The following is a 61,225-nucleotide window of genomic DNA, read 5'->3' on the forward strand; positions in this document are numbered from 1 at the left end:
GGCTTCAATTCACAAGGGGGGGGGCCTCTGGGTCTTCCGGTTTCCGCCCTCACAGCAAAAGACCACTGAACAATTCAATATCTTTTTCATTACAAAAAAAAATAGCTTGGAATTGCTCCTACATCTAAAAATATTCGAAAGGGCCTCATAATTTTCCTAAATTACACACAATTAAGTAAAATTGAAACAAACATCATGAAAGGCAAGCTGGCATTGTTTTATAATAATAACTTGGATATACATTTGGGTGATACACTTGGAGACTTTTGTGAAAGATTTGATCAAGGAATGATACATTGACTATGACTGCTACTCGATTTCGGCGCTTAACGGTAATGGTAGGTTTACATCTGGCCACGATTACCACGATGTCCCCGATTCCAGAGCATCGTTGCGAACGTAACAGAGCGTGGAGTCGAATCGGGGTGATCGTGGGGGAGCGTAACTGAACGTGGTTAAATCGGGGACATCGTGGGCATCGGGACAGATTTTAAATCAAACTTAAATTTCACCACGATTGCCCCGATTCATTTTCTAATCGTGACAGAGCGTGGCCTTCGTAACAAAACGTAACGGAACGTAGCGAAGCGTATCAGAACGTGGAGTACAATCGCAACAGATTGGGACCAGCGTGGACACATTTTTTCATCCCGCTTCGCTGCGACGTCTCGCGATAGCTCCATGCTCTGCTACGATCTACCAAGATCTGTTACGATATACACTTTTCTATCATTTATTGCTCCACGTTCGGTCACGCTCTCCTACGGTATCCCCGATTGTCGTTCACGTTCTGATACGTTCTGACACGCTCCAACACGTTTCCTCACGATAGCCACGATTTCCACGCAAGCTGCATATACATAACAGCTTTATCTACTGGTACTCTATCAGTTTAATCATGCCAGCGAAACGAAAAGGTTCCAAATCTTCAAGAACTGCTGTGGTTGATGTTCATCCGCCACCACCCCTCCTCCACCTCCACAACCGGAAGAAATTGAAGATGCTCCGGTGGAAACCCCATCGCCCCAGGATGATGCTCCAAAGAAAACGAAATTTCCCAGAACAACTACAACATACACTGACCAGCAAAAAGAGGAAATTTTAGATTTCCTCAAAGCTAACCCTTCCATATATGAAAAAAGAAGGGCTGACTATAAAAATATGCAGCTCAAGGAAAGCTTGTGGCAGCAACAGGCTGATAAAATGGGGACAAGTGTGCTTGAACTGAAAACTTGGTATAACAGCCAGAGGACAAAAATGGAAAGGTAACGATTTACAGTAGTTAAATGCACATGTTAAAAATGCTTATGTATATGATAAAACGTTTTATGATTAAAATGTTTTTGGCTAATGTTTATTTTCAGTAAACCTAATTGTGTTTTATTTTTGCTATAGGCTGAAACAGGCATCAAAGAAGTCTGGTCTGAGCGACGAGGTGTTTAGTGCGACGGACCAGTGGGTGTGGGATAATTTCCAGTTCTTGGTTCCACATATTGTTGACGTTCAACGCAGAAATGTCGTCAGTTTCAAGTCAAAGATTCCCACATCAAACGCCTCCTTTACGTCTCAGCAATCCACTGACGCAGGCATCGTGATAGCTACATGCTTGCCATTCAATGCCCCTAATGCATGGGGGACATTCCATTGCTCCTCAAATAGGTCCGATATAGTTTTCCATTCTTCAATTGAAACTGGGCATGCCATTACTTCGTCTTTATACGCAGCTACAATGGCCTTGCACACTGTTGGAACAATCCTGCAAATAGACGAACGGCTACAACGAAATGCATATGACAGTGATGGATACGTATCCCCAGTTGCCAGGTGTCTGAGGACAAGCGCCAACTGCAATCCAGGACAAATTGGTTCACGAAATCTGGTCCTTTGCTTTTCAATAATTGGCAATATTCTTTGCAGAATCTCGTCAAACAAGGCTGGAGCAATTCTTAGATAGTTTTTGTATGCACCGACATCCCGACACCGGAGTTCGGCATTTAATAGTTGTGTGTAATGTCCATATTGAAGCCTACTTTCAACACTTAACCATTGCTTAACCAAGCATGACCTAGGCTTTCTATTTCTTCTTCTGACTTCTAATCCGATATTTATATCACGTGTATGCTGTGACCTTTTTTACGTTCAACAATATATGCGTAAATTAAAACAGCCAATTCAGGATCGTCTATATCCAGCTGGTTCATTGTTGCGAATAATAAGCCTAAAATGAATTATTCCTTGTTTAAATATCAAATCGTGACGTAAAACGTGGTCATTTGTCTCAAATCGTAGGTCAAATCGCAGGAGATTGCAACAAAGCGGCTTTGTCGTGGGAGATCTTAACATGACGTAACGGAACGTGGTGGAGCGTGGAAGCCAATTCGTGTTGATCGCAACAAAGCGTAACAGAACGTGATGCAAATCGTGGGCTCGATCGTAGCGAAGCGGAGTAGAGCGCAACAAAACGTGCTGATTTCGTAAGGAAGCGTTACAGAACGTGGAGTGTACCATTTAATCGTAGAGCTCCCCGATTTGTTAGCCTCTGGCTAATCAGGGAGATCGTGGCCGGATGTAAACTTAGCATTATAAGTAATCTCTCTTTGTTGTACATGGTTAATTTCAGATTGTGTAAGCATGAGTCGCAATCTTAAAAAACTGGGCATAATGCATGTGCGTAAAGGGTCGTCCCAGATTAGCCTGTGCAGTCCGCACAGGCTTATCAGGGACGATACTTTCCGCTTTTATGACACTTTTCGTTTAAATGAAGTTTCTTCTTCGCAAAAATCCAATTTAGGCGGAAAGTGTCGTCCCTGATTAGCCTGTGCGGACAACACAGGCATATCTGGGACGACAATTTACGCACATGCATTATGCCCAGTTTTCTAAGAACACGACTCATATAATGTTTTGTGAATCTGCGTTTTATATTAATCTCTGTTAATTCTTCATCCCAGAAAATGAAAAAAATCACATCTCTGAATAAAAAAACCAAATTGTACATGCAATTCTTTTATTGATTTTTACATTTTACACCGCGCCTTGCATATATTGAATAATTTGGACATTGTTTAAGATATGTTAACAGCTTATCAAATTAAAACATTCTATCGAGTTGCCGTTGTTAAAGAAAAAACAAAATACCGTTTGACATCGAATGCGCTTTCTGAAAATTCGACAACACATCAAATATGGAATGTTTTAGCATAATCTTAATATTTAAAATATCTGATTATTCTCTTGACAGATTCGTATTCAGGCTGTGAATCAACCTACGACCCCGACGTTAACCCATTTATGCCTAGCGTCTATAAAAAGGCCTTGGCAAACAGCGTGGACCCAGATGAGACGCCGCGTGATGCCGCGTCTCATCAGGGTCTGCGCTGTTTGCTTAAAGGAATTTCTGTAAGAAATATTCTAAATATAGAAATAAGTGTACTAGAATCCCTAACTTTGGAAATAAATTGATCCAATTTAGAAGGATGGGAGAGTCCACTAGGCATAAATGGGTAAATAGTCGCAGAAAAGAATCTAGGCGCCCGTCCATAGAATCAGCATCCAAAAGGGATCCTTTCTCTTCACTTCCGCCACTTGTCAACTATCGCTGACAGATGGTTCTTTACTTTGTCTGCTTTTGGTCATGCCAGAATTGTGTTATGTCAAGTTTCTCTTTGGACCAAAGCAGTTCCCGCGAACGGTGGTCAGTCATTTTTCATACTGATATACAAGAGATTTATATTCGAAAACAATGCTTAAATATCGTAGAAGTATATCCAATATTTTGGGTTGCAAAAATCCCTAAATGCCTAACTCAAGAAAACGTTTGGCATATAAGATGAGATAGTATAGTATAGAATAGTATATAATTGTCTTACCATCTTATTGCAGTTATATATAATTGGAGAAAAATTGCAATCGGAACAAACTTACATTGAACAATTATATTCTTTGGTGACAAAATCATTCATTTTCAGTGTAATGCATCTAGTAATTCTGAACGCTCCACATAATCCCGATGTACAAAAGTCTAGGGTTGGAAATAACCTCTCAATACCCGTGAAAACGTGAAAATACGACCCATAAGTGTTCTAGAAAAAAAATCAATTCAGCCATTGCGGGTAAGCAACTATTGGCAAACATATTTGCTTATTGAGCGGCGCGGATCAGATTTAAATCCATAAACTAAATATGCCTGCTGAAAATTATAGTGGCACGCGTCTAGAATGCTGTTCTGCGGATTCAACATGAAGGCATCCCGGTCATACTGGCAGCAAGGCATCCCGGTCATACCGGCAGCAAGGCAGCCAGGTCATACTGGCAGCAAGGCATGCCGGTCATACTGGCAGCAAGGCATCCCGGTCATACTGGAAGCAAGGCATACCGGTCATACTGGCAGCACCGAAGCTTCGAAGAGATTTTGAATTAGGTAGATGTTATGGATTCTCCGATAATTTAAACTTCAAAAGTAACACAACTGCACAATTACATAAAACAAATTACAATAAAACACAATTACAGCTACAAAAAATGTTATAACACAAAACTTACGAAAGTTTGTTTACACTGCAACCGCCAGCGGCTTTTATAAAAATAGCATGGCTCACATTAAAGAATCAAAGCGCTGTAGGCGCTGAAAGCCTGGGGCTAGGTTTAGTGTGACGTAAAATGCATATACGATGTTTTGTCCGAATTTCTCCCTTTGTCCGAATTTATACGGATTGACCCAAGCGATTGAGTTCAGAAGCTCAGAGAATGTAAGACAAGACAATAGTTGTGTATATTCTACAGTGTACATAGGCGGTGGAGGATAACACGATACTGGTTGTGGGAACGATAACCTTTTGTTCAACTCTACAGATCTGGTAGAGGTTCGTCTACACAGGCGGTTAAGATATACAACAACAACAACATGGCCGCAAAAAAACTGTTATTGTTGGCATCAAATAAATCACTGTCAATAGCCTAAAATAGCTTTCCATTACATAATTAACAGATCAGGAAAACACTCATACTTCCTTTATAATGTGTATACAAAAGAAAATCCACTTAAGCCCAAGTCTCACTTTTGCCGGTTAGAGCCCCGGTCCATCCCGATTCGCTCACGCCGGTCGACCGGCAAGGACCGGGATGATTCGTAGATATTTTTTAACGCAGTCACACTATTTCCCGGTGCCGCCCCGGTTAAAGCCGGTCAACAGCCCGTCAGAGTCCCGGTAAATCCGGATTGGCCACGGTTTATCCCGGTGAAGCCCCGGCAGAGCCCCGGTTGTCGCCGTTAGTGCCCCGGTGAAAGCCGGCAGCGTCCCGGCATAGCCCCGGTTGTCGCCGGTAGTGCCCCGGTTGAGCCCCGGTGAAAGCCGGAAGAGCCCCGTTATACCGTAAAACCGCCGGCACTCACCGTGTCTTTACCGGCACCAGACCCCGGCAGAGCTACGGCAACGCCCCGGTTTTACCCCGGTCGTCGCCGCCGGTAATGCCCCGGCGGAGCTCCGGTGAATGCCGGGGGCGTTCCGGCAGAGCGCCTGTTTTTTTATACACCGTACCTATACCGGAACTCTAACAACATTCACCGGGGCGTTGCCGTAGCACTGCCGGAGTCTGTATGGGCCCCGGTGGAGCTACGGTTCCGTCCCGGTTGTTCCCGGTGCCGTCCCGGTGCCGCGCCGGTTGTTGCCGGTCCTTCCCGGTGACTCCCAATTCATCCCGGAGGTATTAAACATTTTAATACTTTCCCGGTAGAGCCCCGGTTTTCCCAAGTTCATTCCGGTCGTCCCCGATGGAGCCCCGGTTCATCCCGGTAGAGCCCCGGTTCACCCGGTAGATCCTGGATCACGCAAAGGGGCTCCTCCGGCATCATAGTGAGACTGGGCCTTTACCCTGATAAAGAACGGTGTACAGATTGTGTACGTTGTCTCACGTAGAACTTTTCGCGCTCGATTTGCGCGCTCGATCTGCGCAGAGAAATATCATATCCGGTAACTTCGTATATTTCCGAGAATGATCATGAATATTTGTTGTTGTTTTTTCATTTTCTTTTTTCTTGAAGTTCTCGTTAACGCAAAATAAGATAACAATATCTTAAAATATGTTTATAAATACCAAATGTAATGTCTTTAAAAATGTATAAGAAAACAATTCTTCTTACTGTCGCCTTAGTCACTCGCATCTTTTCGGCCTAGACGGTCAAGTGAGGAACTTATTCTCGCATGAATATGCAAACAATAATAAAAACTATGTCGTAGCCAATGCTTAGCAATTTTGCTTCAAATAACTTTTTTTTACACGTTTTACGACACTGTCATGTTATATAGTGGTGTTATGTATTTACAAGGCGGGTTATTGAGATCTGCGAAGAACTTCTTTGATTGCGCATGAATTACCGCCAAGTGGTAAATCGGACGTTTGGAAATTCATTCATTCGTGGGTTTTGGCAGCCAGCCAATTCTGACAGTCTAAGAAATTTGTATCATTGTTATGGCCTTAGGGCTACGTCCCAGGCCAAAAAAACAATTGATTACTATAACATATAATTATTATGTTATAATATGTCCACATAGCTCGCCAGCAACAATCGATCGCACAATTCACCTTCACATTATTTCTCAATTAAAACTAAACAAAAGTTAATTCAAAACATTCGCACAGTTGTCGAATATTTGTATTCAATTATATGTTTAGAAATTGAAACGGTTCACAATATCCGCACGTTAATTACTTTTATGTTGTAGCCATTTGAAAGCTTAACGTGAAATAACGTTTCAATATTGTAATTCAAATTCTTTCATTTCTCGGTAAGAGAACACCATCTGCCATAAATTTTACCCACAATATTACCTCGACGGGTTTACGTTGAGAGAAAAGTTTTCCGTCTAACGTCATAGATCTACGTTACCCAAAGATTACGTCGAAAACGCGACGTTCAGATAAATGTTTTAAGTCTATTGAAATATCCGACTGCGTCACCCCTCGATCTTTCCGCTAATTCCGTATTGTGAACCAGTATTTCCGCGTGTCACTGAAATCCCACACAGAGATGGTCAATTTCAATAAGAAGCATAGCTTAATAGTTGTAGTTTAGTTGTAGTTTATGTAGAAAAGGTTATTGAACACGATATAGTATATGCGCGAGCCAAGCATAATGTTTATATAAATATTTTAAATGATGTCACAATTGTTGTAAACCAAATACACCACGAATTGGTTGAATCCATTTTGGTATGATGACATGTTGTATCATCGTCCATGACGTGTGGTGTTTATATATTATCATATAAGTTTGTGTGCGTGTATTAAATTAAAAACGTAATGTGTACATTATTAATTTTTCTCAGAGTTCATAGAGTTCATAGAGTTCATAGAATCTTGCCACTATTTTTCAGATGATAAATGCTAAGTAACACATACTCCTGTCACAGTTCTGTCATTCCATAGTTTGAAAATCGCCACAATGATGACTTCAAATTTCAAACTTCAGACCCATTTTTGCATGACACGGGGAATGTATTTTCTATATTGGCCGTCGCAAGTTATTGAGTACAGCAAATGTCATGTTGAAGTAATTTCTGTCATATAAATGCGACGATGAAAATAAACCCGTGTCAATAGGTCGTATGCATAATGCGGATAGCGTAGCTCCACACCAGCCTGCACATAAGCACAGACTGGTAAGGATGCAAAGTCACGAAAAGTTTCGCGGTTTCGCGGTTTCATTGGCGGACAGGGTAGCTCCCGGCTGGTTTGCGGTTTCATTGGCGGATAGGGTAGCTCCCATTTATGCCCAGTGGACTCGCCAATCCTTCTAATTGGATAAATTTATTTCCAAAATTAGGGATGTCTTGTATATTTATTTCTATATTTATAATATTTCTAACAGAAATTCCTTTAAGCAAACAGCGCAGACCCATCATGCGCATCATGCGGCGTCTCATCTGGGTCTACGCTGTTTGCCAAGGCCTTTTTTCTAGACGCTAGTCATAAATGGGTTAAGGGATGGCACAAGGTGAAATTACTTGTTGAGGTTTAGTCTATTGCCCGGTTCTAAGGAAGATGATCACCTGTTCCAGGGTGGGCGTATGGTAGTGGGTGTCCAGTGGCTGTTGATTACCTGACTTGAACGCCGTATGAAAGCAATAAGGGCGCTGCAAACGCAGTAGAGTGTCACTAAGAACTAACGTTGGACACCGCCAATCGCCGCTTGAACACCTAGAAATCCCAGCATAAACGAAGTGATAACGCCAAGAAAACGCGACGAAAAAAATGTTAGCAAAACTCCGGCCAAAAAGCTTATGGTATTTTAATTTTATAGACGTAAAAACGCATAATCGTTCTGACAACGTCTTTTGGCGTTCTCCAAAAATGACTTTTTGGTCGTTGTAAGGGCACCAGTCCATTTTGACGGGAATATTACGCTCAGAAACATGCGAAAATATGCCTATGCCATGAAATATGTTTGTTAAAATCATAAACCTCTTGCTTTTGGTTAGTGATACTGTATAATGCCCTGTCCAAGTTTGACTTGGCTTAACTTGAGACGCAATATCGGCATCCAGTCGCCAAACATAACAATATTTCCTTTTATGCAAGCTCAGATCAGCAGGTGAAACTCTCGATCGGTAAAGCTAAATAGATTTCGCATTACTTGATAACTGATAACAAAGTTTATTTAGGAATTTAATGGTCAATTTTAACACAAACCGTCCATAGATGACGTTTTAACGATTCACTTCAACAATTGATTTACGGCACTTGAAAGTTACGACAATCACAAAACGTCGCGTACACCTGTAAATAATAATCCAGGCATTTCGCAACCTTAACAACAGCGCCCGGGCGCGTGCCTTCCTAGTAACCGGCTAAAATCAAAATGCCTATAGTGACAAGCCGCGTTAGGTTTGAACCGTAATATTATAAAAATTATCACACTGTTTGACACTTAAATATTTACTTTCTTTGTTTCTGATATAAATATGAGACACAGGGAGTAATAAAAGCAGCCAATAATCGCCCGTTCACCGATAATTAAATAAAACCGACGAGTTAAACACGTGCTGCAGTTTTCTGATAGCAAATAGCAGGAATTATATCAATGTCATTTTATGCCTTCATAACAGCGTCTGTTTAGCTAATAATACTGCCCACATTAAGTCAATACACAAATCAAGTCTAACTCTGACATGATAACGTGCAGTTTATTAAATTGTATAAATAATTTTAAATTTCGATCAGTAAATTAATAATTATATTAGAGTTAGGATATGCAGGAATTAGACTACGACGGCGTTTGCAGATAAACGAAGAAAACGCGGACATTTTCTATTCTAATATTTGATATGATTTTTAATATAATAAAACATTGAATTGTTCCGCATTTACTCTAATTATTTCACGAATTTTATTATCAGCAAAACGAAACCAATTTTGCATTTTCATTGGCTACTTTACAGTTTTTTCGTTGAATTTTGTTCGGAGATAATCCGCACATATCGTGTGATTAAGTAATTATATTCTGTGTGTCTTTTAACGAGCAACGCTCCCGAAATAGTTAAATATAACAACTTTGCAGAAATAGTTTTTAATAAATATCTTACAGGAAAATAATATAATCCATTGAAATCGGTAAAAAAGAATTTTCCTTTATAAATATTTGCTGTTTATTCGATAGCTGGTAAAGCATATGAAATAAATCGGTTTCGTCGATACCGCTTCATACGAAAATAGGTCTTATTCCATGTGCTGCTCATTTAAATATATAAACGAAATCGTTAACAAAACATAAACAAAGTATTCAACGTTTTAGGATTCCAGTCGGACTTAAAATTCCCGTTTACAGAAAATGTTAACTTAAAGGGGCCTTTTCACGTTTGGGTAAATTGACAAAATTGAAAAAAGTTGTTTCAGATTCGCAAATTTTCGTTTTAGTTATGATATTTGTGAGGTAACAGTAATACTGAACATTTACCATGCTCTAAAATAGCCATTATATGCATCTTTTGACGATCTAAAAACCTGAAAATAATAAAGCGTTGCAACGCGAAACGAATTGATAATTTGGAGAGTTCTGTTGTTGATGCTATATTTTGTGAAACTACGAGGATAACTTATATAGCGTATAAAATACGTTTGACATTGTATCTGGAAGAATCAGGTCCAGCTAAAATGACCTCGCTCGTGAAGAGGCCTGTGACCTATAAATAAACTCTGAACAACAACAAAAGCATCTGGAAGAATGGTCGAGTGTTCTAAGTGGTAGACATTTTACTCCAGGACTCCAGGGGTCACTGGTTCGAGCCCTGCTGAGGCTCACTTTTTTTCTTTTTTTTAGTTTTATCCTTGACTTTTGACTGGAGCGTTTTAGATCCAATGTTTACCTTTATCAATATAAAGCATTTAATGACAAACTCTGTGAAAAGGCCCCTTTAAAATAAAAATTTACAATACTCCAGAACTTTTCTGAAATAGAGAAAATTGCGGTATATTTTAATAATGTATAAAGCCACCATTAAGTTATTAAATAAAAATCCTTTTCTTACTCTATGTACGCCAATGATATGTCCCTTAAACTAAATTAAAATTGATATGTAGTATTATTATTACACAATATAGTTAAAATTACGCATTGTTACACTGTTTAAGCATTGGATTTTTGAATTACATACATATGGAATAATGTCTATTTGGAAATTGTCTACCCATCATTTATATAATCTAAAAAAATGAATCAATCATATTTAAGACATTTGACCGTTCGCGATTAATTTTTCTTGTTATTAAATAATTTTTTTTATAGAGACATCATTATTAACTTAATTACCGCCCTCCATTTTCTAACGGGACTGTTCTTTTTCCGTTTGAAAATCAAAGCTCCCATAATCGATTTTGACCATATGCGCACAAAACTTCAGATCGAGGCAAATCGAACAGATGCGCGCCCTGACACTGGGTTCACGCCAGCGCATTAAGGATCCTGCTATTATTTGCATAATAATTAGCTCTACTAACGGTAAACTCTGGAATTTCTGATACAAGGGGGAGGGGCCTGTTCAATAGATTGCTTTAAAAGGAACTAATGGAATCGAAGTACGGAATTTCGGAATAGTGTAATCAAAAGTCTAAGACGCAATTTTTAAATAACCCAGCTGTGTGATATTTGTTAATTAGTAAGAAATACATCATATGTGAATTCGGAAATAAACATTGTGTATAAACAGTTACTTTTATCCAAGAAGAAACCAAATCAAAAACCATCAATATGTTCAAATGCTAAAATAAAACGTGATAACAAATTTATATAAACAGAACCAGCGGAGGTAAGCGAATAGGTAAGATATTTGTAGTTAACTATGGACATGATTTTTCTCGCGATAAGTAGTTTTATTATTTTTAGGATTATTATACTTATTATTAATTTTATATTCACTATTGTAGGGAAGAAGCTTTATTGTAAGCTTTATTGCTGAAATTATGTTGTTGTTGTTGTCGTTGTTATTTTTATTATCCTCTTTCTTTTAATTTATTATTATTTTGTTTTTGAGAAGGTCGGCATATTTTGCTGTTGGTGCATCGGTCGGGAAAATTACGCTTAAAGTAAATCATTATCATCATCATCATCATCATCATCATCATCATCATCATCATCATCATCATCATCATCATCATCATCATCATCATCATCATCCTCTTCACCACCACCACCACCACCACCACCACCACCACCACCACCACCATCATCATCATCATCATCATCATCATCATCATCATCATCATCATCATCATCATCATCATCATCATCATCATCATCATCATCATCATCACCACCACCACCATCATTATCATTATTTAATTACGAACCCTTATGAATAGAACTCAAGACTATAAAATCGTTTATTTTGGGATACTGTCTGATTTTTAAATCTATGGTCTCTTTCTTCAAACCAAATCCATTTATAAAAAAAACACGTCAACATTTGAATCACTGATGTATTACAAATGTCACATCGGCACAGGCCCGTTTATCTTACAACACATTATTCACTCCGTTTTTGAATTACTGCGCATATTTCAACACAAAACTGCGGTAACACGACCAAACGAGCTATACTATGCGGCCCTGTAAGCGCCGCGGTAGTCGCACCCGTTTCTCGCCTAGGCGAGCCGGGTTCAATTCCTTGGCGCATTTGACTTTGGTATGGGTGTTCATTTCTCAACCCCCTCCCGACTCGCTTCCCTAATCCATGGCACAATACTCTAAGACCACCAAAGATGTCATAACTTTAAATTAAAATTACATAGCTGGATATTATGGACATTTCACCATACGGCGCGGATGGGCCTTATAACACAATATATATTAATGTTAGTTTGCCAAGCTATGTAATATGGATCTTTTACACCCAGTATAACTGCTTCTTCCTGTATTTGCACGATGATGATCTGAAATATTAACTATATGATGCTATATTCTTAAATCTTTTTGTAAAAAGAAGGGACGTAGTTGACACTTGTTCGTAATTTCATTTCATCGTTCCTCAAAAAGTTGTAACTCTGTTGCTCTGGTCTCCTTCCTACCAATGTGTAATTAAATGGTAATTAAATTGAATGTGTTTTTATTCTTTTTTATCATTGTTTAATTTGAGTTGCAATGCTATTATGTTAAATTGTATTTACACTTAGATGTATCATGAATATTGCTGGGCCAAGTGCGAGGTTGAGCGCTCTAAAACCGGTTTAAACCCCCCAATTCTTTGCATTGACCGTTCCAAGGCGGTGATCCCAGCTTTATTCTACTATGTCTGTATGTTGTTTCGTATTGTGCCGTTCTGTTTCGACAATTGGTCACTTGCCATAAATAAAGGACCACGGAATTGTGTATAATGCAGTATATATTTAAACGATTTTTTTGGTACTATTTTCTTTCGGAATTATTTTTGTGGACCAAAACTGTCGTTTTCCGTTGGTTTATTTGTGTGAGTGTGAGTTTGTGTATTATTTTCGCCGCATTCATTTGTAATTTATATCTCGTCAGTCAATTCACAGACTCACATATTTTGTGGGTACACATGGGTACAACTGCCCTCCTTCATGTTAAGTGCGAATGATCGGCTATACGAAATCACGACCACTTCCTAAATTAGTTATGTGGCCGTGCCGGGATCGCCATGCAACCCTCTTATTTGAAGTCCACTTCCCTTCCAAATGAGCTGGGCGGCCCGACTAAACTTAATAATGCCCGGATGGTATGTTTTGCTGTTTGCCACATCCTCCTCCGCCACGGTGCCTATACCACGTGACTTTTTGTTTGGACAATAAAGCGCGACCGAGTTAACATTTTTAAGGATCTCTTTTTAAATATTTTACCATTTTTAAAGGGATGAAGTGGAGAGCCCGCTCATTCGTAAGAGTTTTCTATGATCTTTTTAAACAAATCGTATTTTTTTCAGTAAAGTGCAACCGCGCGTTTGAACGGTTAGGAAAATGTCGGATCAGTGTTGTGACTTCATATTACAAACGCGCGGTTGCACTTTGCTGAAAAAATACTTATTTGTTTAAAAAGATCATGATACCTATAGAACACTCTCACGAATGAGCGGGCTCTCCACTTTATCCCATTAAAAAAGGTGAAATATATATTTAAAAAAAAAAGACATCATAAAAAAACTGGGTCGCGGTTTGTTCTCCAAACACAGATCTTAAAAAGTCATGTGGCAGAGGCACCGTGTCCGCACAATATGGACGAACAGTGTAATAAACGCGTTATTATTTCAAAGAATTCATGTAAAGTTGTTCATTGAAGACACAATACATTTATGCTAGTAATGTTATTTCAATCAATGTGTTTTTTTATTTTTAAGCATGTGACAAAACTTCCGGAATTCGCTAACTTTTTCTAATCCTTTCAGTAAGTCATCATTTGAACTCTTATATAATGGTAAATGCTTGTTTAGGGAGTGGCGCGATAAATTATTTCTTCTCTACACTTAAATTGCAAATGCGGATAGTATCTATTTCATTAAAATTCATCTTTTGAACGCTTGCATAATTGTTAATGCCTTGCCAGTGAAAATGGCGCGATGAATTATTTTTTCTCAACACCTAAATGGCACACTTAAGTCGAACTCCAACATCGCGCCTCGTGCATTTCGTGGATATAAATCGACGTCAAATTGCTGTAGCAATCTGAAAATTCGCTGACATATTTATGCACCCACTTAATACAACTGCAGCGTCAATATTAACCAACTCTAGAGTACATTAATACGTGTCAAGTGACAGCTTAAGATCGATATATTTAGCAAAATAAAGATATAAATTATCTTGAACACGCGATATCTTATCACGTGACCATTGGTCAGTTGCAACTGGCTATTGAACATCGAGTGGACCTTATGACCATGGATGACGGCTACTGCACTTCAGTTTTCTTTTAAAACACATCTGCACATTTATCGACTTTCCTAATCAATGTGACAAATTACATTCAATTTTTTCATTAAATATACCGCGTTTAAAACTTTCTGAGTGGATTGCTATTAAAAATTCCAACGAATTATGATTCTGAAATACATACATTACAATTTAAAGAAATGAAAGTTGCAGCACAATTTCCTTGTTAAGGTCTTGAGATATCTAATTGGCATATGTAACCTCAGTATCCAAATTTTGAAATGTAACAAAAACTTTTCGTAACTTTGAATAAGGATTGTATGTGGAAATAAAAGACAACGCTATAAATAGTGAACAAAAAAGCTGGACCCAATTAAAAGCAAGTGTTATTTCAAAGGAAGAATACTTTTCTCTTAATTCCAAGACTCAATTGCACAGACTGAAAAGACTCAAGTTAAGAAATATGTTATTTTATTTAAAAATACTATTTCGATTACCCGGTAGATCTATTTGGCTAAACGAAAAACCGGCAATCACTGTTTATTTGCCAAAAAACATACTTTTAATTGGCAAAACGGAAACATCGCTGTTAATTGGCCGACAATGATAAATACATTTTGGTTCTAACATGTCCACTATTATTCTGCCATTGAAATAAAAACTAGATTTTTCTGCACGCAGGAAATAGTTGTTTTCTTTCTTTGTATATGGGAAACATCGAATAACTTAGTGAAAAGAAAATACTTAGCCACAAGTCAACAACTCGATAATCACAGATGTCCTCCGTAAATGCGAACCGGATGTCAAGCACGTGCTGGGCATGTTGGCCAAATTAAACACCCATGAAAAGCATACTATTCGGAATGCGGATGAAAAAATAGTTACCCGGCATTCCGGCTTCAATGAGACCAGACAAAAAACGAACGATACTTTATAGAAAATCGATCAAAATTCAAAATTGCTAGATTAATAGTTTATATTATCATACATAAACTAGAAAGTATACGTTATTGCCAATTTTAGTACCGTAGGCGATTTCCTGATTGATTGTACAAACGCCTAAAAAATGCTTTTTTCTCGTCGAATAAAGGCCAATCAACAAACAAATTAAGATACAATCTCAAATATATCTCTAATAATAACTTGTTAATAATTGTATAAAAAAAAATGAACAGCGTTTTTATTGTCAATCGCTCAAATAGCGACATCACAGGTGAATCGAATGCGGTTAAAATTCATTGTGCGGTAACTAGCTCGATCATGAACTCAATTAACAGATGCGATAATGATGATATAGCGTAGAAAACACGAACTAATTACCGACATCTAATATGTTATTAGCTAATAGCTGATTGAAACGATTTATGATATAATTGTCTTCTTTCGTTATGTGGATAACAACATGTGAATATGTATATACACAATACATTTTGTCGTCGTTCCAGCTGTATCAGGGACTGATGCAGTCGTTTTGTAGACATTGAAATCAACATATATTACAATGTGTCGTGTGACCATGCCATTTTTAGCATAGGTGCTTGCACCTATGCTTAAGGTATATACCACATTTTGAAAATCCACATCGGTCGGTTAACCTTTCTGAAGCCTTACCTGATCAAAAATCAGACGAAATATCTATTTAATTTAGCATATGGTAATTCTTACAATTTTTTGGGGGGAAACGTTTTTCTAACGTTTTCTTCCAAGAATATTACTGACACCGTTTTTAGTGAATTTTTCTAAGACCGTTTTATGTCAAAAAATCTTCTTATAACCTAGAACAAATTTCGTTCGTAAAACAATTCTGTTCTTGTTGATAGTGACCTCACACCTAATTTAGATCAATATGGGATCCCAATTTCTATTTCCTTCGTTTACTGTTCTGTGAGAGGTCAAATGTTTACATAAATGAATTAATAAGGCCCTGGTTAAAGTATATGGAACATTTCATCGGTTAATTATAAATAGAAATTAAAACATATTCTCAGCAGGAAGTGGGGCATAAAGCACTTTTATTCTTTGAAAATGTGTAAAAAATGGCGGAGTACGATGAATGTTTCCTGATTTATGACATGGATTCTGACGTGCCTTTCTATGGATTTGATGAAGTAGAGTTTAAAAGTAAGAGATGTGTTAATTGAAGTTAAAATGTTTTACTTTGAGCCAGAAATTTACGTTACGAGTAGAGTTAACGGTTTAAATGTGGCATCGGATTTAATGGATTCGCGTGAATTCTGGACGAGTGCTGTGTCTGTAAAATATTAAATGGAAAGCTGTAAATGTATCAAGTCGGAAAAGAAAACGGATGGTTGCATAATGGTATGCGTGAAATAATGTAATTCTACGTATTTATTTCATAGTTATGTCATTTTGTAACCATTCACATTCGTCACTATTTGGAATTCCCGTTTCTAAAAATAGAGCATTTTGTTAACAAGGGGGGCGACTCGTGATGTCAGCAATCGTTAAGGCTACAATATACTAAATAATCGAGTCATGAAGGGCTGTACTTTCTAAACAAATCATCATATTTTCCTCGAAGGCATGTTGTACACTTTGTTCTGGTTTTATCGTTTGGAGATATTGATAGGGGAAGCATAGGTGTTCACTACTTAATCCCTGAAATAGGATAAAGTTGGAGATTAAAGTAAAAAATGGCACTGCAAAAGGTTACAATCCACTAGAAAACGGCCGAAAAAGGCGCAAAAACAGTCGATTTTGATTTGAGTCGAATTTGTTTTTGGTTTGAACATGACAAATCTTTTTTATTGCTTAAATCGATTCAGCTAAGAATGCCCGTCAAGAAAAGGTATGGTTATGGGGGTCTCTTTGTGCAAAATTTTGTATTTATTTTCGCTCAAAGTTGTCGCTTTTACATCGAAACATATAAGGAAACTATTTAGTATATTTTGACCTAAACATTTACTTCAGCAGCATCTTCCCTGTATCTTGCAACTATGCTTTCAGCGCCATCGGCGCTCTCGTTGACTGCGTAGCTAAAGACATGCCTGCGCATTCGCCCAGTCTGGTCGGGAGAAATTGTGTCCGCTATAAAGTCAAGCAAGATTTCGTGGTCGCATTAGCGGACAGGGTAGTCCAGACCAGTATGCGCGAATGCGCACATTTATTTCTATGTGTTTATATGCTCCAATTACACAGTGCATAAACTTTCGAACAGGTTTTTCCTGATAACCTTGTCGAAGAAATGTTACTTGTTGAGGTGAAAGAACAAAACGGATTTGTCTACCTTCTATTTTCATGTAAAGTTTCATAAGCTAGATTTTTGGGGACTAAAATTAGTCAAGCTATTTTACAGTTTATGTTTTTGCATAGTCGGGTTGTTTGGAATGCCAACTTGATCTCGCCGTTTTGACCCGGGGTCTGTTCTTACACGGGAGTTAAGAGATGTTAGTTGTGTAGGACATACCGGACAAGTTTGGGTTCGTCCACCCTCCCTACCTCAGACCTCACCAATAATGAAAGTGTTCCAGTTTCACTAAAAAGGAACAGCTGGGAATTGCAGCTATGTTTCGAACTTTTTTCGTACGGGTAGATTAGACAGGGACGCTGGGAAATTTACTCGAATCCAAATATGACAATATGAGCAGGGCTCTGGGAATACCGGTCGTAATGCATATGCCTAAAACTCTCTGGGAATACCGGTCGTAATGCATATGCCTAAAACTCTCTGGGAATACCGGTCGTAATGCATATGCCTAAAACTCTCTGGGAATACCGGTCGTAATGCATATGCCTAAAACTCTCTGGGAATACCGGTCGTAATGCATATGCCTAAAACTCTCTGGGAATACCGGTCGTAATGCATATGCCTAAAACTCTCTGGGAATACCGGTCGTAATGCATATGCCTAAAACTCTCTGGGAATACCGGTCGTAATGCACATGCCTAAAACTCTCTGGGAATACCGGTCGTAATGCATATGCCTAAAACTCTCTGGGAATACCGGTCGTAATGCATATGCTTAAAACTCTCTGGGAATACCGGTCGTAATGCATAAGACCTAAAACTCCTGAGCAGAGGGACCTTATACAATCTATAGCTCGACAGCAAAGTTCCGCCTATGTGATAAAAATTCTGTTATACGCCAAGACGCTTGTGATTGGCTGTTGGTTACCTAACCAAACATACCAAAAAGCGACGGAATAGGAGGACACGGTCCTGTGTCCCACCCCCTTCCCACACACACACGCACAAACAATACAAAATACCACAAGGTCAGGTTTCATGACAAATGATGGCGGAATGCTTTCAAGTAGATAGATGTAATTGGCATTTTAATTTAAATTGAATATCCGGAAATATTTTTTAACACATACATTTTAGATTAACCAGCAGCCATGTTTTTAAAGAAGCCGGTTTTAATATTTTTTATACAGAAAATATTCAATTTATTACAAGCGTAAAACTCAGAATGCATTAAGTATATTTTGATACCATATGGCCATGACGGAACCTATGCTATTCATTTAAGCATTTCTCGTGATATCAAATAGTGGTTGCTCGCCGATTATTGGTTTCAAAACCTTAATTGGATTTTTACCAAAATTATTAAGAGGTAAGCGATTTTCTTTTGAGCAATTCGCAAAAATAGCTTTTATCCGCAGTTAATAATCCGGAATGCGATATTTATTAGTATTGCTTAATAACGGGTTGCCTCCGGAACATGTCGTTTATAGGCTAATAATGAGTTATTTTGTGCAACTTCCGATAGCCGAAACCCCACAATTGTTCGAGCGCCGCTCGAATTTCACGCGAGAGCGTCTGCGGAACTATGATCTTTTTGATCCGAAACCAGTCGATTTGATGATTATTAAAACCAGTATTGAATTTCACAGCGCGAGACTAGACATTTCATAAACCCAATCTTGAGCGCTAATCCACTTTCTTGGAATAGTTTTCTAAAGATATCGGTAAAATTTTCAGACTGACAGATGGGTAGATGCGAAGCTATTGTTCCGAAATATTTAAATTTGTCGTCTGGACTCGGTCCGTAATTAATGACGTAATTTGTCTCGCGGGAGATCTCGGCATAGTCGAGATGTCCCGATATTTGGCAGTATTTAGTAACGACAGCAGAGACCAGCAAACCAGTGGGCATATGGCGTCCTTTCAAACTGAAATGTTACCAAATGGCAAGATTTCTATAATGTCATTAATCGAATTTATTAATGTTAAGTGAATTAGGAGTTTTCCGGAACATAATCATTACGAAACCGCATTTCTAAGGGCTTGCCGACGTGGGGCGAATAAACATTACAAATTACGACATCTCTTCTCCATGGAGACTTTCAAAGATAAATCAAATGTCGAGCCCAGTGGAAATGTTCATAACTGGAGTTTTCAAATCTTAAATAATAAAAGAGCGACCAAAACTAAAGAACACGAAGTGACCGTCGAAAGCAGTTGAGGATTATAACAGTTATGTTACGAATCGAAAAAAGTGCGTCCCCATAGATCTAAGCGTAAAGAACTTTCGTCTTTCTTGTTTGGAGTGCAAGAAGTCCATAATATCATAAAGTGACCAATGTTCACGCATATAACAGAAACAAATATTTTGAAATATTCTACGAGAATGTATCCATAATTCATCTTACTAGTTCTTCTTGTTTAAATGATAACCTAACGTGAACATTTCTTAGCAAACAAATTACTTAGCTGCAACTTTATAAGTATTGAAGACAAATACATTTTCTGAAAGTGTCCTTAAATGACGCCTTGGATTTTAAACGAGAAAAGTTTCATGTGAACACTGACGAACACCGAAAACTATATTTGCATCGTTTAACCCATTTATACCTAGTGGACTCTCCCATCCTTCTAAATTGGATCAATTTATTTAAAAAATTAGGGATATCTAGTATATTTATTTCTATATTTAGAATATTTCTTACAGAAATTCCTGTAAGCAAACAGCGCAGACCCTGATGACACGCCGCATCATGCGGCGTCTCATCTGGGTCTACGCTGTTTGCCTATGCCTTTTTTCTAGACGCTTGGCATAAATGGGTTAAACAGATAACTTGCTTGAATATAGAGTGATTTCAACCGGTATAAACATCATTATTTCATATAAACCATGTGTATATACTATATACCGTAAAAGTAAGAAACTAGTATTATTTCAGTAAATACCCACGTGTGACTCAAAACTCAGTCAAAACAAAAAAAACCCAGATCAGTACCTTACAATTTTAACTGATTTTAATAGCATTTTCCATAACTGAGAATATCAACAACAAAATAAATAAAAGGATTGCGAATTTTTATAACGAGCATATTCATCTTCTAATGGCTGCACGCTATGTGGTATTAACCTTGAAATAATTTGCCCAACTAGGACAGCCTCCATTCAGGGTACTCGGTGTATTCCTTTTGGAGGAAATAGAATTATATAAATGTTAAATTCCGATTCTGATTGACATTTATTATAACTGAGAAAATCAACAACAAAAATGAATTGCGAATTTTACGAACAAAAATTATTAATTTTAAAATGTTCTAAAACATTATCAATTTGATCAAACAAGTCAATCAAATTGCGTGATCAATAAAGTATTTCTAGTTTTAAAGACCATGTTTCAGGACGATATTTCTGGAATTTCGATTAAACTAACCGGTATATAAAGAAACAAGTGTACAATTAGTTTTACTTTTTTCAATATAAGTTACGATTTCGATAAATAAAGTCATATGATGAAAATCACCGTCCGATGTATTTACTGAACTTAAACATAACGTATCGTTTAATATTGCTTGTACACTGCTTACCAGCGCAGCATTAAAAATGCATGAACTGTCTGCATACATAACTTAGCCAATAAGCACTCGCCATTAACAAGGCAACTTTTGATTGGCTTAATTCTGATCCGAAATCATCAGCTATTGAGCATTTTCGCCATGGAAACAAAGTACTGTTAACAACGTCATTGGCGACGGCCGCCGTGAAGTATGTTTTATTTTGTGTACCGAACACTTAAGGGCGCATATAAATATGACTTTACTGGGGTCCGCGTTAGCGAAATCGATGGCCGTATCTTAACTCTAAGAGTTGAAACTGATAAGGCGAAAAGCTTTCAAAAATAACTCTGTCGCACTTAGCGATAGAAGTCTCCGTTATATGGTGCAGCAGTTTAGAAATATCTTAATGACAATAAAATTTTGCAGGAAACGTTTACCAACGGCATTGTACTGAACAACATTTTCAATTACTTATTCGTGAATATTGTATTTTTCCTGTTAATCAAGCAGAACTGACAACTTCGCGGAACAGTGCTCACGATGGTGTGAAAAATAATAATTGAACACTCACTTTTTTCTGCCCTTATAATAATTCCCACATAACACGCATGATGGCATTCGTCATTCAAACATGCGGGGTAGACTTCTACTAACAATGGTGCAGTTTTCCGCTTGAACAACAAGCAGACGTATTGTTGTGTCAAACGTTCCTTAACACAGGCGCGTAAAATTTTACAATGCTTAAAAGTTTAAACGTTATATTGTGGGCTAAACGGATACGTCTAAAAAGTAAAAAAAAACTTGCTTGGGCACTGTAGTCGTAAATACTTAAGAGAATGTATTCTAGAATTTATTGTCGTAACTTGTTAACCAGTCTGTCTCTTATTTGCTATCAGCCTTGCCGAAATTCGTTATGAGTGCATGATCAGTAAACAGAGGTTATTTTAGAATTTCGTGTTCGTACCTTGAATGCAAGATTGTTTTCGCATATGCTTTGATCAGCATTGGTTTGACAATACATGTGAATGTGCGTCATGCGTACTCACTAATTCCCTTATATATTGCTGCACTATGATGTTATATGCTTAGTGTTTATACCATATGCGTATTGTTTTTTTTTCTGTTTCGATGACCTCTGGGAGGTTTATTTTCCTTAACAATATCAATTTTATTTAATTCCATGCCTATAAATAATAGTTCAAACATGTGTATCTAAGTTTTCTCTGTTTATAATGTCAATGTTTACTGTGTTGATCGCTGACGTATTATGTGATTTTGTACTATGTATACATATTACTCTTATGCTTTTTGTTAACTATTACAAACGTGTGTCTTATTATTTGTTCAGCTTTTCATATATTTGGAGGAAATAAAGTTATATACATACCTATACATATACGGATACAAGAACTCAAATTAGTGTCCTGGTGCTGTAAATTGAATGTTTATTTATCAATGTCAATTGAGAGTGAATTTATGAACAGTTTTAAATGTCTTCATATATTTTTAATTGCGTGTACCTGTATATCATATTCATGACCACAAATATTGTTTGACGAAACAAATTTGTTTTCAGTCTCATCGGAAAACTAACAACAGCGCGCCAGCGCGGGTGTAACCAAGTCACGTGCGCGTTCGCGTCACATACCATTCAACCATTTAATGCACTTTTATGACCGTGCAGTAGGGTAACAGAATTTATAGTGTAACCTTATCTGACTAATTGAAATTAATGAATCCAGCCAGTGACATTTCGAACGCTATGGTTTGTATAAAAAAGCAGTTTAATGGTCTCATTGTTTTGAAAGTAGTCATTAACCTTTGATATCCATCTTTGATTTCCATTTCATAACTGACATCGTCATTCCATAATCGTCGTCGGCATTAACAGAATCACCACCATAGCCACCAACACCATTATTAATTTTATATACATGAGTCGCGTTCTGAGAAAACTGGGCTTAATGCATGTGCGTAAAGTGTCGTCCCAGATTAGCCTGTGCAGTCCGCACAGGCTAATCAGGGACGACACTTTCCGCCTAAACTTGATTTTCGGTAAGGAGGGACTTCCTTGAAACCAAAAATACCATAAAAGCGGAAAGTGTCGTCCCTTATTAGCCTATGCGGACTGCACAGGCTAATCTAGGACGACACTTTACGCACATGCATTAAGCCCAGTTTTCTCTGAACGCGGCTCATATGAATATTCTTCAGCGCAATTCCCACTATTACAATTAATACGTTATTTTTCCAATATGTATTAATAATAAGGCGTGTTACTACAAATACCTCTAGTTACAAATACATGTGAAAATGACTTGTTACACGACCTGAATCGGGGCGGGTCGTTGTTGTCACGTCGCGACATGACTGGGCCAAAATCTATGTACCGAATGAACGTCAGTGCTTGTAAATGAAACAATCGACGTCAAAAAGCAATGGGTTGTTTATCTATGTAATGCGCACCATTTCATAGCGTCGTCTAGTACGAAATGGTGATATCGTTGATGATTTATTTTGCTTCGCATTTTACAAGTTCATGAAACGGCGTAAGTAAAGCATGGACTCGCTTGTATAAACATGTTTATAAAGTGTTATTTTAACTTATGGAAAAAATAGCGACGGGAAGCGATAATAGTTGCAGTGGGTGAAACGTTTTCGAAATTCGCATAGAATAATAACTACTTTATACACCGTGCAAACAGGGCCGGTAGATCATATCTACCCGGCATCGTTACAGAGACCGATGGAGAAAATTTATCGGGTCGATATTACTAAGCTGTGCTTATAAGACCTCCGGACTCTGCTTGCCCGGTGAAAAATCGCTAAATGGAATAACCGAAAAAGAATTATAATATAATGCAGCTGATTAACGGTAACCTTTCTAGCTAAATCATTTCAGCGGCGATCTTCTTCGCTTCTGTAGATAACCAAAATTCATGTCTTTACCGACTTCTCCTAAATACCTAAAAAAATAATTTTACCGTTAAAACCAAGATCAATTGTATCAAATGTTGAACAGATTGCAGTATAATCAGCAACATCAAACAGACAGAAGTGTCTCTCATTTTTCGTCACATTATATTGTCCTAGCAACATAAAACAATCCAATCGATACACATCTCCCGCTCTCGAAAATCTGTCCCGTGCTGATTAATCATTATGCGCCTCGTTTTAAACCGATGTGACCACCGCGCATGCGTAGTCGTTGTCATAAACCGAAAGTAGAACCAGTGCGCATGCGTGCATTGCACATTTGGTGGTCACCTTTGACGAATAGGATTTCTGAACACAAAAGGCAATTGAATTGTGCGTGTAGGGGATCTTTATTGTTAAGATCGCTTCTTCAGACATTAATAAATAATCTGTCTTCGCATTGAATCCAATAATTGCTGATCTTGATTTTAACAGGTCCTTGATAACGGAAAAGGAACATGCCGGCGAAACGAAGTTTGTGGCCTTTGATCTTGCTTTGCTCCGCTGCGGGGCGATCTCTTTAATGTGTTTAGGTGTCGCGTACAAAAGTTTAAAACATAGAATCATATTGTAAGTATCTATGTAAAATTGAGTCGTGTTCTGAGAAAACTGGACATAATGCATGTGCGTAAAGTGTCGTCCCAGATTAGCCTGTGCAAACCGCATAGGCTAATTAGGGACGACACTTTCCGCCTAAACTTGATTTTTGGTAAGGAGGGACTTCCTGGAAACTAAAGATACGATAAAAGCTTTTCACAGATTTCGGCATGTATTAAATCTTGTCATTAAAAACTTTCATTTTGATAAGTGTAAACATTTGAATTAAATAGTTGCTGTAATAAAAATAAGAAAGAAAAAGTAACACACAACTGGGCTCGAACCACTAACCCTTGGAGTAAAAGTTTAACAATTATGCCGCTCTGCCATCAGTGTTTATACAATATTTGTGTAATTGATACACTGTATAAGCAATCCTCGTAATGTCACAGCATATTGTGATTACAACAGAACTCTCCAAATTATTCAATCGTTTCGCGTTTGTAACGTTATTTATTTTAATGCTTTCCAGTGGTTTATAGAGAAATATCATAGAATTAAAACTGATAATTCACTGTTTCAAACAGTGAAAATTAAAGGTGAAAAATATCGATACTTTTTAATTGTTTTACCGGACCTATTTTTGGATACGTTTTGTTTCGTTTCAAACAGTGAAAATTACCATTGAAAATTATCGATAACTTTAATTGCTTGACTGGAGCTATTTTTTGGATACGTTTGGTTTCGCTATTGTGAACCACAATTTTACCAAGGGCGACTACTCTGCATTGGATATTTATAACAACATACGGAGTAGCTTCCCTTGAACATACATGTAATGACATTTCGGGCGCCCAAAAGGGAATTTGATTCTGGAATGGCAAAAATAAAATAATAATAATTTGTAATCATACAAAAAGAAAATTTGTTGGATTCGGTTGAATATCTATGTTTATTCACTCGTGATCATAAAAAAATATATTTTCTATGATCATTCGTGAATTAAAATCGATATTCGACCAAATCCAACAAAAATCCTCTATATAATTTTCAGGTTTTTTAATCGTCAAAAGATGGATTTTTTTAGAGCATAATAAACGTTAAGTATTACTGTTTCCTCGCAATTATCATAACTGCAACGAAAATAGCAAGTCTGAATCATTTCTTTTCATTTTTGTCAATTTACCAAAAACGTCAACAAGGCCCCTTTAAGCAAATACTGTTTTGCGCGGGATGACGGTATTTGTCGAAGCAAGACGGGCGTTTGTATTGACATGAAAAAATAACCCGGCTACTAGCTTTACATGCGAAATCAGCTTGTCGTTTTTAAATGTTGAATAAAGTTGGGTCAATATAGTCATCGTGTACGTATGTCCAAATAAAATAAAAAAATCACTGACACGAATTATCATTGAAACACGGCTTTCAAACATGGCCATGACGTTAATTTCTTATTCTTAGCAGGCTTTCCATTTCATTTTATGCTTTTGTTTAAGCTATTGAGGTATTAAGTTTAATCTCGTTTCGATGCGTCATCTAATGACCTATTTAAAGGGATCTTTTCACGCTTTGGTAAATTGACAAAATTGAAAAAAGTTGTTTCAGATTCGCAAATTTTCGTTTTAGTTATGATATTTGTGAGGAAACAGTAATACTGAACATTTACCATGGTCTAATAGAGCCATTATATGCATCTTTTGACGATTTTAAAACCTAAAAATTATAAAGCGTTGCAACGCGAAACGATTGAATAATTTGGAGAGTTCTGTTTTTGTCGTTAAATTTTGTGAAACTACGAAGATTGCTTATATAAGGTATAAAATACGTTCAACTTATTACTCGGCGGAATAGCTCAGTAGGCTAAAGCGTTTTTACTTCAGGACTCTGGCAGGACTCCAGGGGTCACTGGTTCGAAACCTGGTCCGGGCAATGTTCTTTTCCTTTTTTTAATTTTATTCTTGATTTTTTACTGGAGCTTTTACGATCCAATGTTTACATTTATCGATATAAAGCATTTAATGAATAAGTTAAAAAATGCCAAAATCTGTGAAAAGGCCCCTTTAAAATAACACAAATCCGCGTCCAATAACATGCATTATAATATCCATACTTTTCAATACTAATGTGCCTTTTCCAGCGATGCCGACGCGTTCAGTTCTCCATGACGACATAGAATGCGAGGATGACTCGGACTTTCAAATCGAGGATGACCTTGACCTCTCGGAGTTCGACGAGATTGGCAAGTCACCAATTGGAGACGACGAAATCCAAAAAGCGGTGACGAAAAGTGCGAAAGATGCCGATGATACGCAGAAGGTTCCGAAGAAGCGAGGACCAAAGAAAAAGAAGATGACGAAAGCAAGACTGCTGCGTTTGCGGATGCGTAGAGTGAAAGCAAATACGCGCGAAAGAAACAGAATGCACGGTCTTAATGATGCGTTGGATAACCTGCGTAAACACGTGCCGTGTTATTCAAAAACACAGAAACTTTCAAAAATAGAAACACTCCGCCTCGCTTGTAACTATATCAGCGCTCTGGCGAATATCCTCAAATCAGGTGTCAGACCGGACGGTGTGACCTTCGCGAAAGCCTTGTCAAAGGGGTTGTCCCAGAACACTATGAATCTTGTTGCAGGATGTCTGCAGTTGAATCCCCGGACTCTACTTCCGGAGTCCGCCTCTTATTCGAAATCGTATCAGTTTTTATATGAAAACTCCTCTGTAGACTACGTGAATCCACTGCTAGGAACCAGTGACTATGCAAACCATGATTTCACCGGATATGACAGCTATTCACCGTCCAGAGGAAACACGTGTTATTCTATGCCTTCTCTTAACCACATGCCTCAATCAAGCGTGCCTTCTATGGTGAACGGGTACGTTTCACCTCGGATAATGAGTCCGCTCCAGGGTTACACCCCAGACAACAGTCTCCAAGTCGAGGCTATGACGTCATCGGGTTTCATGCGCTGTGATAATGTAATGGAGACTTATCGTCATAGTAGCGCCCCGTATGATCAGCTTGAGATGAGCCAACAAGGCGTCATGAATCAATGCTACGGTCAACACTGTGCGATAATGGACTCGCTGGTGGATCAAATGGCTGAGACCGATATGTCCTTTTTGTCGGGAAGTTCCAACATGTTTGACCAGATGACACGATAGACCTTTTCCTATAAATTAGGAACCTCGATAATGATTTTTACATTCTAATAAAACAATAACCAATGCGAAAATAGCGCGGGATTGACACGTATTTTGTAGATCTTTTTGTGTACCATTAATTATACGACTTACGGGATACTGATATTTAATTAATAACAACGCGGAATATTTGCAGATAGAAAGTAGTTCTTTTTAGTTTGTGTTGTCGGAGTTCAAAGTTATGAATTGTCAAAACAATAACGAAGAGAGTAAGGACTAATGCAACATACCAACTTTAAGCATTTTGTTTTGCATCATTCTAGTCTTTAAAATGTAGGACAATATCACGACTAAACCGACACACAAACGACTACAGAACACTAGATCAGGGATCAACCCAATCTCCACGCAAAGTTTTCGTTCCATGTTTTCTCATACTATCTCTGCTATATAAAAATCCGACCAGATATGGAAGGATTTTGTTTTAAGTATTATGTAATGAAAAGTAGTATATTTTTTTATAATTTGAAAATTTTGTATAAGTTCCGGTTCATACTACACAAATAAATGATCTAAATTTAAAAACGGACAGTAACAACTGGAAAATTATTCTACCACGTGGCTCAGCTATCAGGACGTGGTTGGTTGTAACGGCAGGGATTTGAAAGAGCTATGTATCCTGGTTTCAATCTATTGCACGACGATTAAATAACTTTCATTCACGTTAGAGTCGTGTTCTGTGAAAACAGGGCTTAATGCATGTGCGTAAAGTGTCATCCCAGATTAGCCTGTGCAGTCCGCACAGGCTAAACAGGGACGACTTTTTCCGCCTTAACTTGATTTTCGGTAAGGAAGGACTTCCTTGAAACTAAAATACCATTACAGCGGAAAGTGTCGTCCCTGATTAGCCTGTGCGGACTGCACAGGCTAATCTGGGACGACTCTTTACGCACATGCATTAAGCCCAGTTTTCTCAGAACAAGGCTCATTTTATGTAAGAGCATTGAACGACAACTCTGAGTTGAGATTGTGCTTGTTCCAGTCAAACCTCTGCGCGGAGTTTGAGGTCAACCATATTTCTCAAGTTATCTGGAGATTAAGTGTATTAAGTATATAAATATTAAAGAATACTGTTGTCAGCAATCAAAAATAGTTTATGTTTTTTAAGACATTGTTATAATGTGCCTAATTGTTTCAGACCTTTGGGCGATTTTTCGGTATGAACGCAGTATAAATATTTATAAAAATCACAACTAAAAATGCGCCTGTTGATGTGGCTATTATTGAATGTCGAACGATTTATGCTGACTTGAAATGCATTTGTATGTTACCTTTATGTGCCTGAACATTGTTTTATACGTTTTTTTAATTTATTTACATTTGCTGGCCTTGGAATAAGTGCAATTATTTATCGACTGACGTTTGATAAAAACGTATCACATATTTGTGTACTGGTGATTAACGTGCAATAATTTATCGACTTAAGAATACAATCTTATCACATTTAAGTGTTGGTGATTTAAATGCAATACTATTATGTATCGAATAACGTTTAAAAATGTATCAGATATTTTTGTACTGGTGATTTAAGTGCAATTATTTATCGACTTATACATTCACACGTATAACATATTTATGTATTGGTGATATAAGTGCAAATAATTATCGACTAAGGTACTCAAACGTATAATAAAATTATGTTAATGAACTGGTTTTTTAAGTGCATTTATTTATCGACTGGCGTAATCACATATATTTGAACTGGTGATTTTTTTGCAATAAAAAGTGCAATATAAGAACTTTTTTGTTTCGTCCTTGTCAAATCATTTTACCTTCCAATGTAAGCACTGTCAACATAAGATCTCAATGAGACAATAAAGGCGTACCTAAAATTAAGGAAATACTACGAGCTTTCCCCATCAGGTGACATATACCACAGGATCTACGCTACCCGACATACAATCACGCAAAAGTTTCGTGGTCTTTTTAGAGGACAGTGTAGCTTCTGCCCAGACTGCGAGACTGTGCGGGCTTCTCTGGAGCAACGCTCCCCGGATATGGAATAAGACCCATTTTTGAATAATGACAGTGTAAGACTTTGCATCTCGACAAAACAAATATCGTAAAGAAAGCGATCTGAAAAAATATTCACTACCTGATGCTTATTAAGTACAACAATCACTTCCCAAATTAACAATTGTTGCCAAGTATAAATAACGTATGAATAATCATTCCAGAATAAGATACTGCTTTAGTTCATGTCGGCTAGATTTGGTAGCAGGTCTTGTATTTTAACGCATGCGTAACAAACAAATGTTAATACATATTTGGATCTGATCATTTTGATGCCAGAGCAGACTTCATTATGTGTGATGTGACACGTGTGTTGCACATACAGTACGAGCTAGTGTTAACTCTTTCAGTGCTGGAACCGAATTTTGAAGGCCTTTGCAAACAGTTTGGATCCTGATGAGACGTCACAGAACGTGGGGTCTCATCAGGATCCAAACTGTTTGCTATTCTGATAGTATTCTTTGAAATGTTTTGAAGAAAATGGTAATTTTAGAAATTCAGCAGACGACATTTTAGCATACGACATGCAAAGGGTTAAAATACATGGCTGGCTTACAGCGACCAGTCTGCGATAGTCCAATCGCACATCCACGAGTTCTTTATCAAAATACAAACACATATTTGAACAATTATGTTTTAATAAGACTATCTTAGGAGAACAGTAATATACGAAAGAAAATTTGAGAATTTTTTAAGTTTCATTTTCATGTACAACACAATTAAACCATACCAGCACGTTGTCAAGACGTGTAAGTGCGTCGTGGAAATTAAGTTTCATTTCGACTATGTGTAAAATAGTTTCAAACAAAAGCATAGCAAATTTCTGGAAAATATATTGAGCAGTTTTGTGTAGTTATAATTCCATTGTGAATGAACAAAAACCGTCACGTGAACCCAAAAGTCAACGCCAGTAGGCGTTTTATGAAGGAAAACAGCCGCGCCAGGTGGTGTTTTTTTTTTGGTCAACATCTTTGGTGATCGTCTTCTGGCTTTCATACGACCTAGTGTAGGCAATAAGGCATGCATACAGCTTGCGATCTGTATATTACCGATAGTTATTAAATATATAATTTTTTGCGGGGTAATTATTTTTTGTTACAATTAGCTATTCAAAATGAACAAGATTTTAAACTAAAAAAGTCTTAAGTAACATGTAATGTAACCATTTTACGGCATATATTTATTATTTTTAACAGCTGACGACCACCCTTGGGAAAATTTACATGAACAACACACATGTGTGTCGCGCTCGCACCATATCATTTACCATATTTGTGCATAAACGTCCAATATCAAAGGAACTTTTTCACTTTTCGTACGTTTTAATTTACACAGCACAGTTGCATTTCTTTGTGCAAGGTAATAAATACTATCAAGCTTCTAATTCTCTCTCTTTGAAGAGTAATACAATACTTGTATTGTTGAAATTGTTTTAAGATAACATCCACGAAAGTATCAAAGCTGTGCAGGTAAATTTCAAGGTCAAAGTGAAGTACTGAGTGCGTCTTGTAGGTGTTAAAAAACCAAGCTGTATTGACCTTCGACAAACATGTCATTTTAGGATAACCAATAACTTAGAGCGTTTGAATAAGTCATAGTCTGAAACTAAGTCAATGTCAGGTAGGAATGACGTTAGGTGATGTATTTGTGTGGACAGTTATCATATGAGTCGTGTTCTGAGAAAAATTGGCATAATGCATGTGCGTAAAGTGTCGTCCCACATTAGCCTGTGCAGTTCGCACAGGCTAATCAGGCACGACACTTTCCGCCTAAACTTAATTTTCGGTAGGTAGGGACTTCCTTGAAACAAAAAATACCATAAAACGGTAAGTGTCGTCCATGATTAGCTTGTGCGGACTACACAGGCTAATCTGAGACGACACTTTACGCACATGCATTATGCCCAGTTTTCTCAGAACACGACTCATAGATATCATCGATGCAAGTATCAAACTTGTATAAGGAGCATTATTAACGCTATTATTAACATGCATTTTAAGTTACAGACAGATACATAAAGAGGAGAACCAACACATGAACATACAGGCCAATCCCTGAATGCATCTCGGCATCTGTGACATTAACATACATGCAAATCTTTAAATGCATCTCGGCATCTGTGACATGAACATACAGGCCAATCCCTGAATACCTCTCGGCATCTGTGGATGCTGGTAGGATAAAACTATTATTATTTTATATAGATTACCTATTATTTACATAACTTATAAAATTTATTTAAATTATCACTTGTGCATACAACTTCATTTTGCCACATAAACTTTCATTATTTTTTCCAGTATAACATATATAGCAACAGTAACAAACTAAAAAAAATATCACAGACATTTAAATACTAGCAATAAAAAAGTGTAAATGTTTATTTATTAATACAACGAATCTGATTAAATTGGATTGTCAAAAAGCCTCGTCGCAGCTGCAAGAAGGAGCAGATCGAGCATCATATTAACTATAATGTCCATATGAAGGTGGTGGTGCCGGTTGTCCTTCGAAACCAAACGGTTGATTTCGTTGTTGATTTAGTTCCTGTTGAAGGCGAAGTTGCTCTTGCAGAAGTCTGTTTTGTTCTTGGAGGGCTTGAACATTGGCATTTGTTGTTCCTGCATTGTTGAAACCTCCCCCAGCAGTGAACATATAAGGATCGTTTAATACAAAAGCACTCGTGTTTGTCATCACTTGAGCAGTGCCTATGCTGTTAGGCTGTTTTATAATTATAACAGCACGACGGTTATTACTAACAATGTGATAACCAAAATATTTGCCATAAGCGCAGATGACATAAAATCCAAAAATACCCAGAGCCATCTCCAGTATACAGCCGACTAAAATTGTTGCAGACAGTCCTTTGATCGTACCTTGATATGGAACTTCGTCATAGAAAATCGACAAACCTCCGATTCCTGCCAGGAAGAGGCCCACAAAGCAACCAATCACGAGGAAAAAGGACAAAATGTACTGACCAGTCATCTGAAAAAAGTATAATGCTTTGTTAGGTTTTAAAATGAAGGCCATGATGGCCATGAAGCGCTCGCCTGAATTAAAGGTACACCAATCGTCAAAGACTTGACCTGGTTACCTAATTTTTTATCCAAGTTCAGTCACAGCCTTGATCTTGTCAAGACAAAAATTGTAACCAAGTTTCATCAATATTGAGTTTCTTGTAGGGTAGCAGTATTGGTTTTCTAACGTTTGACATTGTTTTGGACACAACGGAACCAAATTCTAGCTCGGCAAAGATATTGTCTAGATAAACATTATGACCAAGTGTCATCAATATTGAATCATTTACTTGGCATCTATATTGGTAACAAGGTTTTTCAATTATTTGATCCAGTCACCTAAGTTTTGAATAATGTGACTTCTAGAGTCGCAAAGAGTTAAAAGTAGACGAAGCATGACACAAAACCTTGGACATGAGGGAAGCTTAAATGTAGTTTGTTCAACAGGTACAAAATGGCATCTTTGAAAAAAATATAGCAGACCCGATTACAATAATTGGTTGATATGATTACGCGTATATGGAATAAAAGTTATGTCTGTATGGCACAATAGCATTACATGTATACTTCACTAAAGAGATACAAATTATTTGTAAAATACAAATTAAGATATCAGATAGACAAAGTTCAAGTTATATTGACAGCTGTGTTATTCATTCTTCTCATAAGGTTAAGCACTTAAAGAGTATTTTTCGGTTGGGTTTAAATAGGCATTACAGTTTTATATTTGCACTGAGTTCCTTCATAAATGAGTTTACTTTACAATATTAACAACACACATTAATCATATTGAATTGTAAAGCGGCAACATGCTCTTTTTTACAAGAACATTGGTACCTACAAACTTATAATTAAACAACGCCTCTAAACTTAATAACTTAATATGCACCTAATCTTCTTATGCTGTATTTATTTAACAACCAAAACTTGCCTTTAATGCACATAGTGGAATTACAAATCACATCTTAATCCATGACAGAAACGAGCCAAGTAGTGTGAAAATGGGTCTAATGCAATTTTGGTCCAGTGTAGCTCATGAACAGATAAAGCAGACCCGTTTTCGCACCACGACGCTCAAAACTTCACACTACAAATTCTTACCACGCAACCTAGTTCTTTCTTTGTACTCTCATTTTCCTGGCTATTCGGTCCTTTAACAACAATGCATGAGCACAACAGAGCTTGTAGCAGACCCTGAAATAATCAACATTTAACCCATTTATGCCTAATGGACCCATCCTTCTCAATTGGATCAATTTATTTCCAAAATTAGGAATGTCTAGTTTATTTATTTCTATATTAAGAATATTTCTTACATCATGCGGCCTCTCATCTGGGTCTACGCTGTTTGTCAAGGCCTTTTTTCTAGACGCTAGGCATAAATGGGTTATAGCAACTAGACCCAAACCTGCTGGGAATAATTTTTAATAAACCAAATAGTTTGAACTTCTAAGTAATGTGCAGTACACATGTTGCAAAGACAAATTGCATACTTTTTTTATTTGTGTGTCAGTACAGTAATTAAAATTTTATGTTATCCGGCTGTCCTTAAAAAGTCTACAAATATGGGCCTAATGGCGTTGTTTTGTAATAAAACCTTTTTATCTATTATGAACAGTATTTTTCACTTCGCGTGAAACAATAGGGTGATGATGACCCTAAAGCACTCATCGGAGTTCTATTGGAACACCAATCGTCCAAGAAATGACCGTGTAATCTAGTGTTTTTTTTTCTTCAACATAACCAAGTATTGACTATATATGTTCAATTGTTCAATACAAACATTCAGTCTCATTATTATAAGGCCGTTAATGACCCAAACCGAGGGATATAGAGTTTCCATAAGACTTGACCTGGTGATTTTGTTTTCAAACACACTTTACCAAGGTTCAAACTTAACAAAAATATTAATAATAAAAAAAAATCTGACAAATATTGTCAAAAATGTGACATAAATGTGGCTCCTTGTGCGGTAATAAACTTAAACTTGACCTTGTTACCTTAATATTGACCATACTTGACCAAAATTCAAACTTGTTCTAACTATTCTACATATAAACATTCTGACCAAGTGTCCTCAAGATACATGCAGCTTCTAGAATGGTTACAAGTTATTTCAAACAGCTTACCTGGACGTCAGACAAAGACAGATCACCATAGCTCAACCTTGAGACATTCGTTCTCAGTTAAAGAGTCTTGCATCCCCTAACTTACATAGTCATAACATACTTAAGTTACAATATAATAACATGAGAAAAGTGGATGCAGTTTGCTCCAAAAGTTTTAACATTCTATGCTAACTTTCTGACATATAGACCAAAGACAAACAAACAGTGTGCTTCATAAATACTATTATACTAGTACACTTTTTTAGAGTGGCGGGTATGATGACAAGTAAAAACCGTATAATACAATAACGTACCAGAAATCCCCCAGTAAATCCGCCAATGAAGTAAGGAGGGTTGAACTTCCCATTGTCTGGATACTTTATTGCGGAAATAAGGCCAATTATAAGCAAGGTCATTGACAGCAGCCCCAAGAGGCCTGCAACAATCTTGTATCTCTCAATAGCAGCTTTACGAGCTTTACGAGCATCATCTGAAACAAAACATGATAAGTAGTCATTGAAAACGGTTTTAACTTAGTGGGTGAAACTCTTCTGTGAAAACTACCATCTCAAACTTGTAACGTTTACTCAAAGTACCTTCATGATATTTTAAGTAAAAAGATGTAACAACTAACAGGTATCAATTTATACTGGGGACTGCTTGGAACTTTTTTGAGTATACACATACTGGCTAGCAGGGTCTGACTACATAATCTCTCTGTAAACAAAGTCCTCTTAGAACATCGTAGATGCATTTTGATAGGGTCTTTTATGAATCAATTTCAAATTACAGTTCAAAATAAAAGACCATGCTGAGGAGAGATTCGTTTTTGACACGGGTGTTATGCGTGTGGCCAAGTCACTAAAACACCATCAATATGTCATAAAACAACATTTTTTCACCACTTTGACAAAAAATATCTGATAGCATGCACTCTGAGTATTTTGTTTCACTAACATTAACACGCTTGAAAATAAATACAGACACGACTAAATTTAGGAAAAAAGAAGTGTTATTGTATTTCAAAATCTTCAACTGATATAATCCAAATGTATTTTAATCCATTCAATGCATTTGGTCGTATTCATTAAACGTCCACATAAATTGCAAAGTAAGGCAGACGACTGCGCTAGTGACAACATAACACTTTAATGTATTTGGTTTATATTAAAGAAAATACTTTTACTTTTTCATATATTCTCAGAAAATGTTGCATGAAACAATCTAGCCGGCGAACTGTGCGCACACATTTCGAAAATACGTGAACTATGTCATATGATGATATAAACATGTTCAGTAGGCATACCCCGTCACGACTAGATGCTAATTTTATCAAATCTTTTAATAGCAACATATATGCCGAAATTTTATTTAAACAAATGGTGAACGTTAGGGCTGCAACGGGTACCCGAAATATCCGATGATATCGGATCCTACTTCAGATTCGCAGTACGGATCCACCCCTGGAAATTTCGGTTCCGAATTTTTATTTTTATAGTTGTATGTAACCTAGCGCTGTTTTCACGAGTATTGATTTTATACAGACTGGTTTCATTTAAATCATTCGAGATCCTTCGGCTTTTATTGTATAAGATTGTCATTTGCGACAAAGAAAAACTAATTCGAAATCATGGCGGATTTACACATTACAAATGCAATTCATAATGGCAATAAGTAAGTTTTCAATCCTTATTGTCTTTCTGAATTGTATTAAAAACAACGGTAGTGGATCCAGTGTGTCTGGAATGTTATTCAGGTAAATTTTGCATAATTTCGCGACCTGTCCAATTGTTGCAATAATTCAATTCTACGCTTTATTCACGATTTCGACATTGTTAAATCACGCGTAACGAGACTGCCGAGATAACGCGAGATTAAGGGTTCGGGGGGGGGGGGGGGGTTCTGCCAGTATTCGCTCTACAGTATACACACCTTACCTATCCGCTATATGGACTTCATAAATAAAATAAAAGCAATAAATTGCCGATTTGTAACTAATAAAAGCAATCTTTATTTTTATTATATAGTTCAACGACCATCTGCTCGATAATAGTTCAGTACCATTGTAATTAGCGGCGCCGTAATTAACTACTGACAAAAATAACATGATCATACCTTGTGATAACATGATCATACCGTATGTACGGTGTGCAGAAACCTGTCAGAAATTAAAACAACTCCAGACTATTATAATTTTTGAGTTCAAGTTAATTTAAACACACCCACTTATTAAAATTAAACCTTTTTTATATTAGCTCATTTTTCTAAATTTTCAGAAATAAAAACCAATTGGTATTTGCACATTTCAGTAAACCTAAGACTGCTTGATTGTTAAATATGTTTGATTTGTAAATTGTATAATAAATAAATAATCTATATATTTTTATTAGTTCTGTTGCAAGCCTTATTTAAGTTAAATATGTTTGATTTGTAAATTGTATAATAATCTATATATTTTTATTAGTTCTGTTGCAAGCCTAATTTAAGTTAAATATGTTTGATTTGTAAATTGTATAATAATCTATATATTTTTATTAGTTCAGTTGCAAGCCTTACTTGTTGTGTTTTTAAAATACATAAAAATCATATTGTTGACAACTATAATATTATTTAAGATCATTATTAAGCAAAAGTAAGTCCCCCAAATCAAATCAATATTTATTTATTGTCGGTATGGTATACAAACATTATAACTAAAGCTATGAATGGCTTTTGACCGACAGCTTACCCCGGCCAGCTAAACAGGTAGAGTGCTGATCTCTGACTCGCTCATGGGTTGGTAAGTTTAAGCCTCAACTCGGGTTCATCTCTTAGAAATAATACCACCTTAGGCTACCCTGTCTGTAACCCAAATTGCAGTCGAGGGTCACCGACATACATGTATCAAATACAATGTATGTGCTTATGTTAACATTTCCTGAAGATTCAACCACTGAGCAGGATAACTAAGTTAACCTCATATTATTAATGAAAAAATTAAACATACTATTAGATGTATCAAACAGACAAACCAACTAGTACCTACTAGTACTTTCATAAGGAACATCATCCATTAACCATCTATACTTCCAGGCCTTTTGGCTCTGCTACATCAACAGGAATTAGCGTTGGTACAATTTATAATATTTCATCCAAACAACAAAATCTTTATAATGATAGTATTCATTTAACAGTCAGGTTTTACTTCTATTAGGTTAAAAACTAAATAGTGAATCAGTTTTTGAGATGACCTTGTACCAAACACACACACAAGCTCCTGTAAATTTTATACACACTTTAATGAGCAAGTATTTGGACTGTCACAGTTATTGCTTGTTGGAATGTCTCAGACTAACCAGGATATACATGCAGTCTTCACTTTAGCATTTTTGAACAACTAGCCTGAATCTTTATGCATTAATAGGACAGATTAAAATACCCACTAGCCCTACTATATGAATCAGGAAATTTAAATAGCCAAAATTTAATACATTTCACTAGCCCCGGGCTGTTGGGCTAGGGGTTAGTGTCAAGACTGTAAAAGCAATAACAATTCTTCAAACATTGATACTTGTCTTGTTTTGAACAAATCTGCCATGACGGGTAGTTAATGGGGATAGCCCAACACACAACCAGTTAAGGATGACTGTGATACTGCTGAAAGTTTCACCAATATGGATATTTAGCCAATGGACATTTGACCAGGGACTCTTTATTTAATTCGAAGTAAATGTTTTCTTAGCAGTGTTAATAGTCATGTCAACACATCACATGTTATGTTAAATGACTACATGACAACATTGGATGTGTAGCAACTTAAACCACCATCCATTTTATTATATTTCTGAATGTGTAGGATATTTTTTAATGTAAGGGTATGAAGTAGACACACATCTGACGTATCTTTATTTTATTTTTTTCAAAGAAGATAGTTATGTAACTGTGGTGATGTATAATATTATTTGCAAGAGTTAATAACATTCCAGGTGTAGAATTCTTGAGCTTCATGCAGAATGAGATACAGTATTCCAGTTTCTGACTTCTGTTGACACTGTGATGTTCCTGAAAAAAAAAAGATTTCTATAAGTTATAACAATAAACCATTCAATAACATTTAAAGACAGCATAGTTATCTGTTTTAAAATAATTGTTCTTTTCAAAGAAAAGTATTTTACCAAAGGCAATCAAACTTCTAATTTGCCCAAACTTAACAAATAATATATTTTTCCATACCCCACCCGCTTTTGGCATGTTTCTTTTTTACCTACTTTAAACCAGGGATGTATAATAGGGACTCAATTCGATACATTGTCTATCGGTTTATATAAGGTTTAATAATCAGTATAATATGATATAAACCTGATGATTCAAATAAATTGGAACATGTCGGCTTGTTTAACATGCATTTCCGCCATTTTCCCCCAAATTCAAATCCAGAAAACTAACATAATTAATATCGTATATGCCTTTAAAATATGTCCACGACTCAATTCGATACATTGTCTATCGGTTTATATAAAGTTTAATAATCAGTATAATCTAATATAAACCTGATGATTCAAATAAATTGGTACAGGATTAGAAGCACAAGGAACTGTTCATTTGTTCAATACTGTTACTGTTACGAATTGTGAGGATAAGCATCCTAAAAATGTTGTTAAATGTGAGGATAAGCATCCTAAAAATGTTGTTAATCGTGAGGATAAGCATCCTAATGTAAATAAGTTGGGTTCTTCAAGTTCTTTTGGTGACAAGCATTTTAAAAACGAAAATAAGGTGAAACCCGTTAGTCAACAAGGTGATAAGTACAAAAATCGTAATCTGAAATGTGTTTATTCTAACGCAGACAGTTTTATAAACAAACTAGATGAGTTTAAAACTAGATTTATGTCAGATAAGCCGGACATTATTATGATAACAGAAGCTTTACCGAAAAACAGCAGATTTGAAATGATGAAAAGTGAAATTGCGCTAGACGGATACGATATGTTTCCTGAAAACTTTCCAATTAAAAACTCTAGGGGTATAGTGATATATGTAAATAGTGAACTGAAAGCGGTAGAAATTGACATAAATCAAAGATTTAGTGAATACTGTTGTATCAAGATTAATCTTAAAGATAACGATAAATTACTAGTTGTATGTGTCTATAGAAGCCCATCCTCAGACATGGAAAATTACGATTTATTGAACGCATTACTAAGGCACATTAGCAACCTTGAAGAAGAATCATTTTCCCATATATTAATTACGGGTGACTTTAACTTTCCAGCCATTAACTGGGAGAATAGTGAAACAAGGGATTCAGTTAGTTCAAATTTTTTGGAGTGCATAAGAGACTGCTTTCTTGAACAGATAGTAGACAAACCGACTAGATTCCGTATTGGACAGGAACCATCCATTTTGGACTTGATAATTACAAACGACTCAAACAATGTACAAAACATTAATTACCAAGACCCCCTGGGGCATAGTGATCATTTAGTTATAACATTTGACTTTGTATGTTATACTCAATATTCCAATACCAACACAATCAAGTTTAACTATAAAAAAGCTGAATTTGAGAAAATAAGAGAAGGAATGACCTTGGACTGGGATAAATTACTGGAAAACAAGGACACTAATGAAATGATAGACATATTTATGACCAAACTGAACAATGAAATGAACGAACACATACCAAAGAGAAAGAGCAGTGTGAGGAAAAACAGTGTGCCACTTAGTGAAGAAATAAGAAAATTAATTAGGCAAAAACATCGAGCATGGGAAAAGTACATGAAACATAACAACGAAGAAAACTACAAAATATATACAAGGACTAGAAACAAAGTGAAATCAATAGTAGCAAAGGAGCGTAAAAAATACGAAAAGGAAATAGCGGAGACATCCAAATCAAACTGTAAAAATTTCTGGTCATATATAAACTCAAAAAGGAAAACGCGTAGTGGTATATCGGAATTACACGAAATGAAAGATGGGAAGTTATTTATAGCTAATAGTGACCAAGATAAAGCAGACGTTCTAGCAACATTCTTTACTAGTGTATTCACACAAGAAACTGATGAAAACTTTGATAAAATGGAGAACATTAACTTTGAGAGTCTGTCAAGTGACGATGAATTTAAACCAGAGGAAGTGAAAACCCTATTAAACGAACTCGACACATCTAAGTCTCCAGGTCCAGACCAAGTTCACCCAATTGTTTTGTCAAAACTGTCAGACATAATCCAAATACCTATGTGCCATATATTCAACAGCTCTTTTAAGTCGGGTATTGTGCCTAATGAATGGAAAATTGGACAAATTACAGCATTATTCAAAAAGGGAGATAAAAAATTAGCATCGAACTATAGACCAGTCAGTCTCACTAGCGTAATCTGCAAATTGATGGAAAAATTAATTCGTAAACGGATAGTTGATCATATGAACTCTAATGATTTATTCAGTGATAAGCAGTTTGGATTTATTGGAGCCCGATCAACCAACCTACAGTTACTCAGGGTTATGGACCACTGGACTAGTATACTAGATCAAGGAGGCGAAATTGATACAATTTACACAGATTTCATGAAAGCATTCGATAAGGTCCCACACAAAAGATTAATATACAAATTGGAAAAATATGGCATCAGCAAACAAACATGTAAATGGGTACAGAACTTCTTAACCGATCGTAAACAAAGGGTACAAGTCTATGGGAGCTACTCACAATGGCACGTTGTCACCAGCGGCATTCCTCAGGGTTCCGTACTAGGACCGATCCTATTTGTGGTGTTCATAAATGACTTACCAAAATGTGTGAACTCTAGTGTTCTTATGTTTGCGGACGATACAAAAATATACCGTGAGATTTCGACTAAAAATGATCAGTTAATTCTCCAAGATGATTTGAATAAACTTTTTGAATGGAGCAACAAATGGCTGTTAAAGTTTCACCCAGACAAGTGCAAAATACTACAAATTTCAACAAAACCCCCAGAAATAAGATCATATACTATGCCCAAGTATGAAGGAGGCCTCGTTTCTCTAGAAAGAGTTGAAAATGAAAAAGATGTTGGTGTAACAATAAACTCAAAATTAAAATTTGATGAACACATACAAAACCAAGTAAATAAAGCCAACAAAATGATGGGATTAATAAGACGTTCATTTAAATTTCTAGATTTTAGAAGCTTCAGATTATTATTCAAGTCCATTGTAAGACCACATCTGGAATATGCCAGCAGTGTATGGAGTCCATCAAAAATTAAAGACATTGATAGCATTGAAAACGTCCAACGTAGAGCAACCAAAATGTTACCCAAAATTAAGGATAAATCATACGAGGAAAGACTTAAATTGATTAAACTACCCACTTTGAAATTTCGCAGACTACGAGGGGATATGATTGAAACATACAAGATCTTGAACAATATCTATGACAAAAGAACAACAGTTGGAATTTTTACTTTGAACACAAATACAAATAGAGGCCATCCATTAAAACTTTCAAAACAAAGGTGTGCACGCGACATTCGCAAGAACTTTTTCTCCAATCGCATTGTAAACATATGGAATAATTTACCAAGTGCTGTCGTCACATCCAAGAACACGGATACTTTTAAAAGACGCCTAGATAAATATTGGATAAACCACCCAATGGTGTACGATCATAACTGTGACTATAATGAAATAACCGGAGGCAAAACACCGAGACTATTAAATAGCGATGACGAAGAAGAGGCCACTACAGAGGTCCAAAAGACCTGCGGTGGTAAACCACCTAAGGTAACCTAAGGTATGTCGGCTTGTTTAACATACATTTCCGCCATTTTGAAATCTATCCTCTACCGAAGGCTATTATTTGCAACCTGATTTTATGACTTTATCATCATAATCTAACATAAATATACATGCGTAACTGATTTTGAAAACATACCTGTCATTGTTCCATGTGTATTTAGTCTCGATGATGGTTTAATAACGATGATTATGATGATTTTTTAACCTAACAAAAGTCGTCTGATCCACCATTTCGTTTTCAGCTTTAGACGAGTGCGCATGCGCGAAAACTGCACGACAGCATATTCGGCATAAAATCGAGTTTCGGATCCCTCTATTATACATCCCTGTTTAAACACAATAAAATCGAAATAAAGCATGAACATGAACTACAATTAAATCAAAGATACTAAGCTAATAACAAATTACAAAAAAATCATACCATATAAGTTATATCTGCAAATTATTGGGAAATTATAATTGCATCAACACAGAACTCTATGCAAACGCACTGCAGTAGATGATTGAGTACCCCCCCCCCGACCTCACTTAATCCACTCAGAGTTGTCTCCCTTAAAATAATGTCGAAAAGGTCAATAGCTCAATGGGCTGCTTATAGTTACAGTTATCAGCGAGAAAAGTGTGTTAAAACATCGTCGTGTTTTTATAGGGTGCATGCAAAGGATAACATTGGTAGGTTGCCATTCAGGTAAATTTAACATGTTTATGAAATTTATTCATTATTTTCCTCAATTTGTCTCGAACGACGTCAGTTTAGTGAAGCGCACGGATTCACTGCGCTGAACTGCACCCATGTTTATGAAGGGGTGCATATGGACTCCCAGAGCCGCCATAGCAAAAATTATCAAAGGCTCTGGGAGTCTGTTTATATGGACGACCGGTCCAATTGAGTTCCTGCATCATGTAAATTGTAATGTCTTGAAAGCATCATCTACTAAGTTTAAATGCTATCTTGTGATGCAAGGAACCTCGGTGCCCAGTGAGAGAATCTTCTGCACAGCAGGAGATCTCGCCAGTGCTCATAGGGCTTGCCTGGACCCGGACAATGTTGAAATGATAATTTTTGTGAAAACAAACATCAAACTGTATGAACAGTGAAAAGCATATGTTAACAAACAAACTATTAAGTGAATAATTGTTAAGGTTTCATTTTATTTTGACATTGCTACAATGTTAAACGAGAACTTTGTTATGTTTTTTTTGTTAAAAAATGTTCTATGTTTTTTAGTCAAATTATACTTTTAATACTATTGATTTCTTTAATTTAGACAGAAACTTCTAATTTTCTCTTATATGAGGGATCCGGATCCGAAAAACAGTAAGAAACCATATTTGGATTCGGATTCGGATCCGAACAAATTTTTGGATTCGTTGCAGCCCTAGTGAACGTGTGTGTTTTTGCAATTCTTTAGCACTTTTATGTGTCCATGTTGCTCAAAAGAAGTATAACCGATAAAAAATAAACTTGTCAAGTTGTAGATAGAAGTTATAAAAATGTTTAAATAGTGTTTTAGTTTGTTAAAATATGTTCAGTTAATCTTTTTTTTTAAAGTTTTGTTGGCATAAGGACCCTCGCTTTTCGGATACGTGACGTCTCGATTCCAGGCAAACAACGCGCACAGTGGGTGTTATTGCGGGTGTATATGGAACTATCGGCTTTGCGTTGGCTAAATAAACACTGTTGACTTAAATTTAACGGGAAACTAGAAATATCTTTAAAAAAAAATATACGACGTTGTTTGTGGTCGGTGTTGATAAACGATCAAAAGTTATATCTATGAGATCAAAGATAGCGCATGCCTACTTTCTGCGAAGTTTTTAGCTGCATCACTCGCAAATAAATTACGGGATGTTGCGTCATATTTCGTGGCTTATTTCGCTTTATTAGATATTATCGATCGAATATTTATATGTAAAACATAGAAAAACACATAAAGAATGAAAATAAATGAAAGCATATGGATCAGCTGGCAACACACGAATCATCCGTACATATTTGAAATATTTATACGCGCGTTCTTCGAACAGACCTGTTTTAGTGATTTGTCGGACATTGTTATTTGATTCGATTATTTATAGTACCGTGAATCATTCTTAACACATTATCTATATGGTGGAATATTTCCTATTAAATTAATCAAAACGGGTACGCATCATGCAATTGTTGAAAATAATAAGAATCTATCATTGACATCCCATAATAATATCGCCAAATATCTTAATTAAATATTTTTCTTATCAAAATAAACTTCAAGTTCACATAGTTAACGCGATATCGTTTATATAACGATTTATGTTACAGACCGCGAACTGCCCTTGATTCCTTGTGGGTTGGAGTGCAATGCATTAAAGTGAGGTGACGATTCCACTGCTGGAACGACGGCTTGTTCAAAACTTTATACATTTACGTGTTTAACGTTCAATTTTGTAAACAATTTAAATATTTTCGCCAAAGCGTATATCAGGTTATTGAACAACAATACTTGATCTAATATATACGAGTGCACATAATGCAATATCGTAGTAATTACTCAATATTAGAACAAAGCATTTTAGTACAAACCATCCTGCGCTAAAAATCTTCTAAATAAAAAGGGACACACAAACTGTAGTGGTCGAGGGTTGAGCGAAAACTGCTCTATCTCCCAAGCCTTATCATCACAGATAAAATTATTTATGCTGAACACGCAGTCAACATTGTTGCTAAACGCACTGTAGTATCCCTTTTTATAAAATTGAAAGTCGCTTGAATAGCATATTAATATAAATATAAAAACTGTTTGTAGGAATAGCACGTTTCCTACTTTGAAAAGTGTCAGGCCTACCGGCGGGAAATTGTATATTCAGATTGATTAGTATCTTACAAAGGTCAGCTAAGGTAAAAATCTGGTTATAACAGCTACGCCGAAAAAAATTAAAGTGTTAAAGCCAATCGTTTATTGCGGCATTGTTTATGTTAATTCAGAAATTATTTTACGTGTTTCCTAAACCGCTTGATACACGGCAATCGGAGGATAATATAGTATGTTTGAGGGACTTAGTCACGTGCCCAACACCTGTGTTTTTTTAAACATTATGGATGGAAGTACATTTTTATGAAAATGGTTTGCCTTATACAGGCTTCCTGAAAAGTCCCAAAAAGTGCCTGTCAACCGGACAGGCTGATGGAAAAGTTTGCCTGTCCGGACAAAAATTCACCTGACCGAACAGCGTGAGTTTATAATTGAAGAGTTAAGTAAAGTTTAACTTATATTTATTGCAATGTGCAGCCTGTGTACAAGTACACTCGATAAAGTAAAACAAAACGTTTGCGTGTTCTTGTGATTAGAGTGTATGATGGACAACAGCTTTAAATTATAGTCAGATTCAAAACAAAATAACATAACATGACTACGCATTGATTAGAAGACTTGCACCGTATTGGATCGTTTCAACATACGTCACAAAACATATTGATTGTGACTCGTCATAATGCAGCCAACTTCTGTCAGACTTCCACTACTTTGAAAAGTTCTTTTACTTGTTTTGCTTCATATTCTTTCGATTTTGTTTTTTTTCCTCATCGCTTAGCTTCCTTTTCTGGCCTTGTCTAGCGCCATTGAAACTTTAGCAACAACATTTTTTCATGTGTAGTTTTTGTGTTACAACGTTTGTAATTGGATAGGTGGTAATATGTCGGACCAATAAAATTGACGTTTTTGAAAACAACAACAAAGGGAGAGCACTCTTATAAACTAGTGACGCGTTAGTGTTCTTAATGACAAAAAGGCTCGAAATTCACAAAAAGAGGGATTCTTATAGGGTGTTTTCGTTGTTTTGGCAAGTATAAGACTTTTCGGTATTTAGTCACAATTGTTTTGGCCTGTCACAAGGACTGGCAATATTAGAAATTTCGCCGGACTCTAAAGAATTTTGCCGGACAAGACCGGCGGTCCGGCATTTTCAGGAAGCCTGTCTTATATCGGTAAGACACTGGTTTAAATTGCTTTGTACATTTTTTCACTATATAATAGTCTTCCCATTACGATTTTTATTGTGGAGTACGTGAATTATCTGCTTTGAATTTTGGGTTTTTTCAATGTACAATGAAAATAATAATTGTTTAATTATTACATTGGTCAGATTAAATACTCATAATTGAAATGTGTTTATTAGATAAACACTATATAATGACTTTGTAATTCTACTTAATGCATATCGATAGTAAATGTAACTGGTTTGATTTCAATACTCTATGTTAAAATCCTTTCATCGCTTTTTAAAGTTTCATTTTGTACAGATTGATTGTTATATTTGTCTTTCATATAAACATAAAGACTAAACACTAAACAAAAAACTCTAATGCCAATTGGAATCAATAAAAAATACCTGTAATCATTTATCAACAAATTCTTACCTTCTGTTGTCATGTTGTTAGCCTTATGTGTTACTTGTTACTCTTAAACTTAAAGTAGTTTCAGTAAATGTATTTATATCATGACTGCAAACGATATCAATAATGTTTCGAAATGCACATGTGTTTGTTTACTTTGGTGTTTACTCATTCGTGGCGTAGCGACTATCTCCGTCTCCGGTCCGGAATGTTACGCTAGATTTATTTAATAAAACGTCTTATCTACTGATCCACAGGCGTTGTACTATTTTCACACCAATCACTTGAGCGAGGTTTACATGTTTTTGAGAGCATGGAACGACAACTCTGCATGGAGAATGTAAATCACCACGCATAGTTGTCGTTCCTTGCTCTCAAATACGATGTGATCCAGCTCTGCGCGGAGGTTGGGAGAATGTTTTAACACATCCTGGCCCTCCACCTCTAAAGGGCAAAATAGTGTAGTTTTTTTTATTAGGCTACACATAACTTATGACTTTGCGTTATATTCTAAGGAGAAGTACGTATGCAAAATAATTGAGCGGATCCATAGACATAAGAAGATTGTTATGGTGGTAACACACTGGTGCCAGAACTCATGAGTACCAGGTTCGATCCTCGCTAACCCTGAGCAACAAACTAGAATGAGAGAGTTCAAACGAGGTGTTGTATCCTCTGCGCTGAACAACAGACACATATCAACCTCTACTGATTGGTCTTCAATATATTGAATCTTCTTTTGTTCCTCGCATTTTCACCGCAACCAAATAAAAAAAGTCCTCTGGGTGCGTTAACCATATGTGAAATACCCGGTGCACTTTTAAAGTAAACGTTGCTGTTTCCGAAAACTAACGTAAATTAGCCAAGGCATGAAGTCAATCTGTCAGAATACTACCTATAATTGGCGCTGCTTTTGCTTTCATACTATTCGCATTTTGATATGCAAGAATATATATGGACATTATTGTTGAAGTTTTTGATAATCATTATTTTTAGGGTATAAAAAGGCAGAATTTCGTTCAATTCAGTCAGTGCTCCTCGTGTATCAAATATTTCTAAAGCATCTCGCTACAACATGGAAATTCTATAGCGTTTATGAAAGACTTGGGACTATTGTGTGCACTAAGGCTGGCTATCCTCTGCTTGTGTCATACAAGCCGTGTACTAGGACCAATTCTTACCCATCAATAGGTCTGATAGCTTTTATTCGATAATAATATTACATCAGATGTTCCGTAACAATTGTACGAGGTTCAATTCTTAACTAGATGTACCCGATTTATATTTGCAGAATAATCGATCACTTGTAGTTATTTTTATACACAGTTGCTGATGAACACATGCGGGTTCAGGATAGTTTTGTCATGAGGTAAACTATATGAAATATACCAGATTCGATGCCCCAGACGGATGCTGCTTACTTGACGTATAATTTAAAACTTAAACGAGTACTTACTTGGAAGACGAAGTTTGATTGTAATTCTATGAGGCAATGTGTGTGAGGAGATAAAATGAGATGTAGCCTCGCGCATGCGCAGACAGTCTTTAAAGAAAAAACATCTTGGCATGAACGAAAAGAGAAAGACCGAACCAAAAGTTTAAAAAATGTAGGATGGGCGGGAGGCATTTTATCTCCTCCCACACATTGTCTCATAGAATTACAATCAAACTTCGTCTTCCAAGTAAGCACTCGTTTAGTTTTTTAATTTTATTTCGACAACGTTATTGGTTCGTCCATAAAATGAGATTCTAAAGCAAGGTCATGCCAAGATGTAACCTTGTTATGTAACAGAAATTTGTAAATTCCTACTGTTACATTCTGAGTACCGCTTCTGTTAATGAATTATCTTGAAAAATGTTTTGTCGTAGTAATTTGCAAACGTGCTTTTGTTTGTCCAACCAGCTTTCTGCATTATTTCTTCTATAGGCACAGTCAATTTTGCTTTAGAAGTAACAGCTACCATAACACTATGTGCTGTAAACTGTGTAATGTCAATTCCAGCTCTCGACATGACCACTTTAATCCAGCTAGCAATCGTATCACGAGAAACTGAACCATGTGGTTTTCTATAGGTCATGAACAGCTCGTCTGTTTTTGTCCGCTAACTTTTTGTCCTTTTCAAGTATTATTTTAGCACAAAATATACACATAATCACATATCTGGCGGATAGCACTTTAAATGCAAACTAGAAACATTATAACCAGGTCTGTTCTGTTTACAAAAAATATTAAACTGAAAAATGAACTCTGATGGCAACTTCTTGTAGCCCTAAACAGTTATTAACTGAATAGTATGTACACGCGCTGCATTCACAAGAGCAATTAGCATTACTACTTTTAATGTTAAATCTTTGAGACTCAAATATTTCACTGGAGAAAGTTTCTGTAGGTTTTTCAGGACCAAGTCAACATACCAAATATGTGTGTATTGAGCACATGGTCATCTGAGATGATAACATTTCCAATATTAATATGATACTCTTGTTCTCTTTCTAAGCAATGGCCACCGATCTTTTCGGTACCCAATTTTGCTCCCCAGCCAGACCTACTACTGTCAGTGTGAATAATTACAGAAGGGTTTTCTCTGCGAATTTTCCTAAATTGAGAACGAATATTATTCATCCACCATTGTAAGTCAGATTTCATAGGAGGAGAAAAATTCATGATTGAATCGAAATTGCCTTTGCATTCTTTTAATGCCAGAGATTTTTCTTTTTCTAACTGACGATATTGTAATTTTCCTAGTTCCACAGCAGAAAAAAAATCAAGGCACTGAAGTTGTTCGCTCTTTGAGTGTATGCAATTGCAGTCACCGGAAATGAAGTTCGACCTTTTAATATTTTGAAAAATACAAACATAACTATAATTTCACTTATATTGTAAGCAGGGGCGAGATTTTGCTACTACAGGGGCTAGAATTTGCTTCTCTGGTGTTGAGATATAGCAAACACCTCAAGGGATAAAAATTACATGTATATTTACTAGACTAACAAACTGTAATTTAGAGCTATTTAGTTATTACTTAACGATTTTGAATGTTAAGTACCCGCAGCTAGAAACCCTACCAGTCCAGTATGGTATCAACAAACCAAATTTACATGCTTTCACAGCCTCTCACTTAATCGTACAGTCTCTTTAAATGCGATATATCGCAGGGTATCAAGGCCAGTGCGCGGTCAGTGTGTCAGGAAATCGTCCTTACAAAGCTATGGCATATGCAAACGCGATACAAGAAACACCGTTCGGCGTATGCTAACATATCATGCACAATAGGTTACATCATTTAAATAAGACATATGCACTTTAATAGATTCTGAATGTGCTTAGACCATTACCATGATAGACATCATTTTTGGTTTATTGAATAAAATATATTCTATATACATAACGAATGTAGTTATCATAATTAAATTGATTAACGATACTATAAATAATATATACACCAGTCAAATAGTATGACAAACAACTCAAACATTAATGTAAAGAACGCGCGCATATACATATTTAAAATATGTATGGGTGATTCATGATAGTGCGGTAACCCAATGTTAATGACGTTCACCAACAGAAACAAACAACAACACCTTATTTTTCGTTTTAACCGTTTAAACAAAAAACTCACTTTTCACACGCTTGATATATTACAGCTTAAAAACAACTGTACAAACGGATGTTATTCAAATTCCTTAACAGTTTAACCCCACGCATATATCGCGTATCAAAAAATAGGCAGCCAAACAACTTACATCCTGTAATGAAATCCCAACATCAGTACAAGCTAGGTAAAACACTCTTCTCATATGCTTGCAGACAATTTGCTGATAATGAACTTGTGTCACAGGTGAATAGCGTGTGGCTATGATATTAATTAGCGAAAACATCATTTTGAATGAAAACTAATCAAATAAGAACGGAAAATCAACTTCTCTGAATATATATATATATATATATATATATATATATATATATATATATATATATATATATATATATATATATATATATATATATATATATATATATAACAAGGTATTCAACTCGAAATGACCCGAAAACAGGGTGCATCGCTTTGAATAGCCATTACTTCATCAATGTTGCAGCGATTTTCATGAACTTGGTCTTATTCAACGCAGAAATGAATTTCCTTTCTGGGAATGTATCTTGCAATATTTTTACAAATGCTGGGTCAATTTTTAAGAAATAGCACATACACTAATCGCGTGACCTACTCGTCAACACAAATGTCTTGCCCATGCTCTTACTGTTCATTGTGTATTGTATGCAGTATCATGAATTTATAATACTCTGCTCTTTTAAATGCTTGAATAGTTTTAATCATTAATAGACAAAACTATTTCACCAGACTAAAACGTGTGATGCGCACATTCCCCATACGTTTCAGATGAGTCGTTAACATTAGAACAACTATTAAGCACATATTGATGTTAGAGCGTTATTACCAAACATCAAAAGCATGTAAATTTAATGTGATGACTATTAAATATTTTACATCCTAGTTTATTGAAGCATTAATTAATTCGTTTACTCTCAATGCACTTAAATTTCCATTACCACGCACGTTAAGTCCCAAGCTCATTAAAACAAAATCCTAACATCCACACAAAAATTTGTCGCTGTTAGCCGGATGTTATAGAAGCGTCAGACCGGGTATAATTTGAAGTATAATATTGAAACAATAGCCACGGATTCTTCGAATAGAATTTATCAAAGTACTCAGTTTTCTCAAGTAAAATATGGCTACATGTCTATTTCTCGAGCAAAGCGCATGCTTTACTTTAATTTTGTAATATCACTTATATGTGCTGAAATGATTACCACTCCTATCCGAGAATGTCATTTACTTCATACTCATTATGCTTACATGAAGGAATTTAATGCTACTAGCAATATACTTGTGAACGTTCAACTGGTTTATATCTAGTGTTATTGTTGTTGTTGTTAATGTTGTTAAATGCCTTTTATGCCACTTCTAAATAATAATAAAACATACAGCAATTGTACAACATAGAAAAATAACTGGTGCATATTTTATTATGTAAATTTTCACAATTGTTTAGATTTATCGGGTTAAATTAAGAATGATAATATCTACAGCCGACAATCTAGAACTTAATTTACAGTTATACAATTTTCATCACGTTGTATTATAATCTGAATGTAATGGCGTTCATATAATGAAATAAGTATTTTGTTAGACCTCTATGAATAATACACGAATATCAATTACGAAGCTGGCGAAAGGGCTCAAATCGATCAATTTAACAATCAAAGCGCTGAAGGCACTGAAGCTGTTCGCCATTGCATCATTTAAGACGCAACTCATTTTTCAAAATTAATCGCAAGTTTGAAATGAACACACGCCATTCAAATTTATAAAGAGTGTGTCATAACGCACGGGTCGAGATTTATGTGCACTTTGTATTATCCTATTTATTTTATAGAGATAACTTAGACAAAATAACAACAATATGGCCCTTTTTGGACGTTCTGAAAGCATAGAAGGTATGGTGAAAATGGTAATGAGAACTGAATATAAAGACAATTTGCAATCACCATCATATTAAATGAATATTGTTGGAATATCGAATACCTATCTCACTAAGAATATAAGTTCATGATGAAAATTCCCTGTACAAAACTTTTGATTTTTGGCACCATATACAAATTCAAAATATACAATAAGATAATTGATGAAAAAAATCTGCGAGCAATACTTTTTACTTTTACGAATTAGGTAGTCATAAAGACAGCCCTGTTGACCAGTACTTTGTTGTTTATGCATTACTTGTTACACTAGCAGTGCACACGGTGTCAACAACTCTGACCTATACATAGGTATAGAGCACTAATGCGCTTTTTTGGCGTAGCTGTTTTACCCAGCGTTTCACCTTAAATGACTTTTACATAACGCCAGCAGACACGCGTGAATATTTACGAATATTTCATAGGCTGATTCGAAATAAAACCTCTGAACGTTGGCTAAATCACCGTGTCTGTGCTCAGCGCAAAGGATGTAGCACTGTTCAGTGTAAGAAATCCGGACTACTCTCTGTAAGTTCAAACGACACAAATTGTGGCCCAGTTACAATTACGCGTTAAAACCCATCTCGCAGAATTTCAGGGTCAGTACTCGTTCACTAAATCATGCGGGGAATATATAATTGACTATCGATAAACACAGTTTTGCTTTCAAGATGAGAAAACAAACATTACCGAAATAGTATTGTGTCACGTTAAGCGGGAAATCGTTTAATTATCCAACCACAATGTTTGCCGTACTCGGTCAGCAGGTCTGGAAATCGTTCCTGAAGGCCTTGATAGGCTGCCCTTATTTACAATTTTGCTATTTTGAATTCAATTTTGTATCACAAAGCATTGTTCTAAAATGTGCAATTTACAATTCGCAATGAGATTTGTAATGAACCTCGCCATGCGAAAATGGGTCTTATTCCATATGCGCCCATCATATATATAGCCCATTCAGCCTGCGCATCTCTCAGTCTGGTAATGAGACCATAACACATTGAGTGATTTTATAGCGAACAGCATCGCCTCTGACCAGACTACGCAAATGCACATGTTGGGTTTAAGATACGCTGGCCGAAACGCATAAGGCCCATTTTCGCATGAAGCGACTATGAAAGTGTGATTTAAATATGTCGAAAAAAAAAACTGCATTTAAATCAAATATTCACATACGATATATTTCGATAGTGAAGAAATATGCCGAAAAAAAGGCATGTGAGGACACATATGATGTGCACTCCCGGAGTATAATTTTTATCTACTTACACTAATTTGTGGTTTGACAATGATAACACACATTTCATGCAGTGAATATGCGACTTACAAGTGATAAAAAACCACACAATTGTTAAACTTTTGTTTTCAGTTTATTTATTTAGAAAGGTAAATTGCAAACTTTATTTCAAAGGCAGCATTTACGCCGACTACCTTTTTAAAGATATTTCTTGTTATATTTAGTTGTTTTTTAATATTCGGTTTAAGCGATTATAAAGCATTTTTGAGGTTGTCTATAGTATACCTGTAGTAATTGGCGAACTAATGTTCAACGTTTTATAAATTGAGAACTGTGAATATAAACAAATTTAACCTTCTACTATTGCGTTGTTAGCAGCCGTAAATACAAAAGATCGCCGCTATCTGTTGAGAACAAAAGAACGTTTCCCAACCCCGCTGTAGAAGCATGAACGAGATTACGAAACAGATAATTAAGTATATAAGTTCATCCTGTTAAATAGTTGTGATAACTAATGACCCATACTTTCATTGTATAATCCTGTTGTATTAATAATTATATGCATGCATTTATATATGACACAAAAAACTGTAAAGTTTACGTGAATAAAATATGTTCTGTTCTGTTCTGATAATTATTGTTGTATTTAATTTTTTTTATATTCTGTGTAAGCGATTATGAAGCATTTTTGTTGTTGTCTATCGTATCCCTGAAGTTATTGTTGAACTCATGTTCAACGTTTTATAAATTGAGAATATAAACAAGCGTAACCTTAGACTATTGCGTTGTTTTCCCGAATCTATCAATAGCCTCGGATTATGAATGACCTGTACTACGTCATTAAGACGCAGCCGATAGTGGACTATTTTAATAATTCATAAATAATTTCATCCGCGACACTTATAATACAAACATTTTTTATTGATTCTTTGCTATATAAGCTCCGTTCAAAAAATATTCCATTAGACACGATATTCACATAATGTTTCCATTTGTGAATGAATATAGTTGGAGAACTCAAACCTCTTGCATAAATTAAACAACTCTTTATCGCGCGGATACGGCAGGTGTGGCGGGTAGTAGGCTTTCCGTAGATAAGCCGAACTGACTTGAAATTTTCGGAAACAACATAAGCTGTTCGCTACGCGAACAACTAATGGCACCATCAATCCTATGACATGAGCTACTGTGCGAATAGTAGCAGTTTCACATATGTACAGTTTAAAACATTCAAGTTTGATCATTTGCCTTTTCACATCTGCGAGTCAATAACATTTCCAAGATATGTAATGATTTGGGCTGGGATAAAAATAAGTGTGTCCCTATTAAGCAAGAAACCCAGAATAGTCATGAGATTAGAAGTTTCTTTTATATTTACAGAACATTTTTTTTTTGATGTGCCTCCAAGTAAACTGTCATCGATGTAACCTGTACTCAAATGACCATCTGTTCGTAATTTAGCATACACAGGTTTCATTAGCTTTGTATAAACTCTAGGTCCTGGTGTCACACCATAAGGCATAAAGACATATTGAAAAAAAATCCACGCCACATGAAACGAAAATAAAGCTGTTGTTCTTCAGCTATAGGAATGCTATAAAATGCATTATTAATATCAATAGATCCAAAATACATGTCTTTAGAAACCAAATCAAGTGCATTTTCAAAATTTTCCATTTTAAAATGTTCATACGGAAAATATGCATTTAATTATTTCAAATTAAGTATCATGCGATACTCTCCTGGTTTTCTTTAAGCCCGTAAAAATATAGGGGATAATAATTGTCGAGGGTGATAATCAACTTCAATTATGACCTTCAGTTGTAGTAATTTATTGAGTTCAATATCAAGGAAAAATATTTATGATTAACTTTATGCTGGAGGAGGCACTTCACAAAAATCGAAATGACAATGTTCTACTATATCATGTATTTTTGGATCTTAAGTAATACTTTTCCATGCCGAGGAAAAATCTTTCAAACGGCCTCCTACAAAGTCTGTTCAAGAAATTGTTCTTACTCCTGAAACATTTATTGTTTCATGACGGGTTGTCGAGGAGGGCCCAGGCCCCCTCCTCGTTCAAATTTTGGAATCATGAAACTGCGATACCGTTTTCCCGAAGGCCGATGAGGATGATGATGGATATCTATATCCAGAGGAACTACGGTCACGGAAAGGACGGCCACGAAACATGGGTTGTCCTCTCGCTGGACGGGAGTCATATTGGATTTTATTTCCAATTTTTGAGTGTCCTCTATTTCTCTGGCCGATTTCTCGATATCACCAAATAGCCACTCATTATATGGCTGTGCAGATGTACACAAAGAAGAGTACGGTCTCTTCATTTCAGACCTTAAATCTCCCTCCTCGTCATGTTAATTTGTTTGTTCGCATGTCCCAAAAGCGAGAGAGCATCTTGGCAACTGTCCAAAGGTGAGCTAATATATATGCCCAGTTCTTTAATCTGCAGTCCAGCTTTTGCCATTGAATCCACTGCTTGCGCAACTGAAATTGTTACTTTGATGATTGAAGTTTCAGTGATCTGTAACTTTTTGTCTTTTTGTTACAAGAAAAGCACAAACAATCTTGTTACACTTTACTGTTTGTAATGCTTCACAATTTTCAGGGCGAGGAAGTGCCTCTTCTTAAATCATATTTGAATATTCGTCCTCTTTCAGCCCGTTTATAAACACATCATTTATGTTTATAGCTAGTGCTTCTTGAACAGCAGGGCCAAAAATCACATGCCCTTTTAAACGCTAAGTCATTGACTGAATCGAGAACTCTCAAGATCTCTTTTATTAGAAAGCGATGCTTTTACCGTTTGTGATGCTTCACAATTTGAAGAATCCTTCTGCCAATTCCCCTTCCTCCATAAACTCCTCATAGCCATAATCTACTGGCATCTCTTCTAAAGCCGAAACGCGAGTAACAAGTTCCGTAAACTTGGCATCGGTGTCTAATTGTTGTTGTTAATGTTCGACAATGCCTTTGACTGTAAAATCAGCGTCGGACACAGACTTGTCCTTCGCCGACTTACTAGAAGCCGACGCTGTCGCAGTCTGCTTCTTTTGTGTCGTTTTACCGAAGTATTACCACTAGTAGTAGTGGTTGTACCGCTTGTTGTTTCTTTTGTCGATGTATTTTTAGTACTTGGCGTAACGTCTGTCATTTTGCTCCGACCACGTGTTTTCAGAAAAAACAAAACGTCGTAGAAAAGACAACTGCCACGATAAACACCAGGTCTAAAAATGACACTGACAGAGTTTCCGCGCAGATGGGCACCTCGAACACGCGATTTTAAGACAATAAATCCAAAGAATAATCTGCACAAAAACCTAAACTTTGCTAATCAAACCGCCGCCATTACGATTTGCCACTGTCTGTTATGGAGTTCACATGTGAAACAAAACAAAACAAAATCACCGCATAACAGGTGCCAACGCTCGGCTGCGGGTGCATTTTTTAATAAATGAAAGCTTGTCAGAATTTTTTTTGGTAGAGGTCACAGTGACCTTGACCTTTGACCTAGTGACCCAAAAATGGGTGTGGCGTGTAGAACTTATCAAGGTGCATCTACATATGAAGTCTCAAAGTTGTAGGTGGAAGCATTTTGATTTTAGAGCAAAATGTCAAAGTTTTAGCACGACGCCGGCGGACGGCAAGCTGGCTATGACAATACCTCAGGTTTTCTCCGAAAACAGCCGAGCTAAAAAGACATTCATAGAATAAACACAATCCACATTGCAGGCATAGATTAGTGTTCACATTTTTAAAATTACGGTATACACTGAAGCACCATATCAATTACTTTAACAATAATATTTTATAATCAAGTGACATCAATTCTGAATAAAATTGTGGCCAACGCCTAGTGATACATTAAAAATTATGCTATCGGAACTAGATTAGATGTCCGTCAATGTTAAAAGGTAAACCAATAAAGAAAGTTATCACGAAAACACTTTATTCGAGCAAATTACATTAACTGTCTAAATATTACCAGTCCATGGACTATGCAAGACGATTTGTAAGTCTAGAAAGTTTTGTTGTTCATAAGTAACTATGCCGTTTAAGGAGAATATCCATTGCACATTAAAATATTTTAATGGGCCTACATAATTTGTTCAAAATATTGTAAATGTCAAACAATAGATTTGTTAAAAAGCGCTAAAATATGATATAACTTGACGACCAAAACTAGCCGTCTGAAGAACAAGAGACAGGGTCAATTTTAGCAAAAGTAAGTTCCGATAATAAGGCCAAGCATGCCTAGAAGTGCAAAAAGAGAAACTCATCGCCGTAGTATGATTAAATCGTGTTGAATACAGCACACACTCCATATAATAAGATTAAAAATATAGTTATCGATATATTTCATATCAATCTGGCGTGGTAATGCTACCGATGGGTGCCGACGAGACATCAGAACGAAGAATCAAAGCAGTAATAGAACAAGCATAACTTTATTGTTTGCGTGTCGGCGTGATGACATCCTGAAAGAATGTCTGAACGATCGATTTAGATCGACAAAACATGTTTCCATAAGAAAGATTTCAAGAAACATTAACCTCTCATTCGAGCCGCCATTACTTGAAATATTGACTTCACAAATATGTCGTTTAGCGCTCTAAAGTCCAAATTAATGCAATATGAGACGTGCCATTTTGGGTTAACCACCACCTGACGGATCAACGATTGGACAAAACGTATCACCGACAGGCCAATCGCATAATGCCTTCCATGAGATGGACGGAATAAAACCAATTGTTGCTGTGTTTTATTCGATAGATAATATGTTCCTTTTCAAGAATGATTACATAAATTTAGATGATCACTTATGCATTAAACAAATACTACCAACCAATATCATCTATATAAATTATAATATTACCAGTAGAAATAATATTACAACAGTAACAAAGTCTTGCAGACATGTAAATTCTAGCCGTTACATAGGTTTAACGTGTTTTCAACACAACTGATTTCAATGAAATGTTAGAAAGCCTTGTCATATCTTGGGGGAGGGGTAGATGGAGTATTCGAGGAACCATAAAATCCATATGAAGGTGGTGGTGGCAGTTGACCTTGGAAACCAAAAGGCTGGTTTCGTTGTTGATTCAGTTCCCGTTGAAGGCGAAGTTGCTCTTGTAGTAGTCTGTTTTCTTCTTGCAGGGCTTGAACATTGGCATTTGTTGTTCCTGGATTGTTGAAACCTCCCCCGGTAGTGAACATATAGGATCGTTTAATCCAAAACCACCACCTGTGTTTGTTATCACAGTAGCAGTTCCTGCGCCGTTGGGCTGGTGAATCATGATCACAGCACCTCGATTACGGTCATTTGAACACCATACGTGCAGATGATACAATATCCGTAAATGCTTACAGCTAGCTCCAGTATACAGCCGACTATTATTGCTGCAGCCAGTACTTTTATCGTACCTTGATATGGAATCTCCTTTTCGAAAATTGATGTTGAAATGGCAAAACCCCCAATTCCAGCCATGATGAAGCCAACAAAGCAACCCGCAAAATGGAATGCGGACACAATATACTGAACAGTCATCTGTAAAAAAAACATAATATGTTGGTGAGGTTGAAACATGTGTTTCATAATGGCCCTAAAGCTCTTACCTGAATTCAAGGTAACGAATTGTCAAACACCTGAACTAATGACCTTGTTTTTGACCAAATAAAATCACAGCCTTAAGAAATAATGTGGCTCACAGGGTTTATATATGGGTGTTCTTAGATAAGACATGGTGATTTATTTTTTGGACTTTGATTTAAGATTCGAACTTGGCCTTCATAATGTCAAGAAAAACACTCTCACCAACTTTCATCAATATTTGACCACAAATGTAGCCTCTTAAGAGGCAATAATGTTTTTTTTAAATAATATTTGATGTGGTGACCAAGCTTTTGGGTGCATGGTGACCTAAAATAAAACTCAGCCTAGATATTGCTGAGAAAAGAAATTCATCAAAACTAAAACGAAACATGTGAATACTTTAAATTATTACCAGTAAAGGTAGACATGACATGATAACACAATGCTTGATATAAGGTGACCACAAACAACTCACTATGAGAGGAGCTAAAATAAGTGCAAGCAGTAATACATATTTTTTTCTCAGGATTTAGAGAGGTATTACATATGAATTGTTCACTGAGGCATTAAAATAAAACACTTCAGGTTCTTCCTAATTAATTAATTTAATAAAAATTATCAATATATTAATCATATAAGGAGTTGTTAAGAGGCATTTATGCTCTCTTGTTTTATTCAGAACATTGGTACCTACAAAAATAATTATACAGTACCTAAAAACTAAAAAATATAATCACTTGTGCACCTTATCTTCTAATACTGTATTATCAACATAATATCTTACATATAACAAGAACTTGCCTTTAACGTACGTTTTGACAATATCTATATTTATACACAATAATAAAAGAAAGAAAATATGCTGCGTCATGCAAAAGTTGGTCTTATACCATATTCGGCAGTAATAGCCCATGACCAGACGGGGCAGATGCACATGACCCCATTTTTGCATGGTGGTTCTAAAATTATCACAAACAACAATTCTTACCCACGCAAACAAATTCTCTCTTCTTAATCTCGTTGTCCTGACTACTAGGTCCTTTTACAACAATATACGTCACATCAGAGCTTGTAGGAGACCCTGCAATAAATCAAATTTGCAAATGAGACATCAAGAGAGATATAGGGTTTTCCTAAGGTTTGACCCAGTGATTATCTACAACCACACTTGACCAAGAATTAAACTTCGCCAAGGTATTGTCAAGATTCTGACCAAGTTCACAAGATGAGTCATGCATTTGGCTTATTGTGTGGTTAAAACGTTTTACAAGACTTTCCTTTGTAACCTTAGTATTTATCATACTTGACCAAGATTCAAACTTGTTCTGACTATTGTCCATACTAACATTCTGACTAGTTTTCCTAAATATAAATGTAGAAACTAGAATGGTTACAAGATGTTCGAAAGATTTCACCTTATGACCTAGTTGTTTACCCAAGTTCAAACAGACTTGATTTTGGTCTAGATATTTTCTATATAAAAGTTATGACCAAGTTTCATCAAAATTAAGTCATAAATGTGTTCTCTGGAGATGATTTGTTTCACAATATTTTTCTACCATTTCACCAATGGACCTAGATTTTTAACCACCTGACCCAGAATCGACTTTGGCAAGATATTGTCTTAGCTAGTAGTCTGTCTAAGTTTCAACATTAATTGTCAGGTATTGTCTTTGCAATTAATGACTAGGCTTAATATAAAAGTT

The 61,225-nt window shown here is 36.2% G+C and overlaps 2 protein-coding genes and 1 long non-coding RNA gene across 3 annotated transcripts; 1 reads left to right on the top strand and 2 right to left on the bottom strand.

Annotated features, from left to right (window-relative positions):
- The first annotated feature begins 11,101 nt into the window (after positions 1 to 11,101).
- LOC127855841 (neurogenic differentiation factor 1-like) lies at positions 11,102 to 28,558 on the top strand. Its single transcript, XM_052391726.1, has 2 exons — positions 11,102 to 11,312; positions 26,783 to 28,558. The coding sequence occupies exon 2, from the start codon at positions 26,785 to 26,787 to the stop codon at positions 27,808 to 27,810; it is 1,026 nt and encodes a 341-aa protein (XP_052247686.1). The 5' UTR covers positions 11,102 to 11,312; positions 26,783 to 26,784; the 3' UTR covers positions 27,811 to 28,558.
- A 3,525-nt stretch (positions 28,559 to 32,083) lies between these two features.
- On the bottom strand, positions 32,084 to 47,331 carry LOC127855847 (uncharacterized). Its single transcript, XM_052391734.1, has 4 exons — positions 47,151 to 47,331; positions 35,305 to 35,480; positions 33,984 to 34,076; positions 32,084 to 32,850 (listed from the first exon to the last, which is right to left on the bottom strand). Exons 1-4 carry the CDS (start codon positions 47,161 to 47,163, stop codon positions 32,329 to 32,331), a joined length of 804 nt encoding a protein of 267 aa, XP_052247694.1. The 5' UTR covers positions 47,164 to 47,331; the 3' UTR covers positions 32,084 to 32,328.
- LOC127855851 (uncharacterized) lies at positions 38,865 to 43,284 on the bottom strand. The gene is made up of 2 exons (XR_008037778.1): positions 43,176 to 43,284; positions 38,865 to 39,031 (listed from the first exon to the last, which is right to left on the bottom strand). It is a non-coding gene; the product is annotated as an uncharacterized LOC127855851 (long non-coding RNA).
- Positions 47,332 to 61,225: the final 13,894 nt, after the last annotated feature.

Source organism: Dreissena polymorpha, chromosome 13, assembly GCF_020536995.1.
Source record: "Dreissena polymorpha isolate Duluth1 chromosome 13, UMN_Dpol_1.0, whole genome shotgun sequence".
NCBI classification, from domain to species: domain Eukaryota; kingdom Metazoa; phylum Mollusca; class Bivalvia; order Myida; family Dreissenidae; genus Dreissena; species Dreissena polymorpha.

Excerpts from the sequence above, each read along its gene's own strand:
- LOC127855841 (XM_052391726.1), top strand. The coding sequence starts at position 26,785 with ATGCCGACGCGTTCAGTTCTCCATGACGACATAGAATGCGAGGATGAC.
- LOC127855847 (XM_052391734.1), bottom strand. Across the intron at positions 34,077-35,304 it reads GATTTACTGGGGGATTTCTG|GGTCTGCTACAAGCTCTGTT; the intron begins GTACGTTATTGT and ends TGATTATTTCAG. Across the intron at positions 32,851-33,983 it reads AGAAAGAACTAGGTTGCGTG|ATGACTGGTCAGTACATTTT; the intron begins GTAAGAATTTGT and ends TACTTTTTTCAG.